Here is a 72,089-nt window from a genome sequence, read left to right on the forward strand (position 1 = left end):
ACGCTTTACTAACACTCTCCCCACTTGGAGAGTCAGCGCCTTTAACCTCCTGTTTGGCCCAGTTTGCAATTTCTGCGGAAGATGAACAGGAATAGCGAGAACCAATGAGAGACTAGCTGGAGGTGTCTGGACGGGCAAATTTAACTCTCATTTCCCACCAGGAAGAGGAATTAACCAAAGGCTCAGCGTGCGGTGCCGGAACCAGATTAGGGCCTGAAGCCATCCTGCGGTGTTGCGGACAGGTCACAAGAAAGCGAGTTGAAGAAAGGAGCTCAGGGGCACTGTAATTCACAAACCTGCAGAGTTATAAATGACAGCTATCGTCCAAAAATATACTGAAGTAAGGCTGCCAAGAGGACTTGAAAGCGGGGCAGAATTGCAGGAAACCGATTTCAGGAGGTAGAGTGGAATTGCATTGAAAGCATAGGAAAAGAGGCAGAACGTCCACAATGATGCACTTGGCCAAAAAGGGCGTATGCGTTTTTTCCTGAATATATTCAGGAAAAAACGCATACGCCCTTTTTGGCCAACCAAGCAAGCTTGCAAAGGAAATCTGCACTACAATGAAGTCTCACTTCCCCCCGGTCAAAAGGGCCATCTGAAAAAAGTGTAAAATCCAGAAAGGCAGGACAGGCCATGGAGAACTGGGAGCCTTGTTATGCTGATGGGCGGGATGTAAATTGCCAACAGACACTCGGGAGAAGTGTATGGTGTTTCCTGAAACATCTAAAAAACAAAGCAACAGAGCCTAGGGCACTTCCACTTATGGTCCTATAGCTTACGGAAATTAAAATCAAAAAGACACAGCCACCCCAAAGTTTGGGACGCCTCTGTTTACAAGAACCTCGTTTACCGTACAAGTTCAACATCACAGAAAGTGAAAAATGGATAAAGAACTTGTGGTACTTACGTACAATGCAGTATCAATCAGCAATGAAATCTATGTCATCAGCCTCGTAGCAGCATAATGAGTGGATTCAGGTACGATGATTCTAACTGAAATAAGTCACACAGAAAAAGAAACATCATAAGATATCACTAATACAGGGAATGTAAACTTGGCTACACAGAAACTGAATTCCAAAACAAAACAGGGTCTCAAATTTAGAAAACCAACTTATGCTTGCTTAAGGGGAAAGGTGAGTTGGGGTGCTGCATAAAACCAGAGATTGAAATGAGCACAGATAAAGTTCCTTAAGCCAAATATGGAATAGACAAGAGCTACTCCTTGCTCAACGAAATGGACTCAACACCGCATATTAAACGCCTAAGAATGTACCTGAATAGTAAGTATCTTAAAACCTATGGAATGCTATGTCTCTGAAAGAGAATCAAGCATGTGTACAGGGGCATAAACGCAGCAGTGATAGGATTGGAGAGGTTCGGTGAGCAAATGAAGACCCTTTGAAGTCATATTGCATGGTACCCATTCCACGGGTTTCAACTACCCAGGTTTAAGGTATTCTTCCTTCAGCTAAAACATGCATGTGGAACCTAGAGTATGATCAACCATGTGATCGGGAGACGTGTTCAAATATGTCTCAGTTTTCGTGCCCTGGTTCTCGGGTGCAACATTCCAGACGCTTTACTAACACTCTCCTCAATTGGAGAGTCAGTCCCTTTAACCTCCTGTTTGGCCCAGTTTGCAATTTCTGCGCAAGATGAACAGGAATAGCGAGAACCAATGAGAGACTAGCTGGAGGTGTCTGGACGGGCAAATTTAACTCTCATTTCCCACCAGGAAGAGGAATTAACCAAAGGCTCAGCGTGCCGTGCCGGAACCAGATTAGGGCCTGAAGCCATCCTGTGGTGTTGTGGCCAGGTCACAAGAAAGCGAGTTGAAGAAAGGAGCTCAGGAGCACTGTAATTCACAAACCTGCAGAGTTATAAATGACAGCTATCGTCCAAAAATATACTGAAGTAAGGCTGCCAAGAGGACTTGAAAGCGGGGCAGAATTGCAGGAAACCGATTTCAGGAGGTAGACTGGAATTGCATTGAAAGCATAGGAAAAGAGGCAGAACGTCCACAATGATGCACTTGGCCAAAAAGGGCATATGCGTTTTTTCCTGAATATATTCAGGAAAAAACGCATACGCACTTTTTGGCCAACCAAGCAAGCTTGCAAAGGAAATCTGCACTACAATGAAGTCTCACTTCCCCCCGGTCAAAAGGGCCATCTGAAAAAAGTGTAAAATCCAGAAAGGCAGGACAGGCCATGGAGAACTGGGAGCCTTGTTATGGTGATGGGCCGGATGTAAATGGCCAACAGACACTCGGGACAAGTGTATGGTGTTTCCTGAAACATCTAAAAAACAAAGCAACAGAGCCTAGGGCACTTCCACTTATGGTCCTATAACTTAGGGAAATTAAAATCAAAAAGACACAGCCACCCCAAAGTTTGGAACGGCTCTGTTTACAAGAACCTCGTTTACAGTACAAGTTCAACATCGCAGAAAGTGAAAAATGGATAAAGAAGTTGTGGTATTTACTTACAAAGCAATATCACTCAGCAATGAAATCTATGTCATCACGCCCTTAGCAGCACAATGAGTGGATTCAGGTTCGATGATTCTAACTGAAATAAGTCACACAGAAAAAGAAACATCATAAAATATCAGTAATACACGGAATGTAAACTTGGCTACACAGGAACTGAATTACAGAACAGAACAGGGTCTCAAATTTAGAAAACCAACTTATGCTTGCTTAAGGGTAAAGGTGAGTTGGGGTGCTGCATAAAACCAGAGATTGAAATGAGCACAGCTAAAGTTCCTTAAGCCAAATATGGAATAGACAAGAGCTACTCCTTGCTCAACGAAATGGACTCAACACCGCATATTAAACGCCTAAGAATGTACCTGACTAGTAAGTATCTTAAAACCTATGGATTGCTATGTCTCCGAAAGAGAATCAAGCATGTGTACAGGGGCATAAACGCAGCAGTGATAGGATTGGAGAGGTTCGGTGAGCAAATGAAGACCCTTTGAAGTCATATTGCATGGTACCCATTCCACGGGTTTCAACTACCCAGGTTTAAGGTATTCTTCCTTCAGCTAAAACATGCATGTGGAACCCAGAGTATGATCAACCGTGTGAACGGGAGACGTGTTCAAATATGTCTCAGTTTTCCTCCCCTGGTACTCGGGTGCAACATTCCAGACGCTTTACTAACACTCTCCCCACTTGGAGAGTCAGCGCCTTTAACCTCCTGTTTGGCCCAGTTTGCAATTTCTGCGGAAGATGAACAGGAATAGCGAGAACCAATGAGAGACTAGCTGGAGGTGTCTGGACGGGCAAATTTAACTCTCATTTCCCACCAGGAAGAGGAATTAACCAAAGGCTCAGCGTGCCGTGCCGGAACCAGATTAGGGCCTGAAGCCATCCTGCGGTGTTGCGGACAGGTCACAAGAAAGCGAGTTGAAGAAAGGAGCTCAGGGGCACTGTAATTCACAAACCTGCAGAGTTATAAATGACAGCTATCGTCCAAAAATATACTGAAGTAAGGCTGCCAAGAGGACTTGAAAGCGGGGCAGAATTGCAGGAAACCGATTTCAGGAGGTAGAGTGGAATTGCATTGAAAGCATAGGAAAAGAGGCAGAACGTCCACAATGATGCACTTGGCCAAAAAGGGCGTATGCATTTTTTCCTGAATATATTCAGGAAAAAACGCATACGCCCTTTTTGGCCAACGAAGCAAGCTTGCAAAGGAAATCTGCACTACAATGAAGTCTCACTTCCCCCCAGTCAAAAGGGCCATCTGAAAAAAGTGTAAAATCCAGAAAGGCAGGACAGGCCATGGAGAACTGGGAGCCTTGTTATGCTGATGGACGGGATGTAAATTGCCAACAGACACTCGGGAGAAGTGTATGGTGTTTCCTGAAACATCTAAAAAACAAAGCAACAGAGCCTAGGGCACTTCCACTTATGGTCCTATAGCTTACGGAAATTAAAATCAAAAAGACACAGCCACCCCAAAGTTTGGGACGCCTCTGTTTACAAGAACCTCGTTTACCGTACAAGTTCAACATCACAGAAAGTGAAAAATGGATAAAGAACTTGTGGTACTTACGTACAATGCAGTATCAATCAGCAATGAAATCTATGTCATCAGCCTCGTAGCAGCATAATGAGTGGATTCAGGTACGATGATTCTAACTGAAATAAGTCACACAGAAAAAGAAACATCATAAGATATCACTAATACACGGAATGTAAACTTGGCTACACAGGAAGTGAATTCCAAAACAAAACAGGGTCTCAAATTTAGAAAACCAACTTATGCTTGCTTAAGGGGAAAGGTGAGTTGGGGTGCTGCATAAAACCAGAGATTGAAATGAGCACAGATAAAGTTCCTTAAGCCAAATATGGAATAGACAAGAGCTACTCCTTGCTCAACGAAATGGACTCAACACCCCATATTAAACGCCTAAGAATGTACCTGACTAGTAAGTATCTTAAAACCTATGGATTGCTATGTCTCCGAAAGAGAATCAAGCATGTGTACAGGGGCATAAACGCAGCAGTGATAGGATTGGAGAGGTTCGGTGAGCAAATGAAGACCCTTTGAAGTCATATTGCATGGTACCCATTCCACGGGTTTCAACTACCCAGGTTTAAGGTATTCTTCCTTCAGCTAAAACATGCATGTGGAACCTAGAGTATGATCAACCATGTGATCGGGAGACGTGTTCAAATATGTCTCAGTTTTCGTACCCTGGTTCTCGGGTGCAACATTCCAGACGCTTTACTAACACTCTCCCCAATTGGAGAGTCAGTCCCTTTAACCTCCTGTTTGGCCCAGTTTGCAATTTCTGCGCAAGATGAACAGGAATAGCGAGAACCAATGAGAGACTAGCTGGAGGTGTCTGGACGGGCAAATTTAACTCTCATTTCCCACCAGGAAGAGGAATTAACCAAAGGCTCAGCGTGCCGTGCCGGAACCAGATTAGGGCCTGAAGCCATCCTGTGGTGTTGTGGCCAGGTCACAAGAAAGCGAGTTGAAGAAAGGAGCTCAGGAGCACTGTAATTCACAAACCTGCAGAGTTATAAATGACAGCTATCGTCCAAAAATATACTGAAGTAAGGCTGCCAAGAGGACTTGAAAGCGGGGCAGAATTGCAGGAAACCGATTTCAGGAGGTAGACTGGAATTGCATTGAAAGCATAGGAAAAGAGGCAGAACGTCCACAATGATGCACTTGGCCAAAAAGGGCGTATGCGTTTTTTCCTGAATATATTCAGGAAAAAACGCATACGCCCTTTTTGGCCAACCAAGCAAGCTTGCAAAGGAAATCTGCACTACAATGAAGTCTCACTTCCCCCCGGTCAAAAGGGCCATCTGAAAAAAGTGTAAAATCCAGAAAGGCAGGACAGGCCATGGAGAACTGGGAGCCTTGTTATGCTGATGGGCGGGATGTAAATTGCCAACAGACACTCGGGAGAAGTGTATGGTGTTTCCTGAAACATCTAAAAAACAAAGCAACAGAGCCTAGGGCACTTCCACTTATGGTCCTATAGCTTAGGGAAATTAAAATCAAAAAGACACAGCCACCCCAAAGTTTGGGACGCCTCTGTTTACAAGAATCTCGTTTACCGTACAAGTTCAGTATCACAGAAAGTGAAAAATGGATAAAGAACTTGTGGTACTTACGTACAATGCAGTATCACTCAGCAATGAAATCTATGTCATCAGGCCCGTAGCAGCATAATGAGTGGATTCAGGTACGATGATTCTAACTGAAATAAGTCACACAGAAAAATAAACATCATAAGATATCACTAATACACGGAATGTAAACTTGGCTACAGAGGAACTGAATTACAGAACAGAACAGGGTCTCAAATTTAGAAAACCAACATATGCTTGCTTAAGGGGAAAGGTGAGTTGGGGTGCTGCATAAAACCAGAGATTGAAATGAGCACAGATAAAGTTCCTTAAGCCAAATATGGAATAGACAAGAGCTACTCCTTGCTCAACGAAATGGACCAAACACCCCATATTAAACGCCTAAGAATGTACCTGACTAGTAAGTATCTTAAAACCTATGGATTGCTATGTCTCCAAAAGAGAATCAAGCGTGTGTACAGGGGCATAAACACAGCAGTGATAGGATTGGAGAGGTTCGGTGAGCAAATGAAGACCCTTTGAAGTCATATTGCATGGTACCCATTCCACGGGTCTCAACTCTGCAGGTTTAAGGTATTCTTTCAGGTAAAACATGCATGTGGAACCCAGAGTATGATCAACTGTGTGAACGGGAGACGTGTTCAAATATGTCTCAGTTTTCCTTCCCTGGTACTCGGGTGCAACATTCCAGACGCTTTACTAACACTCTCCCCACTTGGAGAGTCAACGCCTTTAACCTCCTGTTTGGCCCAGTTTGCAATTTCTGCGGAAGATGAACAGGAATAGGGAGAACCAATGAGAGACTAGCTGGAGATGTCTGGACTGGCAAATTTAACTCTCATTGCCCACCAGGAAGAGGAAATAACCAAAGGCTCAGCGTGCCGTGCCGGAACCAGAATAGGGCCTGAAGCCATCCTGCGGTGTTGCGGCCAGCTCACAAGAAAGCGAGTTGAAGAAAGGAGCTCAGGGGCACTGTAATTCACAAACCTGCAGAGTTATAAATGACAGCTATCGTCCAAAAATATACTGAAGTAAGGCTGCCAAGAGGACTTGAAAGCGGGGCAGAATTGCAGGAAACCGATTTCAGGAGGTAGACTGGAATTGCATTGAAAGCATAGGAAAAGAGGCAGAACGTCCACAATGATGCACTTGGCCAAAAAGGGCGTATGCGTTTTTTCCTGAATATATTCAGGAAAAAACGCATACGCCCTTTTTGGCCAAGGAAGCAAGCATGCAAAGGAAATCTGCACTACAATGAAGTCTTACTTCCCCCCAGTCAAAAGGGCCATCTGAAAAAAGTGTAAAATCCAGAAAGGCAGGACAGGCCATGGAGAACTGGGAGCCTTGTTATGCTGATGGACGGGATGTAAATTGCCAAAAGACACTCGGGAGAAGTGTATGGTGTTTCCTGAAACATCTAAAAAACAAAGCAACAGAGCCTAGGGCACTTCCACTTATGGTCCTATAGCTTACGGAAATTAAAATCAAAAAGACACAGCCACCCCAAAGTTTGGGACACCTCTGTTTACAAGAACCTCGTTTACCGTACAAGTTCAACATCACAGAAAGTGAAAAATGGATAAAGAAGTTGTGGTATTTACTTACAAAGCAATATCACTCAGCAATGAAATCTATGTCATCAGGCCCTTAGCAGCACAATGAGTGGATTCAGGTACGATGATTCTAACTGAAATAAGTCACACAGAAAAAGAAACATCATAAGATATCAGTAATACACGGAATGTAAACTTGGCTACACAGGAACTGAATTACAGAACAGAACAGGGTCTCAAATTTAGAAAACCAACTTATGCTTGCTTAAGGGTAAAGGTGAGTTGGGGTGCTGCATAAAACCAGAGATTGAAATGAGCACAGATAAAGTTCCTTAAGCCAAATATGGAATAGACAAGAGCTACTCCTTGTTCAACGAAATGGACTCAACACTGCATATTAAACGCCTAAGAATTTACCTGACTAGTAAGTATCTTAAAACCTATGGATTGCTATGTCTCTGAAAGAGAATCAAGCATGTGTACAGGGGCATAAACGCAGCAGTGATAGGATTGGAGAGGTTCGGTGAGCAAATGAAGACCCTTTGAAGTCATATTGCATGGTACCCATTCCACGGGTCTCAACTCTCCAGGTTTAAGGTATTCTTCCTTCAGCTAAAACATGCATGTGGAACCTAGAGTATGATCAACCATGTGATCGGGAGACGTGTTCAAATATGTCTCAGTTTTCGTACCCTGGTTCTCGGGTGCAACATTCCAGATGCTTTACTAACACTCTCCCCACTTGGAGAGTCAGTCCCTTTAACCTCCTGTTTGGCCCAGTTTGCAATTTCTGCGCAAGATGAACAGGAATAGCGAGAACCAATGAGAGACTAGCTGGAGGTGTCTGGACGGGCAAATTTAACTCTCATTTCCCACCAGGAAGAGGAATTAACCAAAGGCTCAGCGTGCCGTGCCGGAACCAGATTAGGGCCTGAAGCCATCCTGTGGTGTTGTGGCCAGGTCACAAGAGAGCGAGTTGAAGAAAGGAGCTCAGGAGCACTGTAATTCACAAACCTGCAGAGTTATAAATGACAGCTATCGTCCAAAAATATACTGAAGTAAGGCTGCCAAGAGGACTTGAAAGCGGGGCAGAATTGCAGGAAACCGATTTCAGGAGGTAGACTGGAATTGCATTGAAAGCATAGGAAAAGAGGCAGAACGTCCACAATGATGCACTTGGCCAAAAAGGGCGTATGCGTTTTTTCCTGAATATATTCAGGAAAAAAAGCATACGCCCTTTTTGGCCAACCAAGCAAGCTTGCAAAGGAAATCTGCACTACAATGAAGTCTCACTTCCCCCCGGTCAAAAGGGCCATCTGAAAAAAGTGTAAAATCCAGAAAGGCAGGACAGGCCATGGAGAACTGGGAGCCTTGTTATGCTGATGGGCGGGATGTAAATTGCCAACAGACACTCGGGACAAGTGTATGGTGTTTCCTGAAACATCTAAAAAACAAAGCAACAGAGCCTAGGGCACTTCCACTTATGGTCCTATAGCTTAGGGAAATTAAAATCAAAAAGACACAGCCACCCCAAAGTTTGGAACGGCTCTGTTTACAAGAACCTCGTTTACAGTACAAGTTCAACATCGCAGAAAGTGAAAAATGGATAAAGAAGTTGTGGTATTTACTTACAAAGCAATATCACTCAGCAATGAAATCTATGTCATCACGCCCTTAGCAGCACAATGAGTGGATTCAGGTACGATGATTCTAACTGAAATAAGTCACACAGAAAAAGAAACATCATAAGATATCAGTAATACACGGAATGTAAACTTGGCTACACAGGAACTGAATTACAGAACAGAACAGGGTCTCAAATTTAGAAAACCAACTTATGCTTGCTTAAGGGGAAAGGTGAGTTGGGGTGCTGCATAAAACCAGAGATTGAAATGAGCACAGATAAAGTTCCTTAAGCCAAATATGGAATAGACAAGAGCTACTCCTTGCTCAACGAAATGGACTCAACACCGCATATTAAACGCCTAAGAATGTACCTGACTAGTAAATATCTTAAAACCTATGGATTGCTATGTCTCCCAAAGAGAATCAAGCATGTGTACAGGGGCATAAACGCAGCAGTGATAGGATTGGAGAGGTTCGGTGAGCAAATGAAGACCCTTTGAAGTCATATTGCATGGTACCCATTCCACGGGTTTCAACTACCCAGGTTTAAGGTATTCTTCCTTCAGCTAAAACATGCATGTGGAACCCAGAGTATGATCAACCGTGTGAACGGGAGACGTGTTCAAATATGTCTCAGTTTTCCTCCCCTGGTACTCGGGTGCAACATTCCAGACGCTTTACTAACACTCTCCCCACTTGGAGAGTCAGCGCCTTTAACCTCCTGTTTGGCCCAGTTTGCAATTTCTGCGGAAGATGAACCGGAATAGGGAGAACCAATGAGAGACTAGCTGGAGGTGTCTGGACGGGCAAATTTAACTCTCATTTCCCACCAGGAAGAGGAATTAACCAAAGGCTCAGCGTGCCGTGCCGGAACCAGATTAGGGCCTGAAGCCATCCTGCGGTGTTGCGGACAGGTCACAAGAAAGCGAGTTGAAGAAAGGAGCTCAGGGGCACTGTAATTCACAAACCTGCAGAGTTATAAATGACAGCTATCGTCCAAAAATATACTGAAGTAAGGCTGCCAAGAGGACTTGAAAGCGGGGCAGAATTGCAGGAAACCGATTTCAGGAGGTAGACTGGAATTGCATTGAAAGCATAGGAAAAGAGGCAGAACGTCCACAATGATGCACTTGGCCAAAAAGGGCGTATGCGTTTTTTCCTGAATATATTCAGGAAAAAACGCATACGCCCTTTTCGGCCAACCAAGCAAGCTTGCAAAGGAAATCTGCACTACAATGAAGTCTCACTTCCCCCTGGTCAAAAGGGCCATCTGAAAAAAGTGTAAAATCCAGAAAGGCAGGACAGGCCATGGAGAACTGGGAGCCTTGTTATGCTGATGGGCGGGATGTAAATTGCCAACAGACACTCGGGAGAAGTGTATGGTGTTTCCTGAAACATCTAAAAAACAAAGCAACAGAGCCTAGGGCACTTCCACTTATGGTCCTATAGCTTAGGGAAATTAAAATCAAAAAGACACAGCCACCCCAAAGTTTGGGACGCCTCTGTTTACAAGAACCTCGTTTACCATACAAGTTCAGTATCACAGAAAGTGAAAAATGGATAAAGAACTTGTGGTACTTACGTACAATGCAGTATCACTCAGCAATGAAATCTATGTCATCAGGCCCGTAGCAGCATAATGAGTGGATTCAGGTACGATGATTCTAACTGAAATAAGTCACACAGAAAAAGAAACATCATAAGATATCACTAATACACGGAATGTAAACTTGGCTACACAGGAACTGAATTCCAAAACAGAACAGGGTCTCAAATTTAGAAAACCAACTTATGCTTGCTTAAGGGGAAAGGTGAGTTGGGGTGCTGCATAAAACCAGAGATTGAAATGAGCACAGATAAAGTTCCTTAAGCCAAATATGGAATAGACAAGAGCTACTCCTTGCTCAACGAAATGGACTCAACACCCCATATTAAACGCCTAAGAATGTACCTGACTAGTAATTATCTTAAAACCTATGGATTGCTATGACTCCAAAAGTGAATCAAGCGTGTGTACAGGGGCATAAACGCAGCAGTGATAGGATTGGAGAGGTTCGGTGAGCAAATGAAGACCCTTTGAAGTCATATTGCATGGTACCCATTCCACGGGTCTCAACTCTGCAGGTTTAAGGTATTCTTCTTTCAGGTAAAACATGCATGTGGAACCCAGAGTATGATCAACTGTGTGAACGGGAGACGTGTTCAAATATATCTCAGTTTTCCTTCCCTGGTACTCGGGTGTAACATTCCAGACGCTTTACTAACACTCTCCCCACTTGGAGAGTCAACGCCTTTAACCTCCTGTTTGGCCCAGTTTGCAATTTCTGCGCAAGATGAACAGGAATAGCGAGAACCAATGAGAGACTAGCTGGAGGTGTCTGGACGGGCAAATTTAACTCTCATTTCCCACCAGGAAGAGGAATTAACCAAAGGCTCAGCGTGCCGTGCCGGAACCAGATTAGGGCCTGAAGCCATCCTGTGGTGTTGTGGCCGGGTCACAAGAGAGCGAGTTGAAGAAAGGAGCTCAGGAGCACTGTAATTCACAAACCTGCAGAGTTATAAATGACAGCTATCGTCCAAAAATATACTGAAGTAAGGCTGCCAAGAGGACTTGAATGCGGGGCAGAATTGCAGGAAACCGATTTCAGGAGGTAGACTGGAATTGCATTGAAAGCATAGGAAAAGAGGCAGAACGTCCACAATGATGCACTTGGCCAAAAAGGGCGTATGCGTTTTTTCCTGAATATATTCAGGAAAAAACGCATACGCCCTTTTTGGCCAACCAAGCAAGCTTGCAAAGGAAATCTGCACTACAATGAAGTCTCACTTCCCCCCGGTCAAAAGGGCCATCTGAAAAAAGTGTAAAATCCAGAAAGGCAGGACAGGCCATGGAGAACTGGGAGCCTTGTTATGCTGATGGGCGGGATGTAAATTGCCAACAGACACTCGGGACAAGTGTATGGTGTTTCCTGAAACATCTAAAAAACAAAGCAACAGAGCCTAGGGCACTTCCACTTATGGTCCTATAGCTTAGGGAAATTAAAATCAAAAAGAAACAGCCACCCCAAAGTATGGAATGGCTCTGTTTACAACAACCTAGTTTACAGTACAAGTTCAACATCGCAGAAAGTGAAAAATGGATAAAGAAGTTGTGGTATTTACTTACAAAGCAATATCACTCAGCAATGAAATCTATGTCATCAGGCCCTTAGCAGCACAATGAGTGGATTCAGGTACGATGATTCTAACTGAAATAAGTCACACAGAAAAAGAAACATCATAAGATATCAGTAATACAGGGAATGTAAACTTGGCTACACAGGAACTGAATTCCAAAACAAAACAGGGTCTCAAATTTAGAAAACCAACTTATGCTTGCTTAAGGGGAAAGGTGAGTTGGGGTGCTGCATAAAACCAGAGATTGAAATGAGCACAGATAAAGTTCCTTAAGCCAAATATGGAATAGACAAGAGCTACTCCTTGCTCAACGAAATGGACTCAACACTGCATATTAAACGCCTAAGAATTTACCTGACTAGTAAGTATCTTAAAACCTATGGATTGCTATGTCTCCCAAAGAGAATCAAGCATGTGTACAGGGGCATAAACACAGCAGTGATAGGATTGGAGAGGTTCGGTGAGCAAATGAAGACCCTTTGAAGTCATATTGCATGGTACCCATTCCACGGGTCTCAACTCTCCAGGTTTAAGGTATTCTTCCTTCAGCTAAAACATGCATGTGTAACCCAGAGTATGATCAACCATGTGATCGTGAGACGTGCTCAAATATGTCTCAGTTTTCGTACCCTGGTACTCGGGTGCAACATTCCAGACGCTTTACTAACACTCTCCCGACTTGGAGAGTCAGTCCCTTTAACCTCCTGTTTGGCCCAGTTTGCAATTTCTGTGGAAGATGAACAGGAATAGCGAGAACCAATGAGAGACTAGCTGGAGGTGTCTGGACGGGCAAATTTAACTCTCATTTCCCACCAGGAAGAGGAATTTACCAAAGGCTCAGCATGCCGTGCCGGAACCAGATTAGGGTCTGAAGCCATCCTGCGGTGTTGCGGCCAGGTTACAAGAAAGCGAGTTGAAGAAAGGAGCTCAGGGGCACTGTAATTCACAAACCTGCAGAGTTATAAATGACAGCTATCGTCCAAAAATATACTGAAGTAAGGCTGCCAAGAGGACTTGAATGCGGGGCAGAATTGCAGGAAACCGATTTCAGGAGGTAGACTGGAATTGCATTGAAAGCATAGGAAAAGAGGCAGAACGTCCACAATGATGCACTTGGCCAAAAAGGGCGTATGCGTTTTTTCCTGAATATATTCAGGAAAAAACGCATACGCCCTTTTTGGCCAACCAAGCAAGCTTGAAAAGGAAATCTGCACTACAATGAAGTCTCACTTCCCCCCGGTCAAAAGGGCCATCTGAAAAAAGTGTAAAATCCAGAAAGGCAGGACAGGCCATGGAGAACTGGGAGCCTTGTTATGCTGATGGGCGGGATGTAAATTGCCAACAGACACTCGGGAGAAGTGTATGGTGTTTCCTGAAACATCTAAAAAACAAAGCAACAGAGCCTAGGGCACATCCACTTATGGTCCTATAGCTTAGGGAAATTAAAATCAAAAAGACACAGCCACCCCAAAGTTTGGGCGCCTCTGTTTACAAGAACCTCATTTACCGTACAAGTTCAGTATCACAGAAAGTGAAAAATGGATAAAGAACTTGTGGTACTTACGTATAATGCAGTATCACTCAGCAATGAAATCTATGTCATCAGGCCCTTAGCAGCACAATGAGTGGATTCAGGTACGATGATTCTAACTGAAATAAGTCACACAGAAAAAGAAACATCATAAGATATCAGTAATACACGGAATGTAAACTTGGCTACAGAGGAACTGAATTACAGAACAGAACAGGGTCTCAAATTTAGAAAACCAACTTATGCTTGCTTAAGGGGAAAGGTGAGTTGGGGTGCTGCATAAAACCAGAGATTGAAATGAGCACAGATAAAGTTCCTTAAGCCAAATATGGAATAGACAAGAGCTACTCCTTGCTCAACGAAATGGACTCAACTCCGCATATTAAACGCCTAAGAATGTACCTGACTAGTAAGTATCTTAAAACCTATGGATTGCTATGTCTCCAAAAGAGAATCAAGCGTGTGTACAGGGGCATAAACGCAGCAGTGATAGGATTGGAGAGGTTCGGTGAGCAAATGAAGACCCTTTGAAGTCATTTTGCATGGTACCCATTCCACGGGTCTCAACTCTCCAGGTTTAAGCTATTCTTCCTTCAGCTAAAACATGCATGTGGAACCCAGAGTATGATCAACCGTGTGAACGGGAGACGTGTTCAAATATGTCTCAGTTTTCCTTCCCTGGTACTCGGGTGCAACATTCCAGACGCTTTACTAACACTCTCCCCACTTGGAGAGTCAACGCCTTTAACCTCCTGTTTGGCCCAGTTTGCAATTTCTGCGGTAGATGAACAGGAATAGCGAGAACCAATGAGAGACTAGCTGGAGGTGGCTGGACGGGCAAATTTAACTCTCATTGCCCACCAGGAAGAGGAAATAACCAAAGGCTCAGCGTGCCGTGCCGGAACAAGATTAGGGCCTGAAGCCATCCTGCGGTGTTGCGGCCAGCTCACAAGAAAGCGAGTTGAAGAAAGGAGCTCAGGAGCACTGTAATTCACAAACCTGCAGAGTTATAAATGACAGCTATCGTCCAAAAATATACTGAAGTAAGGCTGCCAAGAGGACTTGAAAGCGGGGCAGAATTGCAGGAAACCGATTTCAGGAGGTAGACTGGAATTGCATTGAAAGCATAGGAAAAGAGGCAGAACGTCCACAATGATGCACTTGGCCAAAAAGGGCGTATGCGTTTTTTCCTGAATATATTCAGGAAAAAACGCATACGCCCTTTTTGGCCAACCAAGCAAGCTTGCAAAGGAAATCTGCACTACAATGAAGTCTCACTTCCCCCCGGTCAAAAGGTCCATCTGAAGAAAGTGTAAAATCCAGAAAGGCAGGACAGGCCATGGAGAACTGGGAGCCTTGTTATGCTGATGGGCGGGATGTAAATTGCCAACAGACACTCGGGAGAAGTGTATGGTGTTTCCTGAAACATCTAAAAAACAAAGCAACAGAGCCTAGGGCACTTCCACTTATGGTCCTATAGCTTACGGAAATTAAAATCAAAAAGACACAGCCACCCCAAAGTTTGGGACGCCTCTGTTTACAAGAACCTCGTTTACCGTACAAGTTCAACATCACAGAAAGTGAAAAATGGATAAAGAAATTGTGGTACTTACGTACAATGCAGTATCAATCAGCAATGAAATCTATGTCATCAGCCTCGTAGCAGCATAATGAGTGGATTCAGGTACGATGATTCTAACTGAAATAAGTCACACAGAAAAAGAAACATCATAAGATATCACTAATACACGGAATGTAAACTTGGCTACACAGGAACTGAATTCCAAAACAAAACAGGGTCTCAAATTTAGAAAACCAACTTATGCTTGCTTAAGGGGAAAGGTGAGTTGGGGTGCTGCATAAAACCAGAGATTGAAATGAGCACAGATAAAGTTCCTTAAGCCAAATATGGAATAGACAAGAGCTACTCCTTGCTCAACGAAATGGACTCAACTCCGCATATTAAACGCCTAAGAATGTACCTGACTAGTAAGTATCTTAAAACCTATGGATTGCTATGTCTCCAAAAGAGAATCAAGCGTGTGTACAGGGGCATAAACGCAGCAGTGATAGGATTGGAGAGGTTCGGTGAGCAAATGAAGACCCTTTGAAGTCATATTGCATGGTACCCATTCCACGGGTCTCAACTCTCCAGGTTTAAGCTATTCTTCCTTCAGCTAAAACATGCATGTGGAACCCAGAGTATGATCAACCGTGTGAACGGGAGACGTGTTCAAATATGTCTCAGTTTTCCTTCCCTGGTACTCGGGTGCAACATTCCAGACGCTTTACTAACACTCTCCCCACTTGGAGAGTCAACGCCTTTAACCTCCTGTTTGGCCCGTTTGCAATTTCTGCGGAAGATGAACAGGAATAGCGAGAACCAATGAGAGACTAGCTGGAGGTGTCTGGACGGGCAAATTTAACTCTCATTGCCCACCAGGAAGAGGAAATAACCAAAGGCTCAGCGTGCCGTGCTGGAACAAGATTAGGGCCTGAAGCCATCCTGCGGTGTTGCGGCCAGCTCACAAGAAAGCGAGTTGAAGAAAGGAGCTCAGGGGCACTGTAATTCACAAACCTGCAGAGTTATAAATGACAGCTATCGTCCAAAAATATACTGAAGTAAGGCTGCCAAGAGGACTTGAAAGTGGGGCAGAATTGCAGGAAACCGATTTCAGGAGGTAGACTGGAATTGCATTGAAAGCATAGGAAAAGAGGCAGAACGTCCACAATGATGCACTTGGCCAAAAAGGGCGTATGCGTTTTTTCCTGAATATATTCAGGAAAAAACGCATACGCCCTTTTTGGCCAACCAAGCAAGCTTGCAAAGGAAATCTGCACTACAATGAAGTCTCACTTCCCCCCGGTCAAAAGGTCCATCTGAAGAAAGTGTAAAATCCAGAAAGGCAGGACAGGCCATGGAGAACTGGGAGCCTTGTTATGCTGATGGGCGGGATGTAAATTGCCAACAGACACTCGGGAGAAGTGTATGGTGTTTCCTGAAACATCTAAAAAACAAAGCAACAGAGCCTAGGGCACTTCCACTTATGGTCCTATAGCTTACGGAAATTAAAATCAAAAAGACACAGCCACCCCAAAGTTTGGGACGCCTCTGTTTACAAGAACCTCGTTTACCGTACAAGTTCAACATCACAGAAAGTGAAAAATGGATAAAGAACTTGTGGTACTTACGTACAATGCAGTATCAATCAGCAATGAAATCTATGTCATCAGCCTCGTAGCAGCATAATGAGTGGATTCAGGTACGATCATTCTAACTGAAATAAGTCACACAGAAAAAGAAACATCATAAGATATCAGTAATACACGGAATGTAAACTTGGCTACACAGGAACTGAATTACAGAACAGAACAGGGTCTCAAATTTAGAAAACCAACTTATGCTTGCTTAAGGGTAAAGGTGAGTTGGGGTGCTGCATAAAACCAGAGATTGAAATGAGCACAGATAAAGTTCCTTAAGCCAAATATGGAATAGACAAGAGCTACTCCTTGCTCAACGAAATGGACTCAACACTGCATATTAAACGCCTAAGAATTTACCTGATTAGTAAGTATCTTAAAACCTATGGATTGCTATGTCTCCCAAAGAGAATCAAGCGTGTGTACAGGGGCATAAATGCAGCAGTGATAGGATTGGAGAGGTTCGGTGAGCAAATGAAGACCCTTTGAAGTCATATTGCATGGTACCCTTTCCACGGGTTTCAACTACCCAGGTTTAAGGTATTCTTCCTTCAGCTAAAACATGCATGTGGAACCCAGAGTATGATCAACCGTGTGAATGGGAGACGTGTTCAAATATGTCTCAGTTTTCCTCCCCTGATACTCGGGTGCAACATTCCAGACGCTTTACTAACACTCTCCCCACTTGGAGAGTCAACGCCTTTAACCTCCTGTTTGGCCCAGTTTGCAATTTCTGCGGAAGATGAACAGGAATAGCGAGAACCAATGAGAGACTAGCTGGAGGTGTCTGGACGGGCAAATTTAACTCTCATTTCCCACCAGGAAGAGGAATTAACCAAAGGCTCAGCGTGCTGGACCGGAACCAGATTAGGGCCTGAAGCAATCCTTCGGTGTTGCGGCCAGCTCACAATAAAGTGAGTTGAAGAAAGGAACTCAGGGGCACTGTAATTCACAAATCTGCAGAGTTATAAATGACAGCTATCGTCCAAAAATATACTGAAGTAAGGCTGCCAAGAGGACTTGAAAGCGGGGCAGAATTGCAGGAAACCGATTTCAGGAGGTAGACTGGAATTGCATTGAAAGCATAGGAAAAGAGGCAGAACGTCCACAATGATGCACTTGGCTAAAAAGTGCGTATGCGTTTTTCCCTGAATATATTCAGGAAAAAACGCATACGCCCTTTTTGGCCCACCTAGCAACCTTGCAAAGGAAATCTGCACTACAATGAAGTCTCACTTCCCCCCGGTCAAAAGGGCCATCTGAAAAAAGTGTAAAATCCAGAAAGGCAGGACAGGCCATGGATAACTGGGAGCCTTGTTATGCTGATGGGCGGGATGTAAATTGCCAACAGACACTCGGGAGAAGTGTATGGTGTTTCGTGAAACATCTAAAAAACAAAGCAACAGAGCCTAGGGCACTTCCACTTATGGTCCTATAGCTTAGGGAAATTAAAATCAAAAAGACACAGCCACCCCAAAGTTTGGGATGGCTCTGTTTACAAGAACCTCGTTTACAGTACAAGTTCAACATCGCAGAAAGTGAAAAATGGATAAAGAACTTGTGGTATTTACTTACAAAGCAATATCACTCAGCAATAAAATCTATGTCATCAGGCCCGTAGCAGCATAATGAGTGGATTCAGGTACGATGATTCTAACTGAAATAAGTCATACAGAAAAAGAAACATCATAAGATATCACTAATACACGGAATGTTATCTTGGCTACACAGGAACTGAATTCCAAAACAGAACAGGGTCTCAAATTTAGAAAACCAACTTATGCTTGCTTAAGGGGAAAGGTGAGTTGGGGTGCTGCATAAAACCAGAGATTGAAATGAGCACAGATAAAGTTCCTTAAGCCAAATATGGAATAGACAAGAGCTACTCCTTGCTCAACGTAATGGACTCAACACCCCATATTAAACGCCTAAGAATGTACCTGACTAGTAATTATCTTAAAACCTATGGATTGCTATGTCTCCAAAAGAGAATCAAGCGTGTGTACAGGGGCATAAACGCAGCAGTGATAGGATTGGAGAGGTTCGGTGAGCAAATGAAGACCCTTTGAAGTCATATTGCATTGTACCCATTCCACGGGTTTCAACTACCCAGGTTTAAGGTATTCTTCCTTCAGCTAAAACATGCATGTGGAACCCAGAGTATGATCAACCGTGTGAATGGGAGACGTGTTCAAATATGTCTCAGTTTTCCTCCCCTGGTACTCGGGTGCAACATTCCAGACGCTTTACTAACACTCTCCCCACTTGGAGAGTCAACGCCTTTAACCTCCTGTTTGGCCCAGTTTGCAATTTCTGCGGAAGATGAACAGGAATAGGGAGAACCAATGAGAGACTAGCTGGAGGTGTCTGGACGGGCAAATTTAACTCTCATTTCCCACCAGGAAGAGGAATTAACCAAAGGCTCAGCGTGCCGGACCGGAACCAGATTAGGGCCTGAAGCAATCCTTCGGTGTTGCGGCCAGCTCACAATAAAGTGAGTTGAAGAAAGGAACTCAGGGGCACTGTAATTCACAAATCTGCAGAGTTATAAATGACAGCTATCGTCCAAAAATATACTGAAGTAAGGCTGCCAAGAGGACTTGAAAGCGGGGCAGAATTGCAGGAAACCGATTTCAGGAGGTAGACTGGAATTGCATTGAAAGCATAGGAAAAGAGGCAGAACGTCCACAATGATGCACTTGGCCAAAAAGGGCGTATGCGTTTTTTCCTGAATATATTCAGGAAAAAACGCATACGCCCTTTTTGGCCAACCAAGCAAGCTTGCAAAGGAAATCTGCACTACAATGAAGTCTCACTTCCCCCCGGTCAAAAGGGCCATCTGAAAAAAGTGTAAAATCCAGAAAGGCAGGACAGGCCATGGAGAACTGGGAGCCTTGTTATGGTGATGGGCCGGATGTAAATGGCCAACAGACACTCGGGACAAGTGTATGGTGTTTCCTGAAACATCTAAAAAACAAAGCAACAGAGCCTAGGGCACTTCCACTTATGGTCCTATAGCTTAGGGAAATTAAAATCAAAAAGACACAGCCACCCCAAAGTTTGGAACGGCTCTGTTTACAAGAACCTCGTTTACAGTACAAGTTCAACATCGCAGAAAGTGAAAAATGGATAAAGAAGTTGTGATATTTACTTACAAAGCAATATCACTCAGCAATGAAATCTATGTCATCAGGCCCTTAGCAGCACAATGAGTGGATTCAGGTACGATGATTCTAACTGAAATAAGTCACACAGAAAAAGAAACATCATAAGATATCAGTAATACACGGAATGTAAACTTGGCTACACAGGAACTGAATTACAGAACAGAACAGGGTCTCAAATTTAGAAAACCAACTTATGCTTGCTTAAGGGTAAAGGTGAGTTGGGGTGCTGCATAAAACCAGAGATTGAAATGAGCACAGATAAAGTTCCTTAAGCCAAATATGGAATAGACAAGAGCTACTCCTTGCTCAACGAAATGGACTCAACACCGCATATTAAACGCCTAAGAATGTACCTGACTAGTAAGTATCTTAAAACCTATGGATTGCTATGTCTCCGAAAGAGAATCAAGCATGTGTACAGGGGCATAAACGCAGCAGTGATAGGATTGGAGAGGTTCGGTGAGCAAATGAAGACCCTTTGAAGTCATATTGCATGGTACCCATTCCACGGGTTTCAACTACCCAGGTTTAAGGTATTCTTCCTTCAGCTAAAACATGCATGTGGAACCCAGAGTATGATCAACCGTGTGAACGGGAGACGTGTTCAAATATGTCTCAGTTTTCCTTCCCTGGTACTCGGGAGCAACATTCCAGACGCTTTACTAACACTCTCCCCACTTGGAGAGTCAGCGCCTTTAACCTCCTGTTTGGCCCAGTTTGCAATTTCTGCGGAAGATGAACAGGAATAGCGAGAACCAATGAGAGACTAGCTGGAGGTGTCTGGACGGGCAAATTTAACTCTCATTTCCCACCAGGAAGAGGAATTAACCAAAGGCTCAGCGTGCGGTGCCGGAACCAGATTAGGGCCTGAAGCCATCCTGCGGTGTTGCGGACAGGTCACAAGAAAGCGAGTTGAAGAAAGGAGCTCAGGGGCACTGTAATTCACAAACCTGCAGAGTTATAAATGACAGCTATCGTCCAAAAATATACTGAAGTAAGGCTGCCAAGAGGACTTGAAAGCGGGGCAGAATTGCAGGAAACCGATTTCAGGAGGTAGACTGGAATTGCATTGAAAGCATAGGAAAAGAGGCAGAACGTCCACAATGATGCACTTGGCCAAAAAGTGCGTATGCGTTTTTCCCTGAATATATTCAGGAAAAAACGCATACGCCCTTTTTGGCCAACCAAGCAACCTTGCAAAGGAAATCTGCACTACAATGAAGTCTCACTTCCCCCCGGTCAAAAGGGCCATCTGAAAAAAGTGTAAAATCCAGAAAGGCAGGACAGGCCATGGAGAACTGGGAGCCTTGTTATGCTGATGGGCGGGATGTAAATTGCCAACAGACACTCGGGAGAAGTGTATGGTGTTTCCTGAAACATCTAAAAAACAAAGCAACAGAGCCTAGGGCACTTCCACTTATGGTCCTATAGCTTAGGGAAATTAAAATCAAAAAGACACAGCCACCCCAAAGTTTGGGATGGCTCTGTTTACAAGAACCTCGTTTACAGTAGAAGTTCAACATCGCAGAAAGTGAAAAATGGATAAAGAAGTTGTGGTATTTACTTACAAAGCAATATCACTCAGCAATGAAATCTATGTCATCAGGCCCGTAGCAGCATAATGAGTGGATTCAGGTACGATGATTCTAACTGAAATAAGTCATACAGAAAAAGAAACATCATAAGATATCACTAATACACGGAATGTAAACTTGGCTACACAGGAACTGAATTCCAAAACAGAACAGGGTCTCAAATTTAGAAAACCAACTTATGCTTGCTTAAGGGGAAAGGTGAGTTGGGGTGCTGCATAAAACCAGAGATTGAAATGAGCACAGATAAAGTTCCTTAAGCCAAATATGGAATAGACAAGAGCTACTCCTTGCTCAACGAAATGGACTCAACACCCCATATTAAACGCCTAAGAATGTACCTGACTAGTAATTATCTTAAAACCTATGGATTGCTATGTCTCCAAAAGAGAATCAAGCGTGTGTACAGGGGCATAAACGCAGCAGTGATAGGATTGGAGAGGTTCGGTGAGCAAATGAAGACCCTTTGAAGTCATATTGCATGGTACCCATTCCACGGGTTTCAACTACCCAGGTTTAAGGTATTCTTCCTTCAGCTAAAACATGCATGTGGAACCCAGAGTATGATCAACCGTGTGAATGGGAGACGTGTTCAAATATGTCTCAGTTTTCCTCCCCTGATACTCGGGTGCAACATTCCAGACGCTTTACTAACACTCTCCCCACTTGGAGAGTCAACGCCTTTAACCTCCTGTTTGGCCCAGTTTGCAATTTCTGCGCAAGATGAACAGGAATAGGGAGAACCAATGAGAGACTAGCTGGAGGTGTCTGGACGGGCAAATTTAACTCTCATTTCCCACCAGGAAGAGGAATTAACCAAAGGCTCAGCGTGCTGGACCGGAACCAGATTAGGGCCTGAAGCAATCCTTCGGTGTTGCGGCCAGCTCACAATAAAGTGAGTTGAAGAAAGGAACTCAGGGGCACTGTAATTCACAAATCTGCAGAGTTATAAATGACAGCTATCGTCCAAAAATATACTGAAGTAAGGCTGCCAAGAGGACTTGAAAGCGGGGCAGAATTGCAGGAAACCGATTTCAGGAGGTAGACTGGAATTGCATTGAAAGCATAGGAAAAGAGGCAGAACGTCCACAATGATGCACTTGGCCAAAAAGTGCGTATGCGTTTTTCCCTGAATATATTCAGGAAAAAACGCATACGCCCTTTTTGGCCAACCTACCAACCTTGCAAAGGAAATCTGCACTACAATGAAGTCTCACTTCCCCCCGGTCAAAAGGGCCATCTGAAAAAAGTGTAAAATCCAGAAAGGCAGGACAGGCCATGGAGAACTGGGAGCCTTGTTATGCTGATGGGCGGGATGTAAATTGCCAACAGACACTCGGGACAAGTGTATGGTGTTTCCTGAAACATCTAAAAAACAAAGCAACAGAGCCTAGGGCACTTCCACTTATGGTCCTATAGCTTAGGGAAATTAAAATCAAAAAGACACAGCCACCCCAAAGTTTGGGATGGCTCTGTTTACAAGAACCTCGTTTACAGTACAAGTTCAACATCGCAGAAAGTGAAAAATGGATAAAGAACTTGTGGTATTTACTTACAAAGCAATATCACTCAGCAATAAAATCTATGTCATCAGGCCCGTAGCAGCATAATGAGTGGATTCAGGTACGATGATTCTAACTGAAATAAGTCATACAGAAAAAGAAACATCATAAGATATCACTAATACACGGAATGTAAACTTGGCTACACAGGAACTGAATTCCAAAACAGAACAGGGTCTCAAATTTAGAAAACCAACTTATGCTTGCTTAAGGGTAAAGGTGAGTTGGGGTGCTGCATAAAACCAGAGATTGAAATGAGCACAGATAAAGTTCCTTAAGCCAAATATGGAATAGACAAGAGCTACTCCTTGCTCAACGAAATGGACTCAACACCTCATATTAAACGCCTAAGAATGTACCTGACTAGTAATTATCTTAAAACCTATGGATTGCTATGTCTCCAAAAGAGAATCAAGCGTGTGTACAGGGGCATAAACGCAGCAGTGATAGGATTGGAGAGGTTCGGTGAGCAAATGAAGACCCTTTGAAGTCATATTGCATTGTACCCATTCCACGGGTTTCAACTACCCAGGTTTAAGGTATTCTTCCTTCAGCTAAAACATGCATGTGGAACCCAGAGTATGATCAACCGTGTAAATGGGAGACGTGTTCAAATATGTCTCAGTTTTCCTCCCCTGATACTCGGGTGCAACATTCCAGACGCTTTACTAACACTCTCCCCACTTGGAGAGTCAACGCCTTTAACCTCCTGTTTGGCCCAGTTTGCAATTTCTGCGCAAGATGAACAGGAATAGCGAGAACCAATGAGAGACTAGTTGGAGGTGTCTGGACGGGCAAATTTAACTCTCATTTCCCACCAGGAAGAGGAATTAACCAAAGGCTCAGCGTGCCGTGCCGGAACCAGATTAGGGCCTGAAGCCATCCTGTGGTGTTGTGGCCAGGTCAGAAGAAAGCGAGTTGAAGAAAGGAGCTCAGGAGCACTGTAATTCACAAACCTGCAGAGTTGTAAATGACAGCTATCGTCCAAAAATATACTGAAGTAAGGCTGCCAAGAGGACTTGAAAGCGGGGCAGAATTGCAGGAAACCGATTTCAGGAGGTAGACTGGAATTGCATTGAAAGCATAGGAAAAGAGGCAGAACGTCCACAATGATGCACTTGGCCAAAAAGGGCGTATGCGTTTTTTCCTGAATATATTCAGGAAAAAACGCATACGCCCTTTTTGGCCAACCAAGCAAGCTTGCAAAGGAAATCTGCACTACAATGAAGTCTCACTTCCCCCCGGTCAAAAGGGCCATCTGAAAAAAGTGTAAAATCCAGAAAGGCAGGACAGGCCATGGAGAACTGGGAGCCTTGTTATGCTGATGGGCGGGATGTAAATTGCCAACAGACACTCGGGACAAGTGTATGGTGTTTCCTGAAACATCTAAAAAACAAAGCAACAGAGCCTAGGGCACTTCCACTTATGGTCCTATAGCTTAGGGAAATTAAAATCAAAAAGACACAGCCACCCCAAAGTTTGGAACGGCTCTGTTTACAAGAACCTCCTTTACAGTACAAGTTCAACATCGCAGAAAGTGAAAAATGGATAAAGAAGTTGTGGTATTTACTTACAAAGCAATATCACTCAGCAATGAAATCTATGTCATCAGGCCCTTAGCAGCACAATGAGTGGATTCAGGTACGATGATTCTAACTGAAATAAGTCACACAGAAAAAGAAACATCATAAGATATCAGTAATACACGGAATGTAAACTTGGCTACACAGGAACTGAATTACAGAACAGAACAGGGTCTCAAATTTAGAAAACCAACTTATGCTTGCTTAAGGGTAAAGGTGAGTTGGGGTGCTGCATAAAACCAGAGATTGAAATGAGCACAGATAAAGTTCCTTAAGCCAAATATGGAATAGACAAGAGCTACTCCTTGCTCAACGAAATGGACACAACACTGCATATTAAACGCCTAAGAATTTACCTGACTAGTAAGTATCTTAAAACCTATGGATTGCTATGTCTCCCAAAGAGAATCAAGCATGTGTACAGGGGCATAAACGCAGCAGTGATAGGATTGGAGAGGTTCGGTGAGCAAATGAAGACCCTTTGAAGTCATATTGCATGGTACCCATTCCACGGGTCTCAACTCTCCAGGTTTAAGGTATTCTTCCTTCAGCTAAAACATGCATGTGTAACCCACAGTATGATCAACCATGTGATCGTGAGACGTGTTCAAATATGTCTCAGTTTTCGTACCCTGGTACTCGGGTGCAACATTCCAGACGCTTTACTAACACTCTCCCGACTTGGAGAGTCAGTCCCTTTAACCTCCTGTTTGGCCCAGTTTGCAATTTCTGCGGAAGATGAACAGGAATAGCGAGAACCAATGAGAGACTAGCTGGAGGTGTCTGGACGGGCAAATTTAACTCTCATTTCCCACCAGGAAGAGGAATTAACCAAAGGCTCAGCGTGCCATGCCGGAACCAGATTAGGGCCTGAAGCCATCCTGCGGTGTTGCGGACAGGTTACAAGAAAGCGAGTTGAAGAAAGGAGCTCAGGGGCACTGTAATTCACAAACCTGCAGAGTTATAAATGACAGCTATCGTCCAAAAATATACTGAAGTAAGGCTGCCAAGAGGACTTGAAAGCGGGGCAGAATTGCAGGAAACCGATTTCAGGAGGTAGACTGGAATTGCATTGAAAGCATAGGAAAAGAGGCAGAACGTCCACAATGATGCACTTGGCCAAAAAGTGCGTATGCGTTTTTTCCTGAATATATTCAGGAAAAAACGCATACGCCCTTTTCGGCCAACCAAGCAAGCTTGCAAAGGAAATCTGCACTACAATGAAGTCTCACTTCCCCCTGGTCAAAAGGGCCATCTGAAAAAAGTGTAAAATCCAGAAAGGCAGGACAGGCCATGGAGAACTGGGAGCCTTGTTATGCTGATGGGCGGGATGTAAATTGCCAACAGACACTCGGGAGAAGTGTATGGTGTTTCCTGAAACATCTAAAAAACAAAGCAACAGAGCCTAGGGCACTTCCACTTATGGTCCTATAGCTTAGGGAAATTAAAATCAAAAAGACACAGCCACCCCAAAGGTTGGGACGCCTCTGTTTACAAGAACCTCGTTTACCATACAAGTTCAGTATCACAGAAAGTGAAAAATGGATAAAGAACTTGTGGTACTTACGTACAATGCAGTATCACTCAGCAATGAAATCTATGTCATCAGGCCCGTAGCAGCATAATGAGTGGATTCAGGTACGATGATTCTAACTGAAATAAGTCACACAGAAAAAGAAACATCATAAGATATCACTAATACACGGAATGTAAACTTGGCTACACAGGAACTGAATTCCAAAACAGAACAGGGTCTCAAATTTAGAAAACCAACTTATGCTTGCTTAAGGGGAAAGGTGAGTTGGGGTGCTGCATAAAACCAGAGATTGAAATGAGCACAGATAAAGTTCCTTAAGCCAAATATGGAATAGACAAGAGCTACTCCTTGCTCAACGAAATGGACTCAACACCCCATATTAAACGCCTAAGAATGTACCTGACTAGTAATTATCTTAAAACCTATGGATTGCTATGTCTCCAAAAGAGAATCAAGCGTGTGTACAGGGGCATAAACGCAGCAGTGATAGGATTGGAGAGGTTCGGTGAGCAAATGAAGACCCTTTGAAGTCATATTGCATGGTACCCATTCCACGGGTCTCAACTCTGCAGGTTTAAGGTATTCTTCTTTCAGGTAAAACATGCATGTGGAACCCAGAGTATGATCAACTGTGTGAACGGGAGACGTGTTCAAATATATCTCAGTTTTCCTTCCCTGGTACTCGGGTGTAACATTCCAGACGCTTTACTAACACTCTCCCCACTTGGAGAGTCAACGCCTTTAACCTCCTGTTTGGCCCAGTTTGCAATTTCTGCGGAAGATGAACAGGAATAGCGAGAACCAATGAGAGACTAGCTGGAGGTGTCTGGACGGGCAAATTTAACTCTCATTGCCCACCAGGAAGAGGAAATAACCAAAGGCTCAGCGTGCCGTGCCGGAACAAGATTAGGGCCTGAAGCCATCCTGCGGTGTTGCGGCCAGCTCACAAGAAAGCGAGTTGAAGAAAGGAGCTCAGGGGCACTGTAATTCACAAACCTGCAGAGTTATAAATGACAGCTATCGTCCAAAAATATACTGAAGTAAGGCTGCCAAGAGGACTTGAAAGCGGGGCAGAATTGCAGGAAACCGATTTCAGGAGGTAGACTGGAATTGCATTGAAAGCATAGGAAAAGAGGCAGAACGTCCACAATGATGCACTTGGCCAAAAAGGGCGTATGCGTTTTTTCCTGAATATATTCAGGAAAAAACGCATACGCCCTTTTTGGCCAACCAAGCAAGCTTGCAAAGGAAATCTGCACTACAATGAAGTCTCACTTCCCCCCGGTCAAAAGGGCCATCTGAAAAAAGTGTAAAATCCAGAAAGGCAGGACAGGCCATGGAGAACTGGGAGCCTTGTTATGCTGATGGGCGGGATGTAAATTGCCAACAGACACTCGGGACAAGTGTATGGTGTTTCCTGAAACATCTAAAAAACAAAGCAACAGAGCCTAGGGCACTTCCACTTATGGTCCTATAGCTTAGGGAAATTAAAATCAAAAAGACACAGCCACCCCAAAGTTTGGAACGGCTCTGTTTACAAGAACCTCGTTTACAGTACAAGTTCAACATCGCAGAAAGTGAAAAATGGATAAAGAAGTTGTGGTATTTACTTACAAAGCAATATCACTCAGCAATGAAATCTATGTCATCAGGCCCTTAGCAGCACAATGAGTGGATTCAGGTACGATGATTCTAACTGAAATAAGTCACACAGAAAAAGAAACGTCATAAGATATCAGTAATACACGGAATGTAAACTTGGCTACACAGGAACTGAATTACAGAACAGAACAGGGTCTCAAATTTAGAAAACCAACTTATGCTTGCTTAAGGGGAAAGGTGAGTTGGGGTGCTGCATAAAACCAGAGATTGAAATGAGCACAGATAAAGTTCCTTAAGCCAAATATGGAATAGACAAGAGCTACTCCTTGCTCAACGAAATGGACTCAACACTGCATATTAAACGCCTAAGTATTTACCTGACTAGTAAGTATCTTAAAACCTATGGATTGCTATGTCTCCCAAAGAGAATCAAGCATGTGTACAGGGGCATAAACACAGCAGTGATAGGATTGGAGAGGTTCGGTGAGCAAATGAAGACCCTTTGAAGTCATATTGCATGGTACCCATTCCACGGGTCTCAACTCTCCAGGTTTAAGGTATTCTTCCTTCAGCTAAAACATGCATGTGTAACCCAGAGTATGATCAACCATGTGATCGTGAGACGTGTTCAAATATGTCTCAGTTTTCGTACCCTGGTACTCGGGTGCAACATTCCAGACGCTTTACTAACACTCTCCCGACTTGGAGAGTCAGTCCCTTTAACCTCCTGTTTGGCCCAGTTTGCAATTTCTGTGGAAGATGAACAGGAATAGCGAGAACCAATGAGAGACTAGCTGGAGGTGTCTGGACGGGCAAATTTAACTCTCATTGCCCACCAGGAAGAGGAAATAACCAAAGGCTCAGCGTGCCTTGCCGGAACAAGATTAGGGCCTGAAGCCATCCTGCGGTGTTGCGGCCAGCTCAAAAGAAAGCGATTTGAAGAAAGGGGCTCAGGGGCACTGTAATGCACACACATGCAGAGTTATAAATGACAGCTATCGTCCAAAAATATACTGAAGTAAGGCTGCCAAGAGGACTTGAAAGCGGGGCAGAATTGCAGGAAACCAATTTCAGGAGGTAGACTGGAATTGCATTTCAAGCATAGGAAAAGAGGCAGAACGTCCACAATGATGCACTTGGCCAAAAAGGGCGTATGCGTTTTTTCCTGAATATATTCAGGAAAAAACGCATACGCCCTTTTTGGCCAACCAAGCAAGCTTGCAAAGGAAATCTGCACTACAATGAACTCTCACTTCTCCCCGGTCAAAAGGGCCATCTGAAAAAAGTGTAAAATCCAGAAAGGCAGGACAGGCCATGGAGAACTGGGAGCCTTGTTATGCTGATGGGCGGGATGTAAATTGCCAACAGACACTCGGGAGAAGTGTATGGTGTTTCCTGAAACATCTAAAAAACAAAGCAACAGAGCCTAGGGCACTTCCACTTATGGTCCTATAGCTTAGGGAAATTAAAATCAAAAAGACACAGCCACCCCAAAGTTTGGGACGCCTCTGTTTAGAAGAACCTCGTTAACCTTCCAAGTTCAGTATCATAGAAAGTGAAAAATGGATAAAGAAGTTGTGGTATTTACTTACAAAGCAATATCACTCAGCAATGAAATCTATGTCATCAGGCCCTTAGCAGCACAATGAGTGGATTCAGGTATGATGATTCTAACTGAAATAAGTCACACAGAAAAAGAAACATCATAAGATATCACTAATACACGGAATTTAACTTGGCTACACAGGAACTGAATTACAGAACAGAACAGGGTCTCAAATTTAGAAAACCAACTTATGCTTGCTTAAGGGGAAAGGTGAGTTGGGTGCTGCATAAAACCAGAGATTGAAATGAGCACAGATAAAGTTCCTTAAGCCAAATATGGAATAGACAAGAGCTACTCCTTGCTCAACGAAATGGACTCAACACCGCATATTAAACGCATAAGAATGTACCTGACTAGTAAGTATCTTAAAACCTATGGATTGCTATGTCTCCAAAAGAGAATCAAGCATGTGTACAGGGGCATAAACGCAGCAGTGATAGGATTGGAGAGGTTCGGTGAGCAAATGAAGACCCTTTGAAGTCATATTGCATGGTACCCATTCCACGGGTTTCAACTACCCAGGTTTAAGGTATTCTTCCTTCAGCTAAAACATGCATGTGGAACATAGAGTATGATCAACCATGTGATCGGGAGACGTGTTCAAATATGTCTCAGTTTTCGTACCCTGGTACTCGGGTGCAACATTCCAGATGCTTTACTAACACTCTCCCGACTTGGAGAGTCACTCCCTTTAACCTCCTGTTTGGCCCAGTTTGCAATTTCTGCGGAAGATGAACAGGAATAGGGAGAACCAATGAGAGACTAGCTGGAGGTGTCTGGACGGGCAAATTTAACTCTCATTTCCCACCGGGAAGAGGAATTAACCAAAGGCTCAGCGTGACGTGCCGGAACCAGATTAGGGCCTGAAGCCATCCTGCGGTGTTGCGGCCAGGTCACAAGAAAGCGAGTTGAAGAAAGGAGCTCAGGGGCACTGTAATTCACAAACCTGCAGAGTTATAAATGACAGCTATCGTCCAAAAATATACTGAAGTAAGGCTGCCAAGAGGACTTGAAAGCGGGGCAGAATTGCAGGAAACCGATTTCAGGAGGTAGACTGGAATTGCATTGAAAGCATAGGAAAAGAGGCAGAACGTCCACAATGATGCACTTGGCCAGAAAGGGCGTATGCGTTTTTCCTGAATATATTCAGGAAAAAACGCATACGCCCTTTTTGGCCAACCAAGCAAGCTTGCAAAGGAAATCTGCACTACAATGAAGTCTCACTTCCCCCCGGTCAAAAGGGCCATCTGAAAAAAGTGTAAAATCCAGAAAGGCAGGGCAGGCCATGGAGAACTGGGAGCCTTGTTATGCTGATGGTCGGGATGTAAATTGCCAACAGACCCTCGGGAGAAGTGTATGGTGTTTCCTGAAACATCTAAAAAACAAAGCAACAGAGCCTAGGGCACTTCCACTTATGGTCCTATAGCTTAGGGAAATTAAAATCAAAAAGACACAGCCACCCCAATGTTTGGGACGCCTCTGTTTACAAGAATCTCATTTACCGTACAAGTTCAGTATCACAGAAAGTGAAAAATGGATAAAGAACTTGTGGTACTTACGTACAATGCAGTATCACTCAGCAATGAAATCTATGTCATCAGGCCCGTAGCAGCATAATGAGTGGATTCAGGTACGATGATTCTAACTGAAATAAGTCACACAGAAAAAGAAACATCATAAGATATCACTAATACACGGAATGTAAACTTGGCTACACAGGAACTGAATTCCAAAACAGAACAGGGTCTCAAATTTAGAAAACCAACTTATGCTTGCTTAAGGGGAAAGGTGAGTTGGGGTGCTGCAAAAAACCAGAGATTGAAATGGGCACAGATAAAGTTCCTTAAGCCAAATATGGAATAGACAAGAGCTACTCCTTGCTCAACGAAATGGACTCAACAACCCATATTAAGTGCCTAAGAATGTACCTGACTAGTAAGTATCTTAAAACCTATGGATTGCTATGTCTCCAAAAGAGAATCAAGCGTGTGTACAGGGGCATAAACGCAGCAGTGATAGGATTGGAGAGGTTCGGTGAGCAAATGAAGACCCTTTGAAGTCCTATTGCATGGTACCCATTCCACGGGTCTCAACTCTGCAGGTTTAAGGTATTTTTCCTTCAGCTAAAACATGCATGTGGAACCCAGAGTATGATCAATTGTGTGAACGGGAGACGTGTTCAAATATGTCTCAGTTTTCCTCCCCTGGTACTCGGGTGCAACATTCCAGACACTTTACTAACACTCTCCCCACTTGGACAGTCAGCGCCTTTAACCTCCTGTTTGGCCCAGTTTGCAATTTCTGCGGAAGATGAACAGGAATAGTGAGAACCAATGAGAGACTAGCTGGAGGTGTCTGGACGGGCAAATTTAACTCTCATTTCCCACCAGGAAGAGGAAATAACCAAAGGCTCAGCGTGCCGTGCCGGAACCAGATTAGGGCCTGAAGCCATCCTGCGGTGTTGCGGCCAGGTCACAAGAAAGCGAGTTGAAGAAAGGAGCTCAGGGGCACTGTAATTCACAAACCTGCAGAGTTATAAATGACAGCTATCGTCCAAAAATATACTGAAGTAAGGCTGCCAAGAGGAATGAAAGCGGGGCAGAATTGTAGGAAACCGATTTCAGGAGGTAGACTGGAATTGCATTGAAAGCATAGGAAAAGAGGCAGAACGTCCACAATGATGCACTTGGCCAAAAAGGGCGTATGCGTTTTTTCCTGAATATATTCAGGAAAAAACGCATACGCCCTTTTCGGCCAACCAAGCAAGCTTGCAAAGGAAATCTGCACTACAATGAAGTCTCACTTCCCCCCGGTCAAAAGGGCCATCTGAAAAAAGTGTAAAATCCAGAAAGGCAGGACAGGCCATGGAGAACTGGGAGCCTTGTTATGCTGATGGGCGGGATGTAAATTGCCAACAGACACTCGGGACAAGTGTATGGTGTTTCCTGAAACATCTAAAAAACAAAGCAACAGAGCCTAGGGCACTTCCACTTATGGTCCTATAGCTTAGGGAAATTAAAATCAAAAAGACACAGCCACCCCAAAGTTTGGGACGCCTCTGTTTACAAGAACCTCGTTAACCGTACAAGTTCAGTATCACAGAAAGTGAAAAATGGATAAAGAACCTGTGATACTTACGTACAATGCAGTATCACTCAGCAATGAAATCTATGTCATCAGGCCCGTAGCAGCATAATGAGTGGATTCAGGTACGATGATTCTAACTGAAATAAGTCACACAGAAAAAGAAACATCATAAGATATCACTAATACACGGAATGTAAACTTGGCTACACAGGAACTGAATTCCAAAACAGAACAGGGTCTCAAATTTAGAAAACCAACTTATGCTTGCTTAAGGGGAAAGGTGAGTTGGGGTGCTGCATAAAACCAGAGATTGAAATGAGCACAGATAAAGTTCCTTAAGCCAAATATGGAATAGACAAGAGCTACTCCTTGCTCAACGAAATGGACTCAACACCCCATATTAAACGCCTAAGAATGTACCTGACTAGTAATTATCTTAAAACCTATGGATTGCTATGTCTCCAAAAGAGAATCAAGCGTGTGTACAGGGGCATAAACGCAGCAGTGATAGGATTGGAGAGGTTCGGTGAGCAAATGAAGACCCTTTGAAGTCATATTGCATGGTACCCATTCCACGGGTTTCAACTACCCAGGTTTAAGGTATTCTTCCTTCAGCTAAAACATGCATGTGGAACCCAGAGTATGATCAACCGTGTGAACGGGAGACGTGTTCAAATATGTCTCAGTTTTCGTACCCTGGTACTCGGGTGCAACATTCCAGACGCTTTACTAACAGTCTCCCAACTTGGAGAGTCAGTCCCTTTAACCTCCTGTTTGGCCCAGTTTGCAATTTCTGCGGAAGATGAACAGGAATAGGGAGAACCAATGAGAGACTAGCTGGAGGTGTCTGGACGGGCAAATTTAACTCTCATTTCCCACCAGGAAGAGGAATTAACCAAAGGCTCAGCGTGCCGTGCCGGAACCAGATTAGGGCCTGAAGCCATCCTGCGGTGTTGCGGCAAGCTCACAAGAAAGCGAGTTGAAGAAAGGAGCTCAGGGGCACTGTAATTCACAAAACTGCAGAGTTATAAATGACAGCTATCGTCCAAAAATATACTGAAGTAAGGCTGCCAAGAGGACTTGAAAGCGGTGCAGAATTGCAGGAAACCGATTTCAGGAGGTAGACTGGAATTGCATTGAAAGCATAGGAAAAGAGGCAGAACGTCCTCAATGATGCACTTGGCCAAAAAGGGCGTATGCGTTTTTTCCTGAATATATTCAGGAAAAAACGCATACGCCCTTTTTGGCCAACCAAGCAAACTTGCAAAGGAAATCTGCACTACAATGAAGTCTCACTTCCCCCCGGTCAAAAGGGCCATCTGAAAAAAGTGTAAAATCCAGAAAGGCAGGACAGGCCATGGAGAACTGGGAGCCTTGTTATGCTGATGGGCGGGATGTAAATTGCCAACAGACACTCGGGAGAAGTGTATGGTGTTTCCTGAAACATCTAAAAAACAAAGCAACAGAGCCTAGGGCACTTCCACTTATGGTCCTATAGCTTAGGGAAATTAAAATCAAAAAGACACAGCCACCCCAAAGTTTGGGACGCCTCTGTTTACAAGAACCTCGTTTACCGTACAAGTTCAGTATCACAGAAAGTGAAAAATGGATAAAGAACTTGTGGTACTTACGTACAATGCAGTATCACTCAGCAATGAAATCTATGTCATCAGGCCCGTAGCAGCATAATGAGTGGATTCAGGTACGATGATTCTAACTGAAATAAGTCACACAGAAAAAGAAACATCATAAGATATCACTAATACACGGAATGTAAACTTGGCTACACAGGAACTGAACTCCAAAACAGAACAGGGTCTCAAATTTAGAAAACCAACTTATGTTTGCTTAAGAGAAAAGGTGAGTTGGGGTGCTGCATAAAACCAGAGATTGAAATGAGCACAGATAAAGTTCCTTAAGCCAAATATGGAATAGACAAGAGCTACTCCTTGCTCAATGAAATGGACTCAACACCCCATATTAAACGCCTAAGAATGTACCTGACTAGTAAGTATCTTAAAACCTATGGATTGCTATGTCTCCAAAAGAGAATCAAGCATGTGTACAGGGGCATAAACGCAGCAGTGATAGGATTGGAGAGGTTCGGTGAGCAAATGAAGACCCTTTGAAGTCATATTGCATGGTACCCATTGCACGGGTCTCAACTCTCCAGGTTTAAGGTATTCTTCCTTCAGCTAAAACATGCATGTGGAACCCAGAGTATGATCAACCGTGTGAAAGGGAGACGTGTTCAAATATGTCTCAGTTTTCGTACCCTGGTACTCGGGTGCAACATTCCAGACGCTTTACTAACACTCTCCCAACTTGGAGAGTCAGTTCCTTTTAACCTCTTGTTTGGACCAGTTTGCAATTTCTGTGGAAGATGAACAGGAATAGGGAGAACCAATGAGAGACTAGCTGAAGGTGTCTGGACGGGCAAATTTAACTCTCATTTCCCACCAGGAAGAGGAAATAACCAAAGGCTCAGCATGCCGTGCCGGAACCAGATTAGGGCCTGAAGCCATCCTGCGGTGTTGCGGCCAGCTCACAAGAAAGCGAGTTGAAGAAAGGAGCTCAGGGGCACTGTAATTCACAAAACTTCAGTGTTATAAATGACAGTTATCGTCCAAAAATATACTGAAGTAAGGCTGCCAAGAGGACTTGAAAGCGGGGCAGAATTGCAGGAAACCGATTTCAGGAGGTAGACTGGAATTGCATTGAAAGCATAGGAAAAGAGGCAGAACGTCCACAGTGATGCACTTGGCCAAAAAGGGCGTATGCGTTTTTTCCTGAATATATTCAGGAAAAAACGCATACGCACTTTTTGGCCAACCAAGCAAACTTGCAAAGGAAATCTGCACTACAATGAAGTCTCACTTCCCCCCGGTCAATAGGGCCATCTGAAAAAAGAATAAAATCCAGAAAGGCAGGACAGACCATGGAGAACTGGGAGCCTTGTTATGCTGATGGGCGGGATGTAAATTGCCAACAGACACTCGGGAGAAGTGTATGGTGTTTCCTGAAACATCTAAAAAACAAAGCAACAGAGCCTAGGGCACTTCCACTTATGGTCCTATAGCTTAGGGAAATTAAAATCAAAAAGACACAGCCACCCCAAAGTATGGAACGGCTCTGTTTACAAGAACCTCGTTTACAGTACAAGTTCAACATCGCAAAAAGTGAAAAATGGATAAAGAAGTTGTGGTATTTACTTACAAAGCAATATCACTCAGCAATGAAATCTATGTCAACAGGCCCTTAGCAGCACAAAGAGTGGATTCAGGTACGATGATTCTAACTGAAATAAGTCACACAGAAAAAGAAACATCATAAGATATCACTAATACACGGAATGTAAACTTGGCTACACAGGAACTGAACTCCAAAACAGAACAGGGTCTCAAATTTAGAAAACCAACTTATGTTTGCTTAAGAGAAAAGGTGAGTTGGGGTGCTGCATAAAACCAGAGATTGAAATGAGCACAGATAAAGTTCCTTAAGCCAAATATGGAATAGACAAGAGCTACTCCTTGCTCAATGAAATGGACTCAACACCCCATATTAAACGCCTAAGAATGTACCTGACTAGTAAGTATCTTAAAACCTATGGATTGCTATGTCTCCAAAAGAGAATCAAGCATGTGTACAGGGGCATAAACGCAGCAGTGATAGGATTGGAGAGGTTCGGTGAGCAAATGAAGACCCTTTGAAGTCATATTGCATGGTACCCATTCCACGGGTTTCAACTACCCAGGTTTAAGGTATTCTTCCTTCAGCTAAAACATGCATGTGGAACCCAGAGTATGATCAACCGTGTGAACGGGAGACGTGTTCAAATATGTCTCAGTTTTCGTACCCTGGTACTCGGGTGCAACATTCCAGACGCTTTACTAACACTCTCCCAACTTGGAGAGTCAGTCCCTTTAACCTCCTGTTTGGCCCAGTTTGCAATTTCTGCGGAAGATGAACAGGAATAGGGAGAACCAATGAGAGACTAGCTGGAGGTGTCTGGACGGGCAAATTTAACTCTCATTTCCCACCAGGAAGAGGAATTAAACAAAGGCTCAGCGTGCCGTGCCGGAACCAGATTAGGGCCTGAAGCCATCCTGCGGTGTTGCGGCAAGCTCACAAGAAAGCGAGTTGAAGAAAGGAGCTCAGGGGCACTGTAATTCACAAAACTGCAGAGTTATAAATGACAGCTATCGTCCAAAAATATACTGAAGTAAGGCTGCCAAGAGGACTTGAAAGCGGTGCAGAATTGCAGGAAACCGATTTCAGGAGGTAGACTGGAATTGCATTGAAAGCATAGGAAAAGAGGCAGAACGTCCACAATGATGCACTTGGCCAAAAAGGGCGTATGCGTTTTTTCCTGAATATATTCAGGAAAAAACGCATACGCCCTTTTTGGCCAACCAAGCAAACTTGCAAAGGAAATCTGCACTACAATGAAGTCTCACTTCCCCCCGGTCAAAAGGGCCATCTGAAAAAAGTGTAAAATCCAGAAAGGCAGGACAGGCCATGGAGAACTGGGAGCCTTGTTATGCTGATGGGCGGGATGTAAATTACCAACAGACACTCGGGAGAAGTGTATGGTGTTTCCTGAAACATCTAAAAAACAAAGGAACAGAGCCTAGGGCACTTCCACTTATGGTCCTATAGCTTAGGGAAATTAAAATCAAAAAGACACAGCCACCCCAAAGTTTGGGACGCCTCTGTTTACAAGAACCTCGTTTACCGTACAAGTTCAGTATCACAGAAAGTGAAAAATGGATAAAGAACTTGTGGTACTTACGTACAATGCAGTATCACTCAGCAATGAAATCTATGTCATCAGGCCCGTAGCAGCATAATGAGTGGATTCAGGTACGATGATTCTAACTGAAATAAGTCACACAGAAATAGAAACATCATAAGATATCACTAATACACGGAATGTAAACTTGGCTACACAGGAACTGAACTCCAAAACAGAACAGGGTCTCAAATTTAGAAAACCAACTTATGTTTGCTTAAGAGAAAAGGTGAGTTGGGGTGCTGCATAAAACCAGAGATTGAAATGAGCACAGATAAAGTTCCTTAAGCCAAATATGGAATAGACAAGAGCTACTCCTTGCTCAATGAAATGGACTCAACACCCCATATTAAACGCCTAAGAATGTACCTGACTAGTAAGTATCTTAAAACCTATGGATTGCTATGTCTCCAAAAGAGAATCAAGCATGTGTACAGGGGCATAAACGCAGCAGTGATAGGATTGGAGAGGTTCGGTGAGCAAATGAAGACCCTTTGAAGTCATATTGCATGGTACCCATTGCACGGGTCTCAACTCTCCAGGTTTAAGGTATTCTTCCTTCAGCTAAAACATGCATGTGGAACCCAGAGTATGATCAACCGTGTGAACGGGAGACGTGTTCAAATATGTCTCAGTTTTCGTACCCTGGTACTCGGGTGCAACATTCCAGACGCTTTACTAACACTCTCCCAACTTGGAGAGTCAGTTCCTTTTAACCTCTTGTTTGGACCAGTTTGCAATTTCTGTGGAAGATGAACAGGAATAGGGAGAACCAATGAGAGACTAGCTGAAGGTGTCTGGACGGGCAAATTTAACTCTCATTTCCCACCAGGAAGAGGAAATAACCAAAGGCTCAGCATGCCGTGCCGGAACCAGATTAGGGCCTGAAGCCATCCTGCGGTGTTGCGGCCAGCTCACAAGAAAGCGAGTTGAAGAAAGGAGCTCAGGGGCACTGTAATTCACAAAACTTCAGTGTTATAAATGACAGTTATCGTCCAAAAATATACTGAAGTAAGGCTGCCAAGAGGACTTGAAAGCGGGGCAGAATTGCAGGAAACCGATTTCAGGAGGTAGACTGGAATTGCATTGAAAGCATAGGAAAAGAGGCAGAACGTCCACAGTGATGCACTTGGCCAAAAAGGGCGTATGCGTTTTTTCCTGAATATATTCAGGAAAAAACGCATACGCACTTTTTGGCCAACCAAGCAAACTTGCAAAGGAAATCTGCACTACAATGAAGTCTCACTTCCCCCCGGTCAATAGGGCCATCTGAAAAAAGAATAAAATCCAGAAAGGCAGGACAGACCATGGAGAACTGGGAGCCTTGTTATGCTGATGGGCGGGATGTAAATTGCCAACAGACACTCGGGAGAAGTGTATGGTGTTTCCTGAAACATCTAAAAAACAAAGGAACAGAGCCTAGGGCACTTCCACTTATGGTCCTATAGCTTAGGGAAATTAAAATCAAAAAGACACAGCCACCCCAAAGTATGGAACGGCTCTGTTTACAAGAACCTCGTTTACAGTACAAGTTCAACATCGCAAAAAGTGAAAAATGGATAAAGAAGTTGTGGTATTTACTTACAAAGCAATATCACTCAGCAATGAAATCTATGTCAACAGGCCCTTAGCAGCACAAAGAGTGGATTCAGGTACGATGATTCTAACTGAAATAAGTCACACAGAAAAAGAAACATCATAAGATATCACTAATACACGGAATGTAAACTTGGCTACACAGGAACTGAATTACAGAACAGAACAGGGTGTCAAATTTAGAAAACCAACTTATGCTTGCTTAAGGGGAAAGGTGAGTTGGGGTGCTGCATAAAACCAGAGATTGAAATGAGCACAGATAAAGTTCCTTAAGCCAAATATGGAATAGACAAGAGCTACTCCTTGCTCAATGAAATGGACTCAACACCCCATATTAAACGCCTAAGAATGTACCTGACTAGTAAGTATCTTAAAACCTATGGATTGCTATGTCTCCAAAAGAGAATCAAGCATGTGTACAGGGGCATAAACGCAGCAGTGATAGGATTGGAGAGGTTCGGTGAGCAAATGAAGACCCTTTGAAGTCATATTGCATGGTACCCATTGCACGGGTTTCAACTACCCAGGTTTAAGGTATTCTTCCTTCAGCTAAAACATGCATGTGGAACCCAGAGTATGATCAACCGTGTGAACGGGAGACGTGTTCAAATATGTCTCAGTTTTCGTACCCTGGTACTCGGGTGCAACATTCCAGACGCTTTACTAACACTCTCCCAACTTGGAGAGTCAGTCCCTTTAACCTCCTGTTTGGCCCAGTTTGCAATTTCTGCGGAAGATGAACAGGAATAGGGAGAACCAATGAGAGACTAGCTGGAGGTGTCTGGACGGGCAAATTTAACTCTCATTTCCCACCAGGAAGAGGAATTAACCAAAGGCTCAGCGTGCCGTGCCGGAACCAGATTAGGGCCTGAAGCCATCCTGCGGTGTTGCGGCAAGCTCACAAGAAAGCGAGTTGAAGAAAGGAGCTCAGGGGCACTGTAATTCACAAAACTGCAGAGTTATAAATGACAGCTATCGTCCAAAAATATACTGAAGTAAGGCTGCCAAGAGGACTTGAAAGCGGGGCAGAATTGCAGGAAACCGATTTCAGGAGGTAGACTGGAATTGCATTGAAAGCATAGGAAAAGAGGCAGAACGTCCTCAATGATGCACTTGGCCAAAAAGGGCGTATGCGTTTTTTCCTGAATATATTCAGGAAAAAACGCATACGCCCTTTTTGGCCAACCAAGCAAACTTGCAAAGGAAATCTGCACTACAATGAAGTCTCACTTCCCCCCGGTCAAAAGGGCCATCTGAAAAAAGTGTAAAATCCAGAAAGGCAGGACAGGCCATGGAGAACTGGGAGCCTTGTTATGCTGATGGGCGGGATGTAAATTGCCAACAGACACTCGGGAGAAGTGTATGGTGTTTCCTGAAACATCTAAAAAACAAAGGAACAGAGCCTAGGGCACTTCCACTTATGGTCCTATAGCTTAGGGAAATTAAAATCAAAAAGACACAGCCACCCCAAAGTTTGGGACGCCTCTGTTTACAAGAACCTCGTTTACCGTACAAGTTCAGTATCACAGAAAGTGAAAAATGGATAAAGAACTTGTGGTACTTACGTACAATGCAGTATCACTCAGCAATGAAATCTATGTCATCAGGCCCGTAGCAGCATAATGAGTGGATTCAGGTACGATGATTCTAACTGAAATAAGTCACACAGAAAAAGAAACATCATAAGATATCACTAATACACGGAATGTAAACTTGGCTACACAGGAACTGAACTCCAAAACAGAACAGGGTCTCAAATTTAGAAAACCAACTTATGTTTGCTTAAGAGAAAAGGTGAGTTGGGGTGCTGCATAAAACCAGAGATTGAAATGAGCACAGATAAAGTTCCTTAAGCCAAATATGGAATAGACAAGAGCTACTCCTTGCTCAATGAAATGGACTCAACACCCCATATTAAACGCCTAAGAATGTACCTGACTAGTAAGTATCTTAAAACCTATGGATTGCTATGTCTCCAAAAGAGAATCAAGCATGTGTACAGGGGCATAAACGCAGCAGTGATAGGATTGGAGAGGTTCGGTGAGCAAATGAAGACCCTTTGAAGTCATATTGCATGGTACCCATTCCACGGGTCTCAACTCTCCAGGTTTAAGGTATTCTTCCTTCAGCTAAAACATGCATGTGGAACCCAGAGTATGATCAACCGTGTGAACGGGAGATGTGTTCAAATATGTCTCAGTTTTCGTACCCTGGTACTCGGGTGCAACATTCCAGACACTTTACTAACACTCTCCCAACTTGGAGAGTCAGTTCCTTTTAACCTCTTGTTTGGCCCAGTTTGCAATTTCTGTGGAAGATGAACAGGAATAGGGAGAACCAATGAGAGACTAGCTGAAGGTGTCTGGACGGGCAAATTTAACTCTCATTTCCCACCAGGAAGAGGAAATAACCAAAGGCTCAGCGTGCCGTGCCGGAACCAGATTAGGGCCTGAAGCCATCCTGCGGTGTTGCGGCCAGGTCACAAGAAAGCGAGTTGAAGAAAGGAGCTCAGGGGCACTGTAATTCACAAACCTGCAGAGTTATAAATGACAGCTATCGTCCAAAAATATACTGAAGTAAGGCTGCCAAGAGGAATGAAAGCGGGGCAGAATTGTAGGAAACCGATTTCAGGAGGTAGACTGGAATTGCATTGAAAGCATAGGAAAAGAGGCAGAACGTCCACAATGATGCACTTGGCCAAAAAGGGCGTATGCGTTTTTTCCTGAATATATTCAGGAAAAAACGCATACGCCCTTTTCGGCCAACCAAGCAAGCTTGCAAAGGAAATCTGCACTACAATGAAGTCTCACTTCCCCCCGGTCAAAAGGGCCATCTGAAAAAAGTGTAAAATCCAGAAAGGCAGGACAGGCCATGGAGAACTGGGAGCCTTGTTATGCTGATGGGCGGGATGTAAATTGCCAACAGACACTCGGGACAAGTGTATGGTGTTTCCTGAAACATCTAAAAAACAAAGCAACAGAGCCTAGGGCACTTCCACTTATGGTCCTATAGCTTAGGGAAATTAAAATCAAAAAGACACAGCCACCCCAAAGTTTGGGACGCCTCTGTTTACAAGAACCTCGTTAACCGTACAAGTTCAGTATCACAGAAAGTGAAAAATGGATAAAGAACCTGTGATACTTACGTACAATGCAGTATCACTCAGCAATGAAATCTATGTCATCAGGCCCGTAGCAGCATAATGAGTGGATTCAGGTACGATGATTCTAACTGAAATAAGTCACACAGAAAAAGAAACATCATAAGATATCACTAATACACGGAATGTAAACTTGGCTACACAGGAACTGAATTCCAAAACAGAACAGGGTCTCAAATTTAGAAAACCAACTTATGCTTGCTTAAGGGGAAAGGTGAGTTGGGGTGCTGCATAAAACCAGAGATTGAAATGAGCACAGATAAAGTTCCTTAAGCCAAATATGGAATAGACAAGAGCTACTCCTTGCTCAACGAAATGGACTCAACACCCCATATTAAACGCCTAAGAATGTACCTGACTAGTAATTATCTTAAAACCTATGGATTGCTATGTCTCCAAAAGAGAATCAAGCGTGTGTACAGGGGCATAAACGCAGCAGTGATAGGATTGGAGAGGTTCGGTGAGCAAATGAAGACCCTTTGAAGTCATATTGCATGGTACCCATTCCACGGGTTTCAACTACCCAGGTTTAAGGTATTCTTCCTTCAGCTAAAACATGCATGTGGAACCCAGAGTATGATCAACCGTGTGAACGGGAGACGTGTTCAAATATGTCTCAGTTTTCCTCCCCTGATACTCGGGTGAAACATTCCAGACGCTTTACTAACACTCTCCCCACTTGGACAGTCAGCGCCTTTAACCTCCTGTTTGGCCCAGTTTACAATTTCTGCGGAAGATGAACAGGAATAGTGAGAACCAATGACAGACTAGCTGGAGGTGTATGGACGGGCAAATTTAACTCTCATTTCCCACCAGGAAGAGGAAATAACCAAAGGCTCAGCATGCCGTGCCGGAACCAGATTAGGGCCTGAAGCCATCCTGCGGTGTTGCGGCCAGCTCACAAGAAAGCGAGTTGAAGAAAGGAGCTCAGGGGCACTGTAATTCACAAACCTGCAGAGTTATAAATGACAGCTATCGTCCAAAAATATACTGAAGTAAGGCTGCCAAGAGGATTTGAAAGCGCGGCAGCATTGCAGGAAACCGATTTCAGGAGGTAGACTGGAATTGCATTGAAAGCATAGGAAAAGAGGCAGAACGTCCACAATGATGCACTTGGCCAAAAAGGGCGTATGCGTTTTTTCCTGAATATATTCAGGAAAAAACGCATACGCCCTTTTTGGCCAACCAAGCAAGCTTGCAAAGGAAATCTGCACTACAATGAAGTCTCACTTCCCCCCGGTCAAAAGGGCCATCTGAAAAAAGTGTAAAATCCAGAAAGGCAGGACAGGCCATGGAGAACTGGGAGCCTTGTTATGCTGATGGGCGGGATGTAAATTGCCAACAGACACTCGGGACAAGTGTATGGTGTTTCCTGAAACATCTAAAAAACAAAGCAACAGAGCCTAGGGCACTTCCACTTATGGTCCTATAGCTTAGGGAAATTAAAATCAAAAAGACACAGCCACCCCAAAGTTTGGGACGCCTCTGTTTACAAGAACCTCGTTTACTGTAAAAGTTCAATATCACAGAAAGTGAAAAATGGATAAAGAACTTGTGGTACTCACGTACAATGCAGTATCACTCAGCAATGAAATCTATGTCATCAGGCCCGTAGCAGCATAATGAGTGGATTCAGGTACGATGATTCTAACTGAAATAAGTCACACAGAAAAAGAAACATCATAAGATATCACTAATACACGGAATTTAAACTTGGCTACACAGGAACTGAATTACAGAACAGAACAGGGTCTCAAATTTAGAAAACCAACTTATGCTTGCTTAAGGGGAAAGGTGAGTTGGGGTGCTGCATAAAACCAGAGATTGAAATGAGCACAGATAAAGTTCCTTAAGCCAAATATGGAATAGACAAGAGCTACTCCTTGCTCAACGAAATGGACTCAACAACCCATATTAAACACCTAAGAATGTACCTGACTAGTAAGTATCTTAAAACCTATGGATTGCTATGTCTCCAAAAGAGAATCAAGTGTGTGTACAGGGGCATAAACGCAGCAGTGATAGGATTGGAGAGGTTCGGTGAGCAAATGAAGACCCTTTGAAGTCATATTGCATGGTACCCATTCCACGGGTCTCAACTCTCCAGGTTTAAGGTATTCTTCCTTCAGCTAAAACATGCATGTGGAACCCAGAGTATGATCAACCGTGTGAACGGGAGACGTGTTCAAATATGTCTCACTTTTCCTCCCCTGGTACTCGGGTGCAACATTCCAGACGCTTTACTAACACTCTCCCCACTTGGAGAGTCAGCGCCTTTAACCTCCTGTTTGGCCCAGTTTGCAATTTCTGCGGAAGATGAACAGGAATAGCGAGAACCAATGAGAGACTAGCTGGAGGTGTCTGGACGGGCAAATTTAACTCTCATTTCCCACCAGGAAGAGGAAATAACCAAAGGCTCAGCGTGCCGTGCCGGAACCAGATTAGGGCCTGAAGCCATCCTGCGGTGTTGCGGCCAGCTCAAAAGAAAGCGAGATGAAGAAAGGAGCGGAGGGGCACTGTAATTCACAAACCTGCAGTTATAAATGACAGCTATCGTCCAAAAATATACTGAAGTAAGGCTGCCAAGAGGACTTGAAAGCGGTGCAGAATTGCAGGAAACCGATTTCAGGAGGTAGACTGGAATTGCATTGAAAGCATAGGAAAAGAGGCAGAACGTCCACAATGATGCACTTGGCTAAAAAGGGCGTATGCGTTTTTTCCTGAATATATTCAGGAAAAAACGCATACGCCCTTTTAGGCCAACCAAGCAAGCTTGCAAAGGAAATCTGCACTACAATGAAGTCTCACTTCCCCCCGGTCAAAAGGGCCATCTGAAAAAAGTGTAAAATCCAGAAAGGCAGGACAGGCCATGGAGAACTGGGAGCCTTGTTATGCTGATGGGCGGGATGTAAATTGCCAACAGACACTCGGGAGAAGTGTATGGTGTTTCCTGAAACATCTAAAAAACAAAGCAACAGAGCCTAGGGCACTTCCACTTATGGTCCTATAGCTTAGGGAAATTAAAATCAAAAAGACACAGCCACCCCAAAGTTTGGGACGCCTCTGTTTACAAGAATCTCGTTTACCGTACAAGTTCAACATCACAGAAAGTGAAAAATGGATAAAGAACTTGTGGTACTTACGTACAATGCAGTATCACTCAGCAATGAAATCTATGTCATCAGGCCCGTAGCAGCATAATGAGTGGATTCAGGTACGATGATTCTAACTGAAATAAGTCACACAGAAAAAGAAACATCATAAGATATCACTAATACACGGAATGTAAACTTGGCTACACAGGAACTGAATTCCAAAACAGAACAGGGTCTCAAATTTAGAAAACCAACTTATGCTTGCTTAAGGGGAAAGGTGAGTTGGGGTGCTGCATAAAACCAGAGATTGAAATGAGCACAGATAAAGTTCCTTAAGCTAAATATGGAATAGACAAGAGCTACTCCTTGCTCAACGAAATGGACTCAACACCCCATATTAAACGCCTAAGAATGTACCTGACTAGTAAGTATCTTAAAACCTATGGATTACTATGTCTCCAAAAGAGAATCAAGCGTGTGTACAGGGGCATAAACGCAGCAGTGATAGGATTGGAGAGGTTCGGTGAGCAAATGAAGACCCTTTGAAGTCATATTGCATGGTACCCATTCCACGGGTTTCAACTACCCAGGTTTAAGGTATTCTTCCTTCAGCTAAAACATGCATGTGGAACCCAGAGTATGATCAACCGTGTGAATGGGAGACGTGTTCAAATATGTCTCAGTTTTCCTCCCCTGATACTCGGGTGCAACATTCCAGACGCTTTACTAACACTCTCTCCACTTGGAGAGTCAACGCCTTTAACCTCCTGTTTGGCCCAGTTTGCAATTTCTGCGGAAGATGAACAGGAATAGTGAGAACCAATGAGAGACTAGCTGGAGGTGTATGGACGGGCAAATTTAACTCTCATTTCCCACCAGGAAGAGGAAATAACCAAAGGCTCAGCATGCCGTGCCGGAACCAGATTAGGGCCTGAAGCCATCCTGCGGTGTTGCGGCCAGCTCACAAGAAAGCGAGTTGAAGAAAGGAGCTCAGGGGCACTGTAATTCACAAATCTGCAGAGTTATAAATGACAGCTATCGTCCAAAAATATACTGACGTAAGGCTGCCAAGAGGACTTGAAAGCGGGGCAGAATTGCAGGAAACCAATTTCAGGAGGTAGACTGGAATTGCATTGAAAGCATAGGAAAAGAGGCAGAACGTCCACAATGATGCACTTGGCCAAAAAGGGCGTATGCGTTTTTTCCTGAATATATTCAGGAAAAAACGCATACGCCCTTTTTGGCCAACCAAGCAAGCTTGCAAAGGAAATCTGCACTACAATGAAGTCTCACTTCCCCCCGGTCAAAAGGGCCATCTGAAAAAAGTGTAAAATCCAGAAAGGCAGGACAGGCCATGGAGAACTGGGAGCCTTGTTATGCTGATGGGCGGGATGTAAATTGCCAACAGACACTCGGGAGAAGTGTATGGTGTTTCCTGAAACATCTAAAAAACAAAGCAACAGAGCCTAGGGCACTTCCACTTATGGTCCTATAGCTTAGGGAAATTAAAATCAAAAAGACACAGCCACCCCAAAGTTTGGGACGCCTCTGTTTACAAGAACCTCATTTACCGTACAAGTTCAGTATCACAGAAAGTGAAAAATGGATAAAGAACTTGTGGTACTTACGTATAATGCAGTATCACTCAGCAATGAAATCTATGTCATCAGGCCCGTAGCAGCATAATGAGTGGATTCAGGTACGATGATTCTAACTGAAATAAGTCACACAGAAAAAGAAACATCATAAGATATCACTAATACACGGAATGTAAACTTGGCTACACAGGAACTGAATTACAGAACAGAACAGGGTCTCAAATTTAGAAAACCAACATATGCTTGCTTAAGGGGAAAGGTGAGTTGGGGTGCTGCATAAAACCAGAGATTGAAATGAGCACAGATAAAGTTCCTTAAGCCAAATATGGAATAGACAAGAGCTACTCCTTGCTCAATGAAATGGACTCAACACCGCATATTAAACGCCAAAGAATGTACCTGACTAGTAAGTATCTTAAAACCTATGGATTGCTATGTCTCCAAAAGAGAATCAAGCGAGTGTACAGGGGCATAAACGCAGCAGTGATAGGATTGGAGAGGTTCGGTGAGCAAATGAAGACCCTTTGAAGTCATATTGCATGGTACCCATTCCACGGGTCTCAACTCTGCAGGTTTAAGGTATTCTTCCTTCAGGTAAAACATGCACGTGGAACCCAGAGTATGATCAACTGTGTGAACGGGAGACGTGTTCAAATATGTCTCAGTTTTCCTTCCCTGGTACTCGGGTGCAACATTCCAGACGCTTTACTAACACTCTCCCCACTTGGAGAGTCAACGCCTTTAACCTCCTGTTTGGCCCAGTTTGCAATTTCTGCGGAAGATGAACAGGAATAGGGAGAACCAATGAGAGACTAGCTGGAGGTGTCTGGACGGGCAAATTTAACTCTCATTGCCTACCAGGAAGAGGAAATAACCAAAGGCTCAGCGTGCCGTGCCGGAACCAGATTAGGGCCTGAAGCCATCCTGCGGTGTTGCGGCCAGCTCACAAGAAAGCGAGTTGAAGAAAGGAGCTCAGGGGAACTGTAATTCACAAACCTGCAGAGTTATAAATGACAGCTATCGTCCAAAAATATACTGAAGTAAGGCTGCCAAGAGGACTTGAAAGCGGGGCAGAATTGCAGGAAACCGATTTCAGGAGGTAGACTGGAATTGCATTGAAAGCATAGGAAAAGAGGCAGAACGTCCACAATGATGCACTTGGCCAAAAAGGGCGTATGCGTTTTTTCCTGAATATATTCAGGAAAAAACGCATACGCCCTTTTTGGCCAACCAAGCAAGCTTGCAAAGGAAATCTGCACTACAATGAAGTCTCACTTCCCCCCGGTCAAAAGGGCCATCTGAAAAAAGTGTAAAATCCAGAAAGGCAGGACAGGCCATGGAGAACTGGGAGCCTTGTTATGCTGATGGGCGGGATGTAAATTGCCAACAGACACTCGGGAGAAGTGTATGGTGTTTCCTGAAACATCTAAAAAACAAAGCAACAGAGCCTAGGGCACTTCCACTTATGGTCCTATAGCTTACGGAAATTAAAATCAAAAAGACACAGCCACCCCAAAGTTTGGGACGCCTCTGTTTACAAGAACCTCGTTTACCGTACAAGTTCAACATCACAGAAAGTGAAAAATGGATAAAGAACTTGTGGTACTTACGTACAATGCAGTATCAATCAGCAATGAAATCTATGTCATCAGCCTCGTAGCAGCATAATGAGTGGATTCAGGTACGATGATTCTAACTGAAATAAGTCACACAGAAAAAGAAACATCATAAGATATCACTAATACAGGGAATGTAAACTTGGCTACACAGGAACTGAATTACAGAACAGAACAGGGTCTCAAATTTAGAAAACCAACTTATGCTTGCTTAAGGGGAAAGGTGAGTTGGGGTGCTGCATAAAACCAGAGATTGAAATGAGCACAGATAAAGTTCCTTAAGCCAAATATGGAATAGACAAGAGCTACTCCTTGCTCAACGAAATGGACTCAACACCGCATATTAAACGCCTTAGAATGTACCTGAATAGGAAGTATCTTAAAACCTATGGAATGCTATGTCTCTGAAAGAGAATCAAGCATGTGTACAGGGGCATAAACGCAGCAGTGATAGGATTGGAGAGGTTCGGTGAGCAAATGAAGACCCTTTGAAGTCATATTGCATGGTACCCATTCCACAGGTTTCAACTCTCCAGGTTTAAGGTATTCTTCCTTCAGCTAAAACATGCATGTGGAACCTAGAGTATGATCAACCATGTGATCGGGAGACGTGTTCAAATATGTCTCAGTTTTCGTACCCTGGTTCTCGGGTGCAACATTCCAGACGCTTTACTAACACTCTCCTCAATTGGAGAGTCAGTCCCATTAACCTCCTGTTTGGCCCAGTTTGCAATTTCTGCGCAAGATGAACAGGAATAGTGAGAACCAATGAGAGACTAGCTGGAGGTGTCTGGACGGGCAAATTTAACTCTCATTTCCCACCAGGAAGAGGAATTAACCAAAGGCTCAGCGTGCCGTGCCGGAACCAGATTAGGGCCTGAAGCCATCCTGTGGTGTTGTGGCCAGGTCACAAGAAAGCGAGTTGAAGAAAGGAGCTCAGGAGCACTGTAATTCACAAACCTGCAGAGTTATAAATGACAGCTATCGTCCAAAAATATACTGAAGTAAGGCTGCCAAGAGGACTTGAAAGCGGGGCAGAATTGCAGGAAACCGATTTCAGGAGGTAGACTGGAATTGCATTGAAAGCATAGGAAAAGAGGCAGAACGTCCACAATGATGCACTTGGCCAAAAAGGGCATATGCGTTTTTTCCTGAATATATTCAGGAAAAAACGCATACGGCCTTTTTGGCCAACCAAGCAAGCTTGCAAAGGAAATCTGCACTACAATGAAGTCTCACTACCCCCCGGTCAAAAGGGCCATCTGAAAAAAGTGTAAAATCCAGAAAGGCAGGACAGGCCATGGAGAACTGGGAGCCTTGTTATGGTGATGGGCCGGATGTAAATGGCCAACAGACACTCGGGACAAGTGTATGGTGTTTCGTGAAACATCTAAAAAACAAAGCAACAGAGCCTAGGGCACTTCCACTTATGGTCCTATAGCTTAGGGAAATTAAAATCAAAAAGACACAGCCACCCCAAAGTTTGGGATGGCTCTGTTTACAAGAACCTCGTTTACAGTAGAAGTTCAACATCGCAGAAAGTGAAAAATGGATAAAGAAGTTGTGGTATTTACTTACAAAGCAATATCACTCAGCAATGAAATCTATGTCATCAGGCCCGTAGCAGCATAATGAGTGGATTCAGGTACGATGATTCTAACTGAAATAAGTCATACAGAAAAAGAAACATCATAAGATATCACTAATACACGGAATGTAAACTTGGCTACACAGGAACTGAATTCCAAAACAGAACAGGGTCTCAAATTTAGAAAACCAACTTATGCTTGCTTAAGGGGAAAGGTGAGTTGGGGTGCTGCATAAAACCAGAGATTGAAATGAGCACAGATAAAGTTCCTTAAGCCAAATATGGAATAGACAAGAGCTACTCCTTGCTCAACGAAATGGACTCAACACCCCATATTAAACGCCTAAGAATGTACCTGACTAGTAATTATCTTAAAACCTATGGATTGCTATGTCTCCAAAAGAGAATCAAGCGTGTGTACAGGGGCATAAACGCAGCAGTGATAGGATTGGAGAGGTTCGGTGAGCAAATGAAGACCCTTTGAAGTCATATTGCATGGTACCCATTCCACGGGTTTCAACTACCCAGGTTTAAGGTATTCTTCCTTCAGCTAAAACATGCATGTGGAACCCAGAGTATGATCAACCGTGTGAATGGGAGACGTGTTCAAATATGTCTCAGTTTTCCTCCCCTGATACTCGGGTGCAACATTCCAGACGCTTTACTAACACTCTCCCCACTTGGAGAGTCAACGCCTTTAACCTCCTGTTTGGCCCAGTTTGCAATTTCTGCGCAAGATGAACAGGAATAGGGAGAACCAATGAGAGACTAGCTGGAGGTGTCTGGACGGGCAAATTTAACTCTCATTTCCCACCAGGAAGAGGAATTAACCAAAGGCTCAGCGTGCTGGACCGGAACCAGATTAGGGCCTGAAGCAATCCTTCGGTGTTGCGGCCAGCTCACAATAAAGTGAGTTGAAGAAAGGAACTCAGGGGCACTGTAATTCACAAATCTGCAGAGTTATAAATGACAGCTATCGTCCAAAAATATACTGAAGTAAGGCTGCCAAGAGGACTTGAAAGCGGGGCAGAATTGCAGGAAACCGATTTCAGGAGGTAGACTGGAATTGCATTGAAAGCATAGGAAAAGAGGCAGAACGTCCACAATGATGCACTTGGCCAAAAAGTGCGTATGCGTTCTTCCCTGAATATATTCAGGAAAAAACGCATACGCCCTTTTTGGCCAACCTAGCAACCTTGCAAAGGAAATCTGCACTACAATGAAGTCTCACTTCCCCCCGGTCAAAAGGGCCATCTGAAAAAAGTGTAAAATCCAGAAAGGCAGGACAGGCCATGGAGAACTGGGAGCCTTGTTATGCTGATGGGCGGGATGTAAATTGCCAACAGACACTCGGGAGAAGTGTATGGTGTTTCGTGAAACATCTAAAAAACAAAGCAACAGAGCCTAGGGCACTTCCACTTATGGTCCTATAGCTTAGGGAAATTAAAATCAAAAAGACACAGCCACCCCAAAGTTTGGGATGGCTCTGTTTACAAGAACCTCGTTTACAGTACAAGTTCAACATCGCAGAAAGTGAAAAATGGATAAAGAACTTGTGGTATTTACTTACAAAGCAATATCACTCAGCAATAAAATCTATGTCATCAGGCCCATAGCAGCATAATGAGTGGATTCAGGTACGATGATTCTAACTGAAATAAGTCATACAGAAAAAGAAACATCATAAGATATCACTAATACACGGAATGTAAACTTGGCTACACAGGAACTGAATTCCAAAACAGAACAGGGTCTCAAATTTAGAAAACCAACTTATGCTTGCTTAAGGGGAAAGGTGAGTTGGGGTGCTGCATAAAACCAGAGATTGAAATGAGCACAGATAAAGTTCCTTAAGCCAAATATGGAATAGACAAGAGCTACTCCTTGCTCAACGTAATGGACTCAACACCCCATATTAAACGCCTAAGAATGTACCTGACTAGTAAGTATCTTAAAACCTATGGATTGCTATGTCTCCGAAAGAGAATCAAGCATGTGTACAGGGGCATAAACGCAGCAGTGATAGGATTGGAGAGGTTCGGTGAGCAAATGAAGACCCTTTGAAGTCATATTGCATGGTACCCATTCCACGGGTTTCAACTACCCAGGTTTAAGGTATTCTTCCTTCAGCTAAAACATGCATGTGGAACCCAGAGTATGATCAACCGTGTGAACGGGAGACGTGTTCAAATATGTCTCAGTTTTCCTCCCCTGGTACTCGGGTGCAACATTCCAGACGCTTTACTAACACTCTCCCCACTTGGAGAGTCAGCGCCTTTAACCTCCTGTTTGGCCCAGTTTGCAATTTCTGCGGAAGATGAACAGGAATAGCGAGAACCAATGAGAGACTAGCTGGAGGTGTCTGGACGGGCAAATTTAACTCTCATTTCCCACCAGGAAGAGGAATTAACCAAAGGCTCAGCGTGCGGTGCCGGAACCAGATTAGGGCCTGAAGCCATCCTGCGGTGTTGCGGACAGGTCACAAGAAAGCGAGTTGAAGAAAGGAGCTCAGGGGCACTGTAATTCACAAACCTGCAGAGTTATAAATGACAGCTATCGTCCAAAAATATACTGAAGTAAGGCTGCCAAGAGGACTTGAAAGCGGGGCAGAATTGCAGGAAACCGATTTCAGGAGGTAGACTGGAATTGCATTGAAAGCATAGGAAAAGAGGCAGAACGTCCACAATGATGCACTTGGCCAAAAAGTGCGTATGCGTTTTTCCCTGAATATATTCAGGAAAAAACGCATACGGCCTTTTTGGCCAACCAAGCAAGCTTGCAAAGGAAATCTGCACTACAATGAAGTCTCACTTCCCCCCGGTCAAAAGGGCCATCTGAAAAAAGTGTAAAATCCAGAAAGGCAGGACAGGCCATGGAGAACTGGGAGCCTTGTTATGGTGATGGGCCGGATGTAAATGGCCAACAGACACTCGGGACAAGTGTATGGTGTTTCCTGAAACATCTAAAAAACAAAGCAACAGAGCCTAGGGCACTTCCACTTATGGTCCTATAACTTAGGGAAATTAAAATCAAAAAGACACAGCCACCCCAAAGTTTGGAACGGCTCTGTTTACAAGAACCTCGTTTACAGTACAAGTTCAACATCGCAGAAAGTGAAAAATGGATAAAGAAGTTGTGGTATTTACTTACAAAGCAATATCACTCAGCAATGAAATCTATGTCATCACGCCCTTAGCAGCACAATGAGTGGATTCAGGTTCGATGATTCTAACTGAAATAAGTCACACAGAAAAAGAAACATCATAAAATATCAGTAATACACGGAATGTAAACTTGGCTACACAGGAACTGAATTACAGAACAGAACAGGGTCTCAAATTTAGAAAACCAACTTATGCTTGCTTAAGGGTAAAGGTGAGTTGGGGTGCTGCATAAAACCAGAGATTGAAATGAGCACAGCTAAAGTTCCTTAAGCCAAATATGGAATAGACAAGAGCTACTCCTTGCTCAACGAAATGGACTCAACACCGCATATTAAACGCCTAAGAATGTACCTGACTAGTAAGTATCTTAAAACCTATGGATTGCTATGTCTCCGAAAGAGAATCAAGCATGTGTACAGGGGCATAAACGCAGCAGTGATAGGATTGGAGAGGTTCGGTGAGCAAATGAAGACCCTTTGAAGTCATATTGCATGGTACCCATTCCACGGGTTTCAACTACCCAGGTTTAAGGTATTCTTCCTTCAGCTAAAACATGCATGTGGAACCCAGAGTATGATCAACCGTGTGAACGGGAGACGTGTTCAAATATGTCTCAGTTTTCCTCCCCTGGTACTCGGGTGCAACATTCCAGACGCTTTACTAACACTCTCCCCACTTGGAGAGTCAGCGCCTTTAACCTCCTGTTTGGCCCAGTTTGCAATTTCTGCGGAAGATGAACAGGAATAGCGAAAACCAATGAGAGAATAGCTGGAGGTGTCTGGACGGGCAAATTTAACTCTCATTTCCCACCAGGAAGAGGAATTAACCAAAGGCTCAGCGTGCGGTGCCGGAACCAGATTAGGGCCTGAAGCCATCCTGCGGTGTTGCGGACAGGTCACAAGAAAGCGAGTTGAAGAAAGGAGCTCAGGGGCACTGTAATTCACAAACCTGCAGAGTTATAAATGACAGCTATCGTCCAAAAATATACTGAAGTAAGGCTGCCAAGAGGACTTGAAAGCGGGGCAGAATTGCAGGAAACCGATTTCAGGAGGTAGACTGGAATTGCATTGAAAGCATAGGAAAAGAGGCAGAACGTCCACAATGATGCACTTGGCCAAAAAGTGCGTATGCGTTTTTCCCTGAATATATTCAGGAAAAAACGCATACGCCCTTTTTGGCCAACCAAGCAAGCTTGCAAAGGAAATCTGCACTACAATGAAGTCTCACTTCCCCCCGGTCAAAAGGGCCATCTGAAAAAAGTGTAAAATCCAGAAAGGCAGGACAGGCCATGGAGAACTGGGAGCCTTGTTATGCTGATGGGCGGGATGTAAATTGCCAACAGACACTCGGGAGAAGTGTATGGTGTTTCGTGAAACATCTAAAAAACAAAGCAACAGAGCCTAGGGCACTTCCACTTATGGTCCTATAGCTTAGGGAAATTAAAATCAAAAAGACACAGCCACCCCAAAGTTTGGGATGGCTCTGTTTACAAGAACCTCGTTTACAGTAGAAGTTCAACATCGCAGAAAGTGAAAAATGGATAAAGAAGTTGTGGTATTTACTTACAAAGCAATATCACTCAGCAATGAAATCTATGTCATCAGGCCCGTAGCAGCATAATGAGTGGATTCAGGTACGATGATTCTAACTGAAATAAGTCACACAGAAAAAGAAACATCATAAGATATCACTAATACACGGAATGTAAACTTGGCTACAGAGGAACTGAATTACAGAACAGAACAGGGTCTCAAATTTAGAAAACCAACATATGCTTGCTTAAGGGGAAAGGTGAGTTGGGGTGCTGCATAAAACCAGAGATTGAAATGAGCACAGATAAAGTTCCTTAAGCCAAATATGGAATAGACAAGAGCTACTCCTTGCTCAACGAAATGGACTCAACACCCCATATTAAACGCCTAAGAATGTACCTGACTAGTAAGTATCTTAAAACCTATGGATTGCTATGTCTCCAAAAGAGAATCAAGCGTGTGTACAGGGGCATAAACACAGCAGTGATAGGATTGGAGAGGTTCGGTGAGCAAATGAAGACCCTTTGAAGTCATATTGCATGGTACCCATTCCACGGGTCTCAACTCTGCAGGTTTAAGGTATTCTTTCAGGTAAAACATGCATGTGGAACCCAGAGTATGATCAACTGTGTGAACGGGAGACGTGTTCAAATATGTCTCAGTTTTCCTTCCCTGGTACTCGGGTGCAACATTCCAGACGCTTTACTATCACTCTCCCCACTTGGAGAGTCAACGCCTTTAACCTCCTGTTTGGCCCAGTTTGCAATTTCTGCGGAAGATGAACAGGAATAGGGAGAACCAATGAGAGACTAGCTGGAGGTGTCTGGACTGGCAAATTTAACTCTCATTGCCCACCAGGAAGAGGAATTAACCAAAGGCTCAGCGTGCCGTGCCGGAACCAGATTAGGGCCTGAAGCCATCCTGCGGTGTTGCGGCCAGCTCACAAGAAAGCGAGTTGAAGAAAGGAGCTCAGGGGAACTGTAATTCACAAACCTGCAGAGTTATAAATGACAGCTATCGTCCAAAAATATACTGAAGTAAGGCTGCCAAGAGGACTTGAAAGCGGGGCAGAATTGCAGGAAACCGATTTCAGGAGGTAGACTGGAATTGCATTGAAAGCATAGGAAAAGAGGCAGAACGTCCACAATGATGCACTTGGCCAAAAAGGGCGTATGCGTTTTTTCCTGAATATATTCAGGAAAAAACGCATACGCCCTTTTTGGCCAACCAAGCAAGCTTGCAAAGGAAATCTGCACTACAATGAAGTCTCACTTCCCCCCGGTCAAAAGGGCCATCTGAAAAAAGTGTAAAATCCAGAAAGGCAGGACAGGCCATGGAGAACTGGGAGCCTTGTTATGCTGATGGGCGGGATGTAAATTGCCAAAAGACACTCGGGAGAAGTGTATGGTGTTTCCTGAAACATCTAAAAAACAAAGCAACAGAGCCTAGGGCACTTCCACTTATGGTCCTATAGCTTACGGAAATTAAAATCAAAAAGACACAGCCACCCCAAAGTTTGGGACGCCTCTGTTTACAAGAACCTCGTTTACCGTACAAGTTCAACATCACAGAAAGTGAAAAATGGATAAAGAACTTGTGGTACTTACGTACAATGCAGTATCAATCAGCAATGAAATCTATGTCATCAGCCTCGTAGCAGCATAATGAGTGGATTCAGGTACGATGATTCTAACTGAAATAAGTCACACAGAAAAAGAAACATCATAAGATATCACTAATACAGGGAATGTAAACTTGGCTACACAGAAACTGAATTCCAAAACAAAACAGGGTCTCAAATTTAGAAAACCAACTTATGCTTGCTAAAGGGGAAAGGTGAGTTGGGGTGCTGCATAAAACCAGAGATTGAAATGAGCACAGATAAAGTTCCTTAAGCCAAATATGGAATAGACAAGAGCTACTCCTTGCTCAACGAAATGGACTCAACACCGCATATTAAACGCCTAAGAATGTACCTGAATAGTAAGTATCTTAAAACCTATGGAATGCTATGTCTCTGAAAGAGAATCAAGCATGTGTACAGGGGCATAAACGCAGCAGTGATAGGATTGGAGAGGTTCGGTGAGCAAATGAAGACCCTTTGAAGTCATATTGCATGGTACCCATTCCACGGGTTTCAACTACCCAGGTTTAAGGTATTCTTCCTTCAGCTAAAACATGCATGTGGAACCTAGAGTATGATCAACCATGTGATCGGGAGACGTGTTCAAATATGTCTCAGTTTTCGTACCCTGGTTCTCGGGTGCAACATTCCAGACGCTTTACTAACACTCTCCTCAATTGGAGAGTCAGTCCCTTTAACCTCCTGTTTGGCCCAGTTTGCAATTTCTGCGCAAGATGAACAGGAATAGCGAGAACAAATGAGAGACTAGCTGGAGGTGTCTGGACGGGCAAATTTAACTCTCATTTCCCACCAGGAAGAGGAATTAACCAAAGGCTCAGCGTGCCGTGCCGGAACCAGATTAGGGCCTGAAACCATCCTGTGGTGTTGTGGCCAGGTCACAAGAAAGCGAGTTGAAGAAAGGAGCTCAGGAGCACTGTAATTCACAAACCTGCAGAGTTATAAATGACAGCTATCGTCCAAAAATATACTGAAGTAAGGCTGCCAAGAGGACTTGAAAGCGGGGCAGAATTGCAGGAAACCGATTTCAGGAGGTAGACTGGAATTGCATTGAAAGCATAGGAAAAGAGGCAGAACGTCCACAATGATGCACTTGGCCAAAAAGGGCATATGCGTTTTTTCCTGAATATATTCAGGAAAAAACGCATACGGCCTTTTTGGCCAACCAAGCAAGCTTGCAAAGGAAATCTGCACTACAATGAAGTCTCACTTCCCCCCGGTCAAAAGGGCCATCTGAAAAAAGTGTAAAATCCAGAAAGGCAGGACAGGCCATGGAGAACTGGGAGCCTTGTTATGGTGATGGGCCGGATGTAAATGGCCAACAGACACTCGGGACAAGTGTATGGTGTTTCCTGAAACATCTAAAAAACAAAGCAACAGAGCCTAGGGCACTTCCACTTATGGTCCTATAACTTAGGGAAATTAAAATCAAAAAGACACAGCCACCCCAAAGTTTGGAACAGCTCTGTTTACAAGAACCTCGTTTACAGTACAAGTTCAACATCGCAGAAAGTGAAAAATGGATAAAGAAGTTGTGGTATTTACTTACAAAGCAATATCACTCAGCAATGAAATCTATGTCATCACGCCCTTAGCAGCACAATGAGTGGATTCAGGTTCGATGATTCTAACTGAAATAAGTCACACAGAAAAAGAAACATCATAAAATATCAGTAATACACGGAATGTAAACTTGGCTACACAGGAACTGAATTACAGAACAGAACAGGGTCTCAAATTTAGAAAACCAACTTATGCTTGCTTAAGGGGAAAGGTGAGTTGGGGTGCTGCATAAAACCAGAGATTGAAATGAGCACAGCTAAAGTTCCTTAAGCCAAATATGGAATAGACAAGAGCTACTCCTTGCTCAACGAAATGGACTCAACACCGCATATTAAACGCCTAAGAATGTACCTGACTAGTAAGTATCTTAAAACCTATGGATTGCTATGTCTCCGAAAGAGAATCAAGCATGTGTACAGGGGCATAAACGCAGCAGTGATAGGATTGGAGAGGTTCGGTGAGCAAATGAAGACCCTTTGAAGTCATATTGCATGGTACCCATTCCACGGGTTTCAACTACCCAGGTTTAAGGTATTCTTCCTTCAGCTAAAACATGCATGTGGAACCCAGAGTATGATCAACCGTGTGAACGGGAGACGTGTTCAAATATGTCTCAGTTTTCCACCCCTGGTACTCGGGTGCAACATTCCAGACGCTTTACTAACACTCTCCCCACTTGGAGAGTCAGCGCCTTTAACCTCCTGTTTGGCCCAGTTTGCAATTTCTGCGGAAGATGAACAGGAATAGCGAAAACCAATGAGAGAATAGCTGGAGGTGTCTGGACGGGCAAATTTAACTCTCATTTCCCACCAGGAAGAGGAATTAACCAAAGGCTCAGCGTGCGGTGCCGGAACCAGATTAGGGCCTGAAGCCATCCTGCGGTGTTGCGGACAGGTCACAAGAAAGCGAGTTGAAGAAAGGAGCTCAGGGGCACTATAATTCACAAACCTGCAGAGTTATAAATGACAGCTATCGTCCAAAAATATACTGAAGTAAGGCTGCCAAGAGGACTTGAAAGCGGGGCAGAATTGCAGGAAACCGATTTCAGGAGGTAGACTGGAATTGCATTGAAAGCATAGGAAAAGAGGCAGAACGTCCACAATGATGCACTTGGCCAAAAAGTGCGTATGCGTTTTTCCCTGAATATATTCAGGAAAAAACGCATACGGCCTTTTTGGCCAACCAAGCAAGCTTGCAAAGGAAATCTGCACTACAATGAAGTCTCACTTCCCCCCGGTCAAAAGGGCCATCTGAAAAAAGTGTAAAATCCAGAAAGGCAGGACAGGCCATGGAGAACTGGGAGCCTTGTTATGGTGATGGGCCGGATGTAAATGGCCAACAGACACTCGGGACAAGTGTATGGTGTTTCCTGAAACATCTAAAAAACAAAGCAACAGAGCCTAGGGCACTTCCACTTATGGTCCTATAACTTAGGGAAATTAAAATCAAAAAGACACAGCCACCCCAAAGTTTGGAACGGCTCTGTTTACAAGAACCTCGTTTACAGTACAAGTTCAACATCGCAGAAAGTGAAAAATGGATAAAGAAGTTGTGGTATTTACTTACAAAGCAATATCACTCAGCAATGAAATCTATGTCATCACGCCCTTAGCAGGACAATGAGTGGATTCAGGTTCGATGATTCTAACTGAAATAAGTCACACAGAAAAAGAAACATCATAAAATATCAGTAATACACGGAATGTAAACTTGGCTACACAGGAACTGAATTACAGAACAGAACAGGGTCTCAAATTTAGAAAACCAACTTATGCTTGCTTAAGGGTAAAGGTGAGTTGGGGTGCTGCATAAAACCAGAGATTGAAATGAGCACAGCTAAAGTTCCTTAAGCCAAATATGGAATAGACAAGAGCTACTCCTTGTTCAACGAAATGGACTCAACACCGCATATTAAACGCCTAAGAATGTACCTGACTAGTAAGTATCTTAAAACCTATGGATTGCTATGTCTCCGAAAGAGAATCAAGCATGTGTACAGGGGCATAAACGCAGCAGTGATAGGATTGGAGAGGTTCGGTGAGCAAATGAAGACCCTTTGAAGTCATATTGCATGGTACCCATTCCACGGGTTTCAACTACCCAGGTTTAAGGTATTCTTCCTTCAGCTAAAACATGCATGTGGAACCCAGAGTATGATCAACCGTGTGAACGGGAGACGTGTTCAAATATGTCTCAGTTTTCCTCCCCTGGTACTCGGGTGCAACATTCCAGACGCTTTACTAACACTCTCCCCACTTGGAGAGTCAGCACCTTTAACCTCCTGTTTGGCCCAGTTTGCAATTTCTGCGGAAGATGAACAGGAATAGCGAAAACCAATGAGAGAATAGCTGGAGGTGTCTGGACGGGCAAATTTAACTCTCATTTCCCACCAGGAAGAGGAATTAACCAAAGGCTCAGCGTGCGGTGCCGGAACCAGATTAGGGCCTGAAGCCATCCTGCGGTGTTGCGGACAGGTCACAAGAAAGCGAGTTGAAGAAAGGAGCTCAGGGGCACTGTAATTCACAAACCTGCAGAGTTATAAATGACAGCTATCGTCCAAAAATATACTGAAGTAAGGCTGCCAAGAGGACTTGAAAGCGGGGCAGAATTGCAGGAAACCGATTTCAGGAGGTAGACTGGAATTGCATTGAAAGCATAGGAAAAGAGGCAGAACGTCCACAATGATGCACTTGGCCAAAAAGTGCGTATGCGTTTTTCCCTGAATATATTCAGGAAAAAACGCATACGCCCTTTTTGGCCAACCAAGCAAGCTTGCAAAGGAAATCTGCACTACAATGAAGTCTCACTTCCCCCCGGTCAAAAGGGCCATCTGAAAAAAGTGTAAAATCCAGAAAGGCAGGACAGGCCATGGAGAACTGGGAGCCTTGTTATGCTGATGGGCGGGATGTAAATTGCCAACAGACACTCGGGAGAAGTGTATGGTGTTTCGTGAAACATCTAAAAAACAAAGCAACAGAGCCTAGGGCACTTCCACTTATGGTCCTATAGCTTAGGGAAATTAAAATCAAAAAGACACAGCCACCCCAAAGTTTGGGACGCCTCTGTTTACAAGAACCTCGTTTACCGTACAAGTTCAACATCACAGAAAGTGAAAAATGGATAAAGAACTTGTGGTACTTACGTACAATGCAGTATCAATCAGCAATGAAATCTATGTCATCAGCCTCGTAGCAGCATAATGAGTGGATTCAGGTACGATGATTCTAACTGAAATAAGTCACACAGAAAAAGAAACATCATAAGATATCACTAATACACGGAATGTAAACTTGGCTACACAGGAACTGAATTCCAAAACAAAACAGGGTCTCAAATTTAGAAAACCAACTTATGCTTGCTTAAGGGGAAAGGTGAGTTGGGGTGCTGCATAAAACCAGAGATTGAAATGAGCACAGATAAAGTTCCTTAAGCCAAATATGGAATAGACAAGAGCTACTCCTTGCTCAACGAAATGGACTCAACACCGCATATTAAACGCCTAAGAATGTACCTGACTAGTAAGTATCTTAAAACCTATGGATTGCTATGTCTCCGAAAGAGAATCAAGCATGTGTACAGGGGCATAAACGCAGCAGTGATAGGATTGGAGAGGTTCGGTGAGCAAATGAAGACCCTTTGAAGTCATATTGCATGGTACCCATTCCACGGGTTTCAACTACCCAGGTTTAAGGTATTCTTCCTTCAGCTAAAACATGCATGTGGAACCCAGAGTATGATCAACCGTGTGAACGGGAGACGTGTTCAAATATGTCTCAGTTTTCCTTCCCTGGTACTCGGGTGCAACATTCCAGACGCTTTACTAACACTCTCCCCACTTGGAGAGTCAGCGCCTTTAACCTCCTGTTTGGCCCAGTTTGCAATTTCTGCGGAAGATGAACAGGAATAGCGAGAACCAATGAGAGACTAGCTGGAGGTGTCTGGACGGGCAAATTTAACTCTCATTTCCCACCAGGAAGAGGAATTAACCAAAGGCTCAGCGTGCGGTGCCAGAACCAGATTAGGGCCTGAAGCCATCCTGCGGTGTTGCGGACAGGTCACAAGAAAGCGAGTTGAAGAAAGGAGCTCAGGGGCACTGTAATTCACAAACCTGCAGAGTTATAAATGACAGCTATCGTCCAAAAATATACTGAAGTAAGGCTGCCAAGAGGACTTGAAAGCGGGGCAGAATTGCAGGAAACCGATTTCAGGAGGTAGACTGGAATTGCATTGAAAGCATAGGAAAAGAGGCAGAACGTCCACAATGATGCACTTGGCCAAAAAGTGCGTATGCGTTTTTCCCTGAATATATTCAGGAAAAAACGCATACGCCCTTTTTGGCCAACCAAGCAAGCTTGAAAAGGAAATCTGCACTACAATGAAGTCTCACTTCCCCCCGGTCAAAAGGGCCATCTGAAAAAAGTGTAAAATCCAGAAAGGCAGGACAGGCCATGGAGAACTGGGAGCCTTGTTATGCTGATGGGCGGGATGTAAATTGCCAACAGACACTCGGGAGAAGTGTATGGTGTTTCGTGAAACATCTAAAAAACAAAGCAACAGAGCCTAGGGCACTTCCACTTATGGTCCTATAGCTTAGGGAAATTAAAATCAAAAAGACACAGCCACCCCAAAGTTTGGGATGGCTCTGTTTACAAGAACCTCGTTTACAGTAGAAGTTCAACATCGCAGAAAGTGAAAAATGGATAAAGAAGTTGTGGTATTTACTTACAAAGCAATATCACTCAGCAATGAAATCTATGTCATCAGGCCCGTAGCAGCATAATGAGTGGATTCAGGTACGATGATTCTAACTGAAATAAGTCATACAGAAAAAGAAACATCATAAGATATCACTAATACACGGAATGTAAACTTGGCTACACAGGAACTGAATTCCAAAACAGAACAGGGTCTCAAATTTAGAAAACCAACTTATGCTTGCTTAAGGGGAAAGGTGAGTTGGGGTGCTGCATAAAACCAGAGATTGAAATGAGCACAGATAAAGTTCCTTAAGCCAAATATGGAATAGACAAGAGCTACTCCTTGCTCAACGAAATGGACTCAACACCGCATATTAAACGCCTAAGAATGTACCTGACTAGTAATTATCTTAAAACCTATGGATTGCTATGTCTCCAAAAGAGAATCAAGCGTGTGTACAGGGGCATAAACGCAGCAGTGATAGGATTGGAGAGGTTCGGTGAGCAAATGAAGACCCTTTGAAGTCATATTGCATGGTACCCATTCCACGGGTTTCAACTACCCAGGTTTAAGGTATTCTTCCTTCAGCTAAAACATGCATGTGGAACCCAGAGTATGATCAACCGTGTGAATGGGAGACGTGTTCAAATATGTCTCAGTTTTCCTCCCCTGATACTCGGGTGCAACATTCCAGACGCTTTACTAACACTCTCCCCACTTGGAGAGTCAACGCCTTTAACCTCCTGTTTGGCCCAGTTTGCAATTTCTGCGGAAGATGAACAGGAATAGGGAGAACCAATGAGAGACTAGCTGGAGGTGTCTGGACGGGCAAATTTAACTCTCATTTCCCACCAGGAAGAGGAATTAACCAAAGGCTCAGCGTGCCGGACCGGAACCAGATTAGGGCCTGAAGCAATCCTTCGGTGTTGCGGCCAGCTCACAATAAAGTGAGTTGAAGAAAGGAACTCAGGGGCACTGTAATTCACAAATCTGCAGAGTTATAAATGACAGCTATCGTCCAAAAATATACTGAAGTAAGGCTGCCAAGAGGACTTGAAAGCGGGGCAGAATTGCAGGAAACCGATTTCAGGAGGTAGACTGGAATTGCATTGAAAGCATAGGAAAAGAGGCAGAACGTCCACAATGATGCACTTGGCCAAAAAGGGCGTATGCGTTTTTTCCTGAATATATTCAGGAAAAAACGCATACGCCCTTTTTGGCCAACCAAGCAAGCTTGCAAAGGAAATCTGCACTACAATGAAGTCTCACTTCCCCCCGGTCTAAAGGGCCATCTGAAAAAAGTGTAAAATCCAGAAAGGCAGGACAGGCCATGGAGAACTGGGAGCCTTGTTATGCTGATGGGCGGGATGTAAATTGCCAACAGACACTCCGGAGAAGTGTATGGTGTTTCCTGAAACATCTAAAAAACAAAGCAACAGAGCCTAGGGCACTTCCACTTATGGTCCTATAGCTTAGGGAAATTAAAATCAAAAAGACACAGCCACCCCAAAGTTTGGGACGCCTCTGTTTACAAGAATCTCGTTTACCGTACAAGTTCAGTATCACAGAAAGTGAAAAATGGATAAAGAACTTGTGGTACTTACGTACAATGCAGTATCACTCAGCAATGAAATCTATGTCATCAGGCCCGTAGCAGCATAATGAGTGGATTCAGGTACGATGATTCTAACTGAAATAAGTCACACAGAAAAATAAACATCATAAGATATCACTAATACACGGAATGTAAACTTGGCTACAGAGGAACTGAATTACAGAACAGAACAGGGTCTCAAATTTAGAAAACCAACATATGCTTGCTTAAGGGGAAAGGTGAGTTGGGGTGCTGCATAAAACCAGAGATTGAAATGAGCACAGATAAAGTTCCTTAAGCCAAATATGGAATAGACAAGAGCTACTCCTTGCTCAACGAAATGGACTCAACACCCCATATTAAACGCCTAAGAATGTACCTGACTAGTAAGTATCTTAAAACCTATGGATTGCTATGTCTCCAAAAGAGAATCAAGCGTGTGTACAGGGGCATAAACACAGCAGTGATAGGATTGGAGAGGTTCGGTGAGCAAATGAAGACCCTTTGAAGTCATATTGCATGGTACCCATTCCACGGGTCTCAACTCTGCAGGTTTAAGGTATTCTTTCAGGTAAAACATGCATGTGGAACCCAGAGTATGATCAACTGTGTGAACGGGAGACGTGTTCAAATATGTCTCAGTTTTCCTTCCCTGGTACTCGGGTGCAACATTCCAGACGCTTTACTAACACTCTCCCCACTTGGAGAGTCAACGCCTTTAACCTCCTGTTTGGCCCAGTTTGCAATTTCTGCGGAAGATGAACAGGAATAGGGAGAACCAATGAGAGACTAGCTGGAGGTGTCTGGACTGGCAAATTTAACTCTCATTGCCCACCAGGAAGAGGAAATAACCAAAGGCTCAGCGTGCCGTGCCGGAACCAGATTAGGGCCTGAAGCCATCCTGCGGTGTTGCGGCCAGCTCACAAGAAAGCGAGTTGAAGAAAGGAGCTCAGGGGAACTGTAATTCACAAACCTGCAGAGTTATAAATGACAGCTATCGTCCAAAAATATACTGAAGTAAGGCTGCCAAGAGGACTTGAAAGCGGGGCAGAATTGCAGGAAACCGATTTCAGGAGGTAGACTGGAATTGCATTGAAAGCATAGGAAAAGAGGCAGAACGTCCACAATGATGCACTTGGCCAAAAAGGGCGTATGCGTTTTTTCCTGAATATATTCAGGAAAAAACGCATACGCCCTTTTTGGCCAACCAAGCAAGCTTGCAAAGGAAATCTGCACTACAATGAAGTCTCACTTCCCCCCGGTCAAAAGGGCCATCTGAAAAAAGTGTAAAATCCAGAAAGGCAGGACAGGCCATGGAGAACTGGGAGCCTTGTTATGCTGATGGGCGGGATGTAAATTGCCAAAAGACACTTGGGAGAAGTGTATGGTGTTTCCTGAAACATCTAAAAAACAAAGCAACAGAGCCTAGGGCACTTCCACTTATGGTCCTATAGCTTACGGAAATTAAAATCAAAAAGACACAGCCACCCCAAAGTTTGGGACGCCTCTGTTTACAAGAACCTCGTTTACCGTACAAGTTCAACATCACAGAAAGTGAAAAATGGATAAAGAACTTGTGGTACTTACGTACAATGCAGTATCAATCAGCAATGAAATCTATGTCATCAGCCTCGTAGCAGCATAATGAGTGGATTCAGGTACGATGATTCTAACTGAAATAAGTCACACAGAAAAAGAAACATCATAAGATATCACTAATACAGGGAATGTAAACTTGGCTACACAGAAACTGAATTCCAAAACAAAACAGGGTCTCAAATTTAGAAAACCAACTTATGCTTGCTTAAGGGGAAAGGTGAGTTGGGGTGCTGCATAAAACCAGAGATTGAAATGAGCACAGATAAAGTTCCTTAAGCCAAATATGGAATAGACAAGAGCTACTCCTTGCTCAACGAAATGGACTCAACACCGCATATTAAACGCCTAAGAATGTACCTGAATAGTAAGTATCTTAAAACCTATGGAATGCTATGTCAATGAAAGAGAATCAAGCATGTGTACAGGGGCATAAACGCAGCAGTGATAGGATTGGAGAGGTTCGGTGAGCAAATGAAGACCCTTTGAAGTCATATTGCATGGTACCCATTCCACGGGTTTCAACTACCCAGGTTTAAGGTATTCTTCCTTCAGCTAAAACATGCATGTGGAACCTAGAGTATGATCAACCATGTGATCGGGAGACGTGTTCAAATATGTCTCAGTTTTCGTGCCCTGGTTCTCGGGTGCAACATTCCAGACGCTTTACTAACACTCTCCTCAATTGGAGAGTCAGTCCCTTTAACCTCCTGTTTGGCCCAGTTTGCAATTTCTGCGCAAGATGAACAGGAATAGCGAGAACCAATGAGAGACTAGCTGGAGGTGTCTGGACGGGCAAATTTAACTCTCATTTCCCACCAGGAAGAGGAATTAACCAAAGGCTCAGCGTGCCGTGCCGGAACCAGATTAGGGCCTGAAGCCATCCTGTGGTGTTGTGGCCAGGTCACAAGAAAGCGAGTTGAAGAAAGGAGCTCAGGAGCACTGTAATTCACAAACCTGCAGAGTTATAAATGACAGCTATCGTCCAAAAATATACTGAAGTAAGGCTGCCAAGAGGACTTGAAAGCGGGGCAGAATTGCAGGAAACCGATTTCAGGAGGTAGACTGGAATTGCATTGAAAGCATAGGAAAAGAGGCAGAACGTCCACAATGATGCACTTGGCCAAAAAGGGCATATGCGTTTTTTCCTGAATATATTCAGGAAAAAACGCATACGGCCTTTTTGGCCAACCAAGCAAGCTTGCAAAGGAAATCTGCACTACAATGAAGTCTCACTTCCCCCCGGTCAAAAGGGCCATCTGAAAAAAGTGTAAAATCCAGAAAGGCAGGACAGGCCATGGAGAACTGGGAGCCTTGTTATGGTGATGGGCCGGATGTAAATGGCCAACAGACACTCGGGACAAGTGTATGGTGTTTCCTGAAACATCTAAAAAACAAAGCAACAGAGCCTAGGGCACTTCCACTTATGGTCCTATAACTTAGGGAAATTAAAATCAAAAAGACACAGCCACCCCAAAGTTTGGAACAGCTCTGTTTACAAGAACCTCGTTTACAGTACAAGTTCAACATCGCAGAAAGTGAAAAATGGATAAAGAAGTTGTGGTATTTACTTACAAAGCAATATCACTCAGCAATGAAATCTATGTCATCACGCCCTTAGCAGCACAATGAGTGGATTCAGGTTCGATGATTCTAACTGAAATAAGTCACACAGAAAAAGAAACATCATAAAATATCAGTAATACACGGAATGTAAACTTGGCTACACAGGAACTGAATTACAGAACAGAACAGGGTCTCAAATTTAGAAAACCAACTTATGCTTGCTTAAGGGTAAAGGTGAGTTGGGGTGCTGCATAAAACCAGAGATTGAAATGAGCACAGCTAAAGTTCCTTAAGCCAAATATGGAATAGACAAGAGCTACTCCTTGCTCAACGAAATGGACTCAACACCGCATATTAAACGCCTAAGAATGTACCTGACTAGTAAGTATCTTAAAACCTATGGATTGCTATGTCTCCGAAAGAGAATCAAGCATGTGTACAGGGGCATAAACGCAGCAGTGATAGGATTGGAGAGGTTCGGTGAGCAAATGAAGACCCTTTGAAGTCATATTGCATGGTACCCATTCCACGGGTTTCAACTACCCAGGTTTAAGGTATTCTTCCTTCAGCTAAAACATGCATGTGGAACCCAGAGTATGATCAACCGTGTGAACGGGAGACGTGTTCAAATATGTCTCAGTTTTCCACCCCTGGTACTCGGGTGCAACATTCCAGACGCTTTACTAACACTCTCCCCACTTGGAGAGTCAGCGCCTTTAACCTCCTGTTTGGCCCAGTTTGCAATTTCTGCGGAAGATGAACAGGAATAGCGAAAACCAATGAGAGAATAGCTGGAGGTGTCTGGACGGGCAAATTTAACTCTCATTTCCCACCAGGAAGAGGAATTAACCAAAGGCTCAGCGTGCGGTGCCGGAACCAGATTAGGGCCTGAAGCCATCCTGCGGTGTTGCGGACAGGTCACAAGAAAGCGAGTTGAAGAAAGGAGCTCAGGGGCACTATAATTCACAAACCTGCAGAGTTATAAATGACAGCTATCGTCCAAAAATATACTGAAGTAAGGCTGCCAAGAGGACTTGAAAGCGGGGCAGAATTGCAGGAAACCGATTTCAGGAGGTAGACTGGAATTGCATTGAAAGCATAGGAAAAGAGGCAGAACGTCCACAATGATGCACTTGGCCAAAAAGTGCGTATGCGTTTTTCCCTGAATATATTCAGGAAAAAACGCATACGGCCTTTTTGGCCAACCAAGCAAGCTTGCAAAGGAAATCTGCACTACAATGAAGTCTCACTTCCCCCCGGTCAAAAGGGCCATCTGAAAAAAGTGTAAAATCCAGAAAGGCAGGACAGGCCATGGAGAACTGGGAGCCTTGTTATGGTGATGGGCCGGATGTAAATGGCCAACAGACACTCGGGACAAGTGTATGGTGTTTCCTGAAACATCTAAAAAACAAAGCAACAGAGCCTAGGGCACTTCCACTTATGGTCCTATAACTTAGGGAAATTAAAATCAAAAAGACACAGCCACCCCAAAGTTTGGAACGGCTCTGTTTACAAGAACCTCGTTTACAGTACAAGTTCAACATCGCAGAAAGTGAAAAATGGATAAAGAAGTTGTGGTATTTACTTACAAAGCAATATCACTCAGCAATGAAATCTATGTCATCACGCCCTTAGCAGGACAATGAGTGGATTCAGGTTCGATGATTCTAACTGAAATAAGTCACACAGAAAAAGAAACATCATAAAATATCAGTAATACACGGAATGTAAACTTGGCTACACAGGAACTGAATTACAGAACAGAACAGGGTCTCAAATTTAGAAAACCAACTTATGCTTGCTTAAGGGTAAAGGTGAGTTGGGGTGCTGCATAAAACCAGAGATTGAAATGAGCACAGCTAAAGTTCCTTAAGCCAAATATGGAATAGACAAGAGCTACTCCTTGTTCAACGAAATGGACTCAACACCGCATATTAAACGCCTAAGAATGTACCTGACTAGTAAGTATCTTAAAACCTATGGATTGCTATGTCTCCGAAAGAGAATCAAGCATGTGTACAGGGGCATAAACGCAGCAGTGATAGGATTGGAGAGGTTCGGTGAGCAAATGAAGACCCTTTGAAGTCATATTGCATGGTACCCATTCCACGGGTTTCAACTACCCAGGTTTAAGGTATTCTTCCTTCAGCTAAAACATGCATGTGGAACCCAGAGTATGATCAACCGTGTGAACGGGAGACGTGTTCAAATATGTCTCAGTTTTCCTCCCCTGGTACTCGGGTGCAACATTCCAGACGCTTTACTAACACTCTCCCCACTTGGAGAGTCAGCACCTTTAACCTCCTGTTTGGCCCAGTTTGCAATTTCTGCGGAAGATGAACAGGAATAGCGAAAACCAATGAGAGAATAGCTGGAGGTGTCTGGACGGGCAAATTTAACTCTCATTTCCCACCAGGAAGAGGAATTAACCAAAGGCTCAGCGTGCGGTGCCGGAACCAGATTAGGGCCTGAAGCCATCCTGCGGTGTTGCGGACAGGTCACAAGAAAGCGAGTTGAAGAAAGGAGCTCAGGGGCACTGTAATTCACAAACCTGCAGAGTTATAAATGACAGCTATCGTCCAAAAATATACTGAAGTAAGGCTGCCAAGAGGACTTGAAAGCGGGGCAGAATTGCAGGAAACCGATTTCAGGAGGTAGACTGGAATTGCATTGAAAGCATAGGAAAAGAGGCAGAACGTCCACAATGATGCACTTGGCCAAAAAGTGCGTATGCGTTTTTCCCTGAATATATTCAGGAAAAAACGCATACGCCCTTTTTGGCCAACCAAGCAAGCTTGCAAAGGAAATCTGCACTACAATGAAGTCTCACTTCCCCCCGGTCAAAAGGGCCATCTGAAAAAAGTGTAAAATCCAGAAAGGCAGGACAGGCCATGGAGAACTGGGAGCCTTGTTATGCTGATGGGCGGGATGTAAATTGCCAACAGACACTCGGGAGAAGTGTATGGTGTTTCGTGAAACATCTAAAAAACAAAGCAACAGAGCCTAGGGCACTTCCACTTATGGTCCTATAGCTTAGGGAAATTAAAATCAAAAAGACACAGCCACCCCAAAGTTTGGGACGCCTCTGTTTACAAGAACCTCGTTTACCGTACAAGTTCAACATCACAGAAAGTGAAAAATGGATAAAGAACTTGTGGTACTTACGTACAATGCAGTATCAATCAGCAATGAAATCTATGTCATCAGCCTCGTAGCAGCATAATGAGTGGATTCAGGTACGATGATTCTAACTGAAATAAGTCACACAGAAAAAGAAACATCATAAGATATCACTAATACACGGAATGTAAACTTGGCTACACAGGAACTGAATTCCAAAACAAAACAGGGTCTCAAATTTAGAAAACCAACTTATGCTTGCTTAAGGGGAAAGGTGAGTTGGGGTGCTGCATAAAACCAGAGATTGAAATGAGCACAGATAAAGTTCCTTAAGCCAAATATGGAATAGACAAGAGCTACTCCTTGCTCAACGAAATGGACTCAACACCGCATATTAAACGCCTAAGAATGTACCTGACTAGTAAGTATCTTAAAACCTATGGATTGCTATGTCTCCGAAAGAGAATCAAGCATGTGTACAGGGGCATAAACGCAGCAGTGATAGGATTGGAGAGGTTCGGTGAGCAAATGAAGACCCTTTGAAGTCATATTGCATGGTACCCATTCCACGGGTTTCAACTACCCAGGTTTAAGGTATTCTTCCTTCAGCTAAAACATGCATGTGGAACCCAGAGTATGATCAACCGTGTGAACGGGAGACGTGTTCAAATATGTCTCAGTTTTCCTTCCCTGGTACTCGGGTGCAACATTCCAGACGCTTTACTAACACTCTCCCCACTTGGAGAGTCAGCGCCTTTAACCTCCTGTTTGGCCCAGTTTGCAATTTCTGCGGAAGATGAACAGGAATAGCGAGAACCAATGAGAGACTAGCTGGAGGTGTCTGGACGGGCAAATTTAACTCTCATTTCCCACCAGGAAGAGGAATTAACCAAAGGCTCAGCGTGCGGTGCCAGAACCAGATTAGGGCCTGAAGCCATCCTGCGGTGTTGCGGACAGGTCACAAGAAAGCGAGTTGAAGAAAGGAGCTCAGGGGCACTGTAATTCACAAACCTGCAGAGTTATAAATGACAGCTATCGTCCAAAAATATACTGAAGTAAGGCTGCCAAGAGGACTTGAAAGCGGGGCAGAATTGCAGGAAACCGATTTCAGGAGGTAGACTGGAATTGCATTGAAAGCATAGGAAAAGAGGCAGAACGTCCACAATGATGCACTTGGCCAAAAAGTGCGTATGCGTTTTTCCCTGAATATATTCAGGAAAAAACGCATACGCCCTTTTTGGCCAACCAAGCAAGCTTGAAAAGGAAATCTGCACTACAATGAAGTCTCACTTCCCCCCGGTCAAAAGGGCCATCTGAAAAAAGTGTAAAATCCAGAAAGGCAGGACAGGCCATGGAGAACTGGGAGCCTTGTTATGCTGATGGGCGGGATGTAAATTGCCAACAGACACTCGGGAGAAGTGTATGGTGTTTCGTGAAACATCTAAAAAACAAAGCAACAGAGCCTAGGGCACTTCCACTTATGGTCCTATAGCTTAGGGAAATTAAAATCAAAAAGACACAGCCACCCCAAAGTTTGGGATGGCTCTGTTTACAAGAACCTCGTTTACAGTAGAAGTTCAACATCGCAGAAAGTGAAAAATGGATAAAGAAGTTGTGGTATTTACTTACAAAGCAATATCACTCAGCAATGAAATCTATGTCATCAGGCCCGTAGCAGCATAATGAGTGGATTCAGGTACGATGATTCTAACTGAAATA

This window comes from Pseudorca crassidens, unplaced genomic scaffold, assembly GCF_039906515.1.
Source record: "Pseudorca crassidens isolate mPseCra1 unplaced genomic scaffold, mPseCra1.hap1 Scaffold_63, whole genome shotgun sequence".
NCBI lineage: Eukaryota > Metazoa > Chordata > Mammalia > Artiodactyla > Delphinidae > Pseudorca > Pseudorca crassidens.